The 72089-nt window shown below is 34.2% G+C and overlaps 1 pseudogene; it reads left to right on the forward strand.

The window, feature by feature from the left end:
• Positions 1-6248: 6248 nt before the first annotated feature.
• LOC109450807 (sodium/potassium-transporting ATPase subunit beta-3) lies at positions 6249-38598 on the forward strand (annotated as a pseudogene).
• The last annotated feature ends 33491 nt before the right edge of the window (positions 38599-72089 follow it).

Genomic DNA, 72089 nt, shown 5'->3' on the forward strand with positions numbered 1-72089 from the left:
TCCAGGCCTTTTGGCTAATGAAAAGCATTACAGAAGACACAAGTAATATTAGAGAAGGTAGCATGTGCATAATCAAGGCTTCATCTCTGTCTATTACCTTGCCTCCATCTTTGGGCTATAGTATAGATCATTTGTTGGGGTTAAACAAGAGATGGAAGTGGAGACTCCGTGGAAGTCATGAGTGTGTCAGCAAGGTAACTGCAAGAGAGAAGGAATGTTGGGTAGAGTACCGAAGAGCTGGCCTAATCCCATATAAATTTAAGATGAAAGGGACGTTAGTTTTTCAATTTAGGGCAATGCTATCCAGATGAATTGAAACATCTGGGATGGGAAAGTAGTCCAATGTGTATCTAGGTATGTATTGTTTCTTAGAATCAAAGATATTTCCTATGGTTGGTCTGAAGATAAGTAGATGACCCCCATGTGCCTGAACAGCACAAAGTAGCAGACACAGTCTCCTAGAAATGTGTGGGGATTACTCTCAAAATGATTAATACCAAATTTCTGCACCCTGATACAAAGGTAGCTCAAAATGGAAATTCATAGAATTTGTGGAAAACAAACTTACGTTAATTAAAATTTAAATATATAAAATCCCATTTATTTTTATACCACATAATTATTGAATTATAAATTGTAATACTACTTATCATCCCAGTATGTTAAATCATCTTTGTTTTGTACATGAATTGTGGCTTTGGTCCTGATCTTTCACTTCTTGGCTATAATACAGTAGTTGGGGTCTAAAAAAGGTGCCTTAAATAGCCCTTTTACCCCCACTTTTTTTCAATAATTTAGTTTTGATGGATCATAAGAATAAGAATTTAAAACTTTAAATCCTTCCACATTCTGCCAGTCAATGAATATGTACTACAGTATGCATTAATGCCTAAGTCATTCCTCCACTCTGAACTCAATCCAATTCTATTATTTGATTTCTGAAATGGATTTTGAACATGGGCCTGTTTGACTAATCAGATGATCATTTTCCTATTCTTTCCTATTTAAATGCTGAGTGGCAGAGTTGTATTTGGGAGGGCAATGATTTCATTACACCAACAGAGGGAACTGCCATTCCAGCAAAATAACAAGAGCCAAGTTGGCTAAGGGAAAATGTTTCCTATCACACTGAAGGAGCCACAAGAGACATACTGACAAAATGTCACCTCAAACACAATGACTACAGGATTACAAAAATCTAATTAGCCATTTCATTAACTGAGTCCTGTCTGTGGAGATGGCAGACAATGGGGACTCAGAAGCATCTATTCATTGGAAATGTATGGAACTGTCAAGGGGATTGTTCAATAATTTGTTTCCTGTATTTCTTCAGGTGGTGCAGGTGGGGCTAGGGAGGTTGAGTGACTTACAAAAAGGGTGCATTTCAGCAGATTTTTAAGCACTGAGGGGACTTTCAGGGAGCTAAATCCACTATTATGGACATATTCACAATAATGCTTTAGAATTTTTTTTTCCTCATCCCACACAAGCTAGTCAGATAAATTTATAGACGTGATGTAACAAAATCACCAAAAATATGCTATTTGGCACAATTGCATTTTCATATAGCACTTATACTATCCATAGATTACCCAATTAAATTAAACGCTTTGAGGGCAGGTTCTCCATTTTACTAATTTTTATATCCGTAGGTTTTAGTGTCTGAGACATATTTAAAGTAACAATAAGTTAATGAAACAAATTTTTAAAAGGAACAAACTATTTTAACTTCGAAGTAACCAAACAGAATGAATCCAAGAGAAATGGAAAGAAATTGATGGCACTGTTGCAATTTCTGATTTATTGAAACAAATCACCTGGTCTTAGTAAAATGTTAAATGTTGCCACCAAATTTTGATGAGGATGTTACTGCACATAAAAGAATACCAAAGTAGACGGCAGTCAAGCTTCTGTCAATTGCACCTTTTTTATGTCAGGGCTGGTCAGTGTATCCCCAATGGTTATTGCACATTAGCAAAGCACACTGTATGAACAAGCCAATTACCACTTCTCTGGTGTACTTGGTGGCTGTTGCTTTGTGACTTGGCCTCTCCCACTTCTTAGGTTAGAATTTTATATTAGGTCCATGGTGAGAACTAAAAACTTTATCCCAGCTGCATTCAGGGTGTGGTTTTTAGTGCTTCAGTGGAGGAGATGGTTGTATTGTTCACACAGAGAGAAGCTTAGAGAAAAAAAAAGAAACATCCTTTCTATTAAACACCAATCAAAAAAACAAAAAGCCAATTGTTACGTAAAATGCAACAGGAAGAAAGACAGAACAAAAGGCCAAAATTCCAACCAAACAAGAAACACTTACATCTGTATGAACTATCACTTTCCAGATGAAGAGGCTATAACTCAACCCCATAAATTCAGAACTTGACACTTAAAAAGTTCATCCACAGAAAAATTAAATTCTGCAAGAATAACAGTGGTAATTTAGGACATTTACTTTTTTCTAGGTATATTGAATTTGTTCAAAAACTGATTTTCTACCTAGAGCAGGTACCAGAGTAATAATAATAATAATAATAATAATAATAATAATAATAATTAAAATAAAATAATAATAATTAGTTTAGAATAGAAGACGATGAGATTAATGAAGTAATGTGCTGTATTGGAGAAAACTACATTAAGTAAACTTTGAATAACACAATTTATTGCTTTAAGAGTAAAGAAAATATTTTTAAACGTTTCTTCTTTGGTCTTTATAGATTTTCAAGAGAAACACTATTTTAAAGACTGGATTTGAGTTGGTATCTTTAAAAAGGGATTATCTATTAGCCATTTCATTGACTAGGAATAACAATGACATCCTTCCATTAAGTACAGTTATTTGTGTATTTGAACTGGGGTCTCCTGGATATTTTACTGTCATCAGTGTTGACCAGTAAGAGACAATGAGTTTATAAATGTAAACATTGTATTTCTCTGTGAAAATAGACCTAAGGCAATATTTTCCCTGAATTCCAATTTCTATGTGAGACTAAGATATTTTAAAATTAAATTTTAGTCATATGAACTAAAGTCTATTATTGTTTCCACCAAATAGTAGTCTCTATTTCTTTCTCTTTTTTTAATGCGACTAATAAGATCCTTAAAAATGTTAGACAAATGTTTGAGAGAATTAATAATGAATTTGGAAATAATTAGAATTAAGAATAAAATAATATGCTTTATGCCAAATTATTTATATTGAGAGCTGAGATTCTCTTAACCAAACTCTAATCAGCTAGTTGAAAAATGGGACTTCCTCTTCTAGATTGAATCTGACTGATGCTAACAGCGTACTGTGCATTTATGGCAAGCTACATGTTGACTGACCTCAAGTACAAGTAAGAGAGAATTTTCCTGTCTTATTGCCTTGAGCTGGGACTTTGGTATTTTCCTGCATTTGGCCTCAAACTAAAACATCAGCTCTTACTGGGTCTTGAGGCTGCCTGCTTTCCTATTGGAACTCACACCACCATTGGCTCTCCTGGTTCTCAGGCTTTTAGACTCAGTCTAGAAATACACCATCTGCTTTCCTGGGTGTCCAGCATGCTGACTGTATATCTTGGGACGTCTCAGCCTCCATAATCTCTATAATCCCTTGAGATAATTCATATGTGTGTTCTGTTTCTCTAGGGAATCCTGACTAATACTATGACCACATCAAATTTATTTTAGTCTTCCAATTATGTTCAAAATCTCCAACATACACTGGCTTAGTTATAAAACTCTTATGGTTCCTTATTAAATATATTCTCTCTATATTTATTCTCTATAAAAATGTACATATTCTCTAGATATATGATATGCCTATGTGTATATATGGGCAGATGTTAATGTTTGTAAAGGTGTAAAACAGCCTGGCATGAAGTAGATAGTCAATAAATATATATTTTTGAATATTGTTAAGCAAATCATACACAAACTTTTTTTTCCTGGTACTAAAGTTGTCCTTAATTATGTCTGTTTTATACAAAACAAACAAACAAAAAACAAAAAACAAACAAACAAAAAGAATAAAGAAAGACTATGTGGCTTATTTTGGAAATGATCTCATCCAGTTCCCAGAGAATAGCTAGAAGGGTCCAACTTCATTTTAGAGATAAGGAAAAATGATGCTTAGGTAACTCGCCCAAAGTCACAAGCCTATTGTGGGTAGAGTGGAGAGCAGTATCCAGATGGTCTAAGGTAGCTCCATACTCCCTTTGATTACACTGTACTGCCTCTCAATTTTACAAGTTCAAGCACTCAGAGGGTTTCTGTTTGCTTATTTGTTTTGTTTCTATTTCAGTCACTATCATAGGATTTGGGGCCATGGCAACAGCTGCTACAATCATGCTCCTCGCTTGCCAGTTCTCTAGGATGGCTGGCCATGTAAATGATGGTTGATTATCCTGTTGGCACAATCTTGTGCTTCTAACATCTCTGCCATATGGTTGTGCTTTCCCATTGGAAAATCCAACTAGTTTGTAAACTTTTTTTCCTCAAAAGCAGAGACCATGACTCCTACATCTTTACAAATATATTTTGTGCTGAGTATAGTATTCACAAGAGCAAGAGCTTGATGAACATAATGGGGATTCAGGACCCCCCACCCCCATCCTCCTGTCTAGCTAGTACATTGGCTTCCTCTATTAGCCTGCCATGGCTGCTGTGCCTCAAACTGAGTAGCTTACTACAATGCAAACATATTATCTTACAGTTCTGGAGATCAGAAACCTGAAATGGATCACACTAGGCTGAAACAAAGGGATTAAGAGGGTTGCATTCCTTTCTAGTAGCTCTAGGGGAGAATCGATGTGTATGATTTTGCCTTTCCCAGCTTTTAGAGGCTGCCCAATTCCCTGGCCCTTCTAACGTCAAAGCCAGCAATGGTAGATTGAGTCTTTCTCATATCACATCATTCTGATGCTCTGTACCCATCATCCATGTCCTACTCTCACTCACGCTCTTTTGTCTCTCTAATAAAGGATGCTTATGATTATATCGGGCCTACATGGATAACTCGGATACTCTTTATTTCAAGGTCAGCTTATTAGCAATCTTAATTCCATCTGTAACCTTAATTTACCCTTGTCACGTAACATAACATATTCTTAAATTCTGGGGATTAGTGTGCGCATATCTTTGAGGGTCTATTCTGTCTTCAATAGTTCTTTTTATTATTTAGTGATTATTTCCTTGCATGTTCGTCCCCATTGTCCAATTGTGAACATTTTGAGGATGATGTTCTATCCTACTCATTTTTGTACACATCAATCCTGATATGGTTCCTATAGTATAGAACAGGTTAAACACATATTTGATGAAAAAGTGGAAGCATGGAAAAAATATTCCAGTTAGACATATGTGTCTTACCAAAAAACAGAAATATGTACTCTATGTGTGAACATGCTTTATTCATTCAACAATCATTTTGAATTCTGTACCTAAGAGCTGTTCCAGGAACTTAGAACAGAAGTAACAGAAATCCTTAAATTTAGATTTTAGTGGTTGGTGAAAGTAAAAAATAATTGACAGAATAAATAAAACATTTATGATATATAAGAAAGCGATTGATGCTATTAAACTGGAGAATGGGAAAAATGAACATATATGTCCACACAAAACTTGCACATGAATATCCATAGCATCACAATTCACAATAGCCATTAAAGGAAAATGATCCAAGTGTCCATCAACTGGTGAATGGATAAACAAAATGTAGTATATCCATACAATGGAATAACATTCGGCAATAAAAAGGAAATGATTACTGACACATGCTAAAAGGCAGATGAAACACAAACATGGCATGCTAAGTAAAAGATGCAACACACAAAATAAAATGTGTCTTGTGGTTCCATTTATGTGAAATAGCCAAAAGACAAATCTATACGGACAGAAATAGGCCAGTACCTAAGGCTGGGTTTGGTAATAGAAAATGACTTGTACATAGATGTGAGGTTTCTTTGGGGGGTTATAGACATGTCTTACAATTAGATAGTGATTATGTTTGCATAAATCTGTAATTTGCTAAAACCATTGAATTGTAAACCTAAAGCAGATTAATTGTATGTCTTTTAATTATAGCTCAGTAAAACTGTTAATTAAAAAAATAAAGAAAAAGAAGTGTAGTAAGGTTGGTGATCTGGGGGCTTGGGTGGGTGCAGGTGTAATTTTCATTAAGATGTTCAGGTTGGGCCTCATTAAGAAGGAAATATTTCATCAAAGGCTCTATGGAAGGGATCAAGGTACATATATATATAGGGGATATGGGTGCCCGCCTGAAACAAAAAGCTGTAAACATATCTGAAGGAGGTGGGTATGTGCTGTGTTGCGCAAACATCAAGGAAGCGAGTGTGACTGAAATGATGAGTTCAGAAGGTGAAAATAAGTTAGAGAGGTAAAGGGTGGTACCCAGAATGGGTGACCACTGTAAGGAAATTAACTTTACTTTCAGTAAAATGAGAGAACATGGAAGATTTTGAGCAAAGGAGTGAGATGTTTTCTCTTACTTTTTAAAGTGATCATCATGGCCACTCTATAGATAATTATCGCAGGAGGGCAAAGGTGGGCAAAGGAGAAGCTGGGCAGGGAGGGAGGAGGTTCCTGCAGTAATCCTGTTCAGAGACGCTAAAAGCTGGAACCAGGGAGGTAGGACTGCACGTGGTCAGACGCCATCTGAATTTCTGTTTGTGTGGTTATGTTTGTGTGTGTGTGTATGTGTGTGCGTGCGCATGCACGAGCACTTATTTTAATGTTAAGGAAGAATTTTCTTTAGCTTTATAAAAATAATATATCAAATTATTTTTATCTAAGAAGCTGGATGTGATGTTTCCCAGTCTGCTCCAGACCTTCAGACACCCTAGTTGTTGTCATTGGGCGATTGATTGCCTTACCTTGGGTTGCTCTTGGTTCTGTGAGACAGTCACGGTGCGCACTTATGGAGCCATTGTAGTGATGAAGAAATAAAATAGGTCCAAAAACATAATCTTGTGTCAACCTTGATAAAGTGTAATTTATTTTACCTGGAAGATCAAACAAACAATGAATTAAGTTCTCAGGACTATCAGCAGAAATAAATAAATAAATAGATAAACAAACAAATAAATAAATAAGAAATTTGGGTCTTAAATAGTAAATACCTGAACTCTAGTCTGAGAAATATAAAAATAATATTGGGTTTTTAATCAAAAGGACTGTTCAAATTTATATCTTATAATTATTTTAAATTTAAAAAATGAAATTTATTTCATCAGTTTCTGTGGAGAAAGCCTGGAGAAAGGTTCCTATTTAGGCAAAATTCAAATTGCTTCTTAGACTTTGAAAAATAATGATTTAAAAAAAATATTAAATATACGTATTTTTTTAATAGACAATGTATCCTGGAGAGTGCATTCCTAAATCCATCTGTGCATCCCCGCTGATATCCTGAAGAAAAGAAATATATCTACAGCCTTGTAACGCTGTGTTTGGCTCTAAGAGCCATCGTTACCTAACACAAAAATGGCAGCTTTTGAGATGAATCTGTTTATAATGAATATTAAGTCTATGATAAATGGCAGCATAACAAGGGTTAGGAAATTCCTTCCAATAAGAAAACATATTTTTCCTGATCTCTCTTTCCTCTTATAATATGACTAGACATGCAATATTGACTGTATAACCAACTAAGCTAACAGTATGTTAGAAAATGTGTTAATATACACTTGCAGGGGGTGGCTGATTAGCTCAGTTGGTTAGAGCGTGGTGTTAATAACACCAAGGTTGCTGGTTCGATCCTCCCATGGGCCACTGTGAGCTGTGCCCTCCTAAATATATATATTTATATGTATACACACATTTGCAAACATATTTATAAAGAAAAATCAATTCCATGGTTCTTTCCCAAACTGTGGAGGAACCTTAGTCATGGTAGCAGTAGTTTCAATTCTCTAAGCTTCTACTTCACATTTAGATAAAGTTATGAAAAAGTCTGATGGCAATATTCCCCCAAATAAATCATAAAACAAATCTAATCAGGAACCAAAGCCAGTCTAAAGTCTGATGTCACAAAAATAAATAAATAAATGGATAAATAAATAGACAAATATCCGGAATACCATCATAAAACGCCAATTCACATGGACGCTTAGGCCTGTGCACCCAGAATAAGTTATAAGTTATATAGAGAGTGGCAACAAATGTGCCAATATTTCAGTGTTTTAGCACAATAGAGAAGTTTTTTCACTCACACAGACGAACAATATGGTGTGCCCCTTTTGCTGGATCTCCTGGGCACCTTCTTTTAAGTGATGATTCAGGGACCCTGCATCTTCCTATCTCCTAGCTCTCATGTCCTTGAGTCTTGGAGTCCTCAGCTGAATTGTCCACATTTGGACAGCAGATGGGAAAGAGAGAAAGCATGAAGGATCTCAAGAATTTCTTTTGATGCCTGGTCAGGAAATGAAATACATCACTTCTCTTGCATTCCAATGATTAGGACTCAGTGACTAGGACCCCCATAACTGTAGGGAAGACTGGAAATTTGGTCTAACTCTCTGTTTAGTATCAAGGATTCAGTGAGCTTATCGGAGCCTCTACTCCAGGGTTTAAATCTCTAGGGTAGCAAACAAGATGTGAACGCAGGGATATAGAGGATTTGAATGTTCAGGAAAACTACTGTATTAATAAATCACACCTAAGTGTTGTTAATAGAGAAAAAACACACACAAAAAACAAGCAAACTATATATATATATATATAGTTGACCCTTGAACAATACAGATTTGAACTGTGCAGGTTCACTTATACCTGGATTTTTTTCAATAAATACCTATACTGTTTTCCATTGACTAAGAGGGCTGACTGTATACATTGATCTGTGCCATTTTATATATGGGACTTGAGCATCTTTGGATTTTGGTATCCACAGGGGTTCCTGGAACCAATCCCCCATTCACAACGAGGGACAACTAAGTTTTGGAGGAGTCAAACGTTATACATAGGGGGTGGGGTTGGTTGATGCCTCCTAACCCCCAAGTTGTTTAAGGGTCAACTGTACATATGAAAAATAAATGGAGCAGGAGAGGTAACTAGGTTGTTTATATCAAATTCCTTTCCACCCCATAATTCCTCATCCTTTTGGAATTCTTCTGTTAACTACTAATTCTAACATGTTCTGAAATTACAGCTCTCCCAATTATTTTAAAGAACTATCCCATTAAGGACAATATATTATCATTTAATTTCCTCTTATATCTCTGAGAACGGGATGGAGAACATTCTTTTATCAATAGAAGAGCTGGGACTAAAAATAGAGAAATAATCCCAGAGCTGTACATACACGGTTGATTTTAATAATCTTTATTTAAATTATTTGCCTTTCTGCCTAGCTTCTGGCTTGCTCCATGTATCAAATGCTATCTTCTTACACTAATCTGGAGCATTCACAAGCATATCCAGTTTGCTAAAAGTCCAGACCAAGAGTGAAAATGGAAAAAGAGACAGAGGGTTTACTGTTCCATTTGTTTAAAGATATCTGATATGCTGTTTAATATTTGAATACCTCATCTTCATCATCTCATGGACTTGAGGAACGTTCACTCCCTCCAAGAAATGTCATGGCTACCAGAAATGATGAGAACATATTTCAGTTTCCATAGGATAATGTAAAACTCTACATGTCAACAAAATTACCCACTGATTCACATGCAAATTAACATTTGAGAAACACAGCTTTATAGAATATCTCTCACTTGAAAAATTTACAATATACAGTAGTATTGAAAAAACAACTGAGCATGTGTGTTGCAAAGAAACTTGCTTACCATTACTACTACTACTACTACTACTACTATTATTATTATTATTATTATTATTTTCAAATATATCAATTGGTTTCACTATGATTGCTTCCTTAAAAAAATACCCACCTACACCCCACAGGAGGCTAGTGTTTTGTGAAACTCAGATTGGGAAATAGATTCAATGTACAAAATTGGGAAGAGGTAGAATCAGAAAGTTAAATGTTGGGGTTTAACTGGTGTCTCCTCCATAAATCATTTCTGAGTTAAAAGGTTCATCACTGTCTTCCTGGCTAGGTACCCTGATTCTAACATGAAAAATTTTAGTCATTCATTCAGCAAATCTTCATTGAGGTACTATTTTCAGACAATTAGGTCCAGCCAAAGTAAGAGTAAGCAATAATTTCAGTGGAGGAGGGGGACATGTCAATAAAATATTAAAATAGACTGTGAATATAAAATATTTACAATGGGTAGACACTCTCATTTGGATAGACTGTTAGGGAATTTGCCTTAAAATGGACCCTGGTTTGTAGCAAACTCTATCAAAACATTGTGATTTTAGAATTAGCTATAAAATTATAGTGTTTCCTTAATTTCTTCCACTCAAGATGTAATCAGCATCTCTCTTTTTCCCTCCCCTTTTGACTATAAATTGACTTTCTATCCCTTCCATTTTAAGAAAAAAATGTTCTTAAAAGTATAAAATCACAGAAATGAGGTAAACATGAGATGACAGGTACATTAAAAAGGAAAAAAAAGTGTGTCTCAAACTAAGGGGAAAAAATCAAAATATAATGTGAGAGTCTGATGCCTATACCCTAGACATTTCACAGACATAAAGTATGTATAATTAAAAGAGATATAATCTCAGGTGAAACACTGGGAAATGTGTCATTTGTGTTTTATCATGTTGATTCTGTTCAGGTACACTATGTTTTTAATGAACTGTTGTTATGGACAAGTTAATACTGCTCTTAACATTTAATAAAAATACTTAATTTATTTTAAGTATATTCTTTTATCTTTATTAGACAAGGAAAGTAGGAGGGAAAAGGTCATGGTTTAATTTTCCATCTGCAGAATGTGGTTCCACTAAACATGACTTAATGAGTTAAATAGGTGGAATATATCAAATTGCACCGCCTGCAGAAAAAAGGAAGTGCAATGATGTGAGACACCAAACACAGGCATTGTTCTCTTATGCTAGGGGAACTATGATATTCCTTAATCAACTGTTAAATGACATGCTCTCTCTTTAGATCTCGTGTTATTAATATTTTATGTTTATTCAACTGTAATCAGATACAGTTGAAGCAAAGTAAAATACATTTTTGACAGTGTTGACACATTTATAAAATTGTGTAACAACCACCACACGAGATACAAAACATTTCTTCCACACTAAAAAGATTTATCTGTGAATTTCACACTCAATGCCCATCTCCTCTTCCCAGATCCCACCCTATACAGGTAACCACTAATCTACGTTATGGTCATTATAAATTTGATTTGTATTCTTTGGAGTTCAAATAAGGAAAGCATACAGTTTTTACTACACAGGCTGCCAAAAGAACATGTACACATTTTAAGAAAGGAACAAAAAAAACTATATTAAAATTGTAATACTCAATATATACCGATAACAAAAGATGAATGCAAGTCATGTGTATACATTTTTTTGGCACCACCGGTATTTTGTATCTGGCTTCTTTCACTCATACTGATATTGGGATCCATCCATGTGGTTGCTCAGATCATAGTCCGTTCCTTTTTGGATGACTAGAAAGTTCTTATATGGACATAATTTGTTCAGCCACAATTTGTTCAGCCATTCCCTTGCTGATGGACATAAGGATTATTTCTTGATTTTTGCCTATTATGAATAACGTTTCTATAAACATTTGTTTATAGGTCTTCATGTGGACATACGTTTTCATTTTTCTTAGGTAAGCAGTTAGAATGGAATTGCTGGTAATTACATCACAAATTTTATAAGAAACTGTCAAAATGTTTTAAAAAGTGATTGAATCATTTTCGTTCCCACAAGCAATATGTAAGAGATCCAATTTTACCATATTCTCTCTGTTTTTTCATGTTTTTAATTTTAGCAATTCTAGCGAGTGATTGCTGGTATCACTTTATAGTTTTAATTTGCATTTACTTGGTGGCTAATGATGTTGAACACCTTTTCATGTATTCATTTGCTCATTCTTTGTTGTAGTGTCTGCTCCAATCATTTTACCTATTTTTATCTAGTTGTTTGTTTTCTTATTATTGAGTTGTAAGGATTCATTATACATTCAGGATAACTCTTTTATCAGGTTTATATTTTGCAAAAGTTCCTTTCCCCCATTTTATGGATTAGATTTTCATTTCCTTTTCAGTATTTCACAAAGTGCACAAGTTTTCAACTTGGATCAAATTCAATTTATATTACTTTTCTTTAGGGTTTGGTTTTTCTGTGCTCTAAGTAGATTTGCCAATCAAAGTCACTAAGATTATCTATTCGTTTTTATTCTAGATGTTTTTAGTTTTAACTTTCACGTTTAGATGTATGATTCATTTCAATCAATTGAAATTTATTGGAGCAATTAATTTTTATTTGATATGAAGTGAATAGAACATTGTTCACGCAATGCTGTTTGAAAGATTATTTTTCCCCCATTAAATTATCCTAAAGGATTTGTCAATAATAAACTGGCTATGTATATGTGTGTGTGTGTGTGTGTGTGTGTGTGTGTATACATATGTATATGTATATATATATGTTTTGACTATATATGTATATATATATATTCAATTTATATGTGAGAGATATGTGATTATATATATATATACATATATGTATGTGATTATATATATATATATATATATATATACATACATATATATATATACATAAAATCGCATTAATGTTATTTTTCTGGGTGTTACTCTGTTCTGTTAACGTATATGTCTATCTTCACATCAGTACCACACTATCTTGATTATTCTAACTTATTGGTTAGTCTTGAAATCAAGCGTGTATGTCCTTCAAATTGGATTTTTTTTTTTTTTTAATTATTTTGGTTAGTTTAAGGCTTATGCATTTCCATACGAATTTTAGACTCATCTTCAGCAAATCATCAATTTTAGCAAACATTTGGGAATATGTTGACTTTATAGATCACTTTGGAGAGAATTTACATCTTAAAATATTTTGGTATTGTAATACATAAACTCAGTACATCTCTCCATATATTTAGGCTTTCTATAAGTCTCCAGAAATGATGTGCAGTTTTCAGTGTACAATTTTGAACATATTTTGTTAAACTTAGATGTAAGAATTTTGATGCTGTTACAAATGTTATTTGATATGTCATAAATAGCATTGTTTTTTTACATTTCAACTTCATCATGACAATTGCTACCTTGTATAAATATTTTTTTTCTTTATTATTCACCTTGCATTAAGTATACAGTCTTGTTCTGATGAATTTTTTATAGTTTTCTTCATATTTTCTGCATAAACAATTTTATAATCTATAATTTTAAAAAGTCACATTTTTCCACATTTGAATACACTTTATTTATTTTTGAATTGGCTAGGACCTCCAGTAAAATTTCAAAGAGAAGTAGTTGATAGTGGCATTGAGAGAGTCTATATTTTTTGTCTATTTTTTATATCAATTAATGAAAACCTTTTTTAAATATCAAAAGTTTAGAATGCATTTTTTTCATTTCTCCTTTCAGTTTCATCTTTTGTATTTCATGTATCTTGAAACTCTGTTATTAGACGCATACATATTTAGAATTGCAATGATCCTTGATGAATTGACTAATGTTATGAAATGTCCCTCTTTACCTCTTGTATGTGTTACATGCCTTCAGTTAGCTCCTACCCCTGGCAACTCTATGAATAAGTGATGTCCACAATATCCTGCTCTCAACTGCCCTTTTTAGCTCCTGTAGACTAATGCCTCTGGAAGTCCACAGTATTCTTAGTGCTCTCCTCCAACACTATATTTCAAATCAATCAATTTTTTTCCCATCAGTCTTCTTCACCATCCAACTAGAGCATCCATACATAGTGGTTGGGAATAGGGGGTGTCGATGATTTTAGACTTGGCATCTAATGACACATCTTTGCTCTTAGTGAACTTTATCAGTTGAAATGACCCTTACCTGAAGTCTACTTTGATATTAATATAGACACACTAGTTTTTAATTAGTGTTTGCATGTTATGTGTCTTCCAACTTTTATGCTCTTTGTGTATTTTTTATTTAATGTTTTTTGTAGGTAACATGCTTTGTTACCTTGCTTTGTTATCAATATGCCTTGGCTTAAGTTTACCACTTTAAACTTTACTTGTTTATTTATGTATAATAGATGTCCTGCTTTTATATTTATACCATCTGCTGTACATTTCCCCCCTTCTCTTGCTTTGTTTGTTTGTTTGTTTTAAGTTTTTTTTCTTTTCTGCCATTATTTTATTTTTTCTTACTCCTGGGACTATAATTACATATATTTTAGTCCTATTGATATTGACTTGCAGGTCACTGATACTCAGTTTAATTTTTCACAATCTATATTTCATTTAAAATAACTTCTATTGCAGTGTGTTCAAGGTCACTAATCATTTCTTATGTTGTTTGTAGTCAGTTCTTAATCTCAGTAAATATATTTTTATTATAAATATGCATGGTATTCTTCATCTCCAGATATTGTGATTGAAATTTAAAATATTCCATTTAGTTCCTCATTGTGTTCACATTTTCCTTGAACATTTGGAGTGTGTGTGTGTGTGTGTGTGTGTGTGTGTGTGTGTGTGTTTAACATCCATATTTGCTAATTCCATAATTGCTACAGGAACATTGAGTATTCCTGGACCCATATTAGTTTTGGAATTTCTTCATCTTACAGCACTTCTGTAATTGTTATCCTTGCCATTTTTTTCTTATCTAGCTTGTGTGCTTTCTGACTCGTGTGAATTGATTTTTAATCAAAGACTGCTCTCTGAAATACTCTGCTCATCTTGTTCTCCCTGACCTATCTATGTCTCTTTATTGCAGTGTGACTGCTGATCTCTGCTTGGCTTCCCCCATGCTTTGTTAAAGCTGGAAAATGCTTCCAGGAAGTAAGCTAGAGAAACTGTAGGGATCACCTCATTTATCGATTTACCTTTATGCTTATTTTCCTGTACTGCCAGTTATCCAATATCCAAAAAGAGTTGTTTCTTACATTTTGTCCAATTTTGTATTTGTTAGAGCAGGACAACAGTTACCATTGCATATTATCTTTTATGAATGGAAATGGAAATCTCCCATTTCATTTTAAATGCAAGTAATTGGTAGAATGAAATTAATGTGCACTTACAAATATGTTTTTAATTCATATAGCACATATTAAATCTACTAAAAGCAAGTAATATACAATAATATACTTAAAATATTAAGATGGCATGTGTTGAAGCAAAACACTCTAAATTGTCAAATGTTCCTGCGCAATATCATGAATTATAAGAAATATGTCTGTGGTCATTTAGAGGATCAAAATATATTTCTCGTAAATGTTTGGTCTTTCTCGTAAATGTTTGGTCTTTCTCCACATTCCTGGCTTACACTCCAGAAACCCTTGGAATTTTCCAAGTATTGAGAGTGATAAAGGTATCTTTGTTTATGTGGTGACTGGGAAGTACCTAAGGATGGGGGCTGGTTGCTAGGAGACCCAACCATGTGATTAGCAGGTTGGAACTTTGAGTTCCATCCCCCAGACCTCCCAGGAGGGGTGAGTGGCTGGAGACTGAACCAATCCACAATGGCTAATGATTTAATCAAGCATACCTTTGTATGAAGCCTTCATAAAAATCCAAATAGGCAGGGTGTGGAGAGCTTTCTCGTTGGTGAATACTCAGAGATGGAGGAAGAGTTGTGGGCCTGGAGCAGGTGTGGAAGCTCTGCACTCTTTCCCACACACTTCACTCTCTGCATCTCTTCCATCTTACTATTCCTGAATTATATCCTTTGGCAATAAACCAGTGATGTAGTAAGTAACATGTTTCTCAGAGTTCTGTGAACCGTTCTAGGAAATTTATTCAACCCAAGGAGAGCATGTTAGGACCTCTGATTTATAGCCAGTTGGTCAGAAATAGGGTGACAACCTGGTCTTGTGATGGGCATCCTCAGTTGGAGGAGGTCCTAGGAACCTCCAACCTGTGGCCGGTTAGTCAGAAGCACTGGCAACCTGGGCTTGTGTCTGTTGTCTGAAGTGTGTGTGGAGTACAGGCAATCTTATAGGACTGAACCCCTAACCTGTGGAATCTGATGCTATCTCTGGGTAGATAGTGTCTTTGAGTTGATTTTCCGACATTCTGCTGGTGTTAGTTAGTATTGGGGGGAAACCCTGACCTCACAGTGGAATGAGATACTAAGTGAAGATGATATGGAGTGGACTACGGCTCACTGAAGATGAGTATGTAACTCAAAGAAGAAATAAACTTTTTTTGTTTTAAGCCACTCAGATTTTGTGGCCATTAGTTACTGAAATATAATCTAGCCTATCTTAACTGATACATATGTAAATTTAATCAACATAATAAATTATTTAATTTCAGCTTCATAAATTGTAAAATTTACATATTATCTGTACTATACTACTTAAAGTATTATTGTGATAATTTAGTTCATGTATATATTCAAGAACAATTGCTTTTTATAGACACTGCATAAATATGAGGAGCTCATCCTAAACCATATTTAGTTAAGTTTAGCATTTTAATCTGCGATCTTAACCGTATGAAACTATAAGTTTAATTTTAAAATAAGTTGCAGTTTGATGGATTACAATTGCCACTGAGTATATGCCTTAAATTTTTAAAGCGATCTTTTTTTTCAGAATTCTTCCTCCAAATACCTATCACTGAATGATTAGGTATTCATTGTATACTTTTTTGTCTTATTGGAATTTTCTGTGCCTCTTCAAAAACTGTAAACTCTATTTATAAAATGGTTGTTCTGTTCTTTGATCTTTTATTCTTCAGCTATAGAGATTTGACAATATCATATTGGAAAATAAATTCAGAATTAATTATTCCCTTAAAATATATAACATTTAATTTACTGTAACCCTCCAGCACATTTTGTAACCCATAACAAACTATTTTGTTTCCTTTTTAATAAAATATTTTTTTTTATAAATTTAATCCCAGTCTCCCTTTTGAGAGACAGAATAGTTCTTCTAGGAAAATTTTACATTTCAGTCACATTTTCTAGCTGTAATAAAAAGATTACCTAAATAAATAGAAACCACTGACATGAATATCTGACAACACAGATAAATACAAAGTGTTGGTAAGACATACATTTCTTCGTCCCAGTTTCTTATTTTCATCTCCAGTATCTTTTATAGTAACCTATATGTCAGTTCTTGACTCACTGTTGTCACTTTAAAGAAAGAGAAGAGCTTTTTCATTCTATGTTCAAATGCATTGAAAGTTTATTTAGGCACTCTTTTGTGTTCTTTCTAATCATTTTGTAATAAAAGATCTGTGCTGAGGCTGTACTATGGAGAGAACATAAGAAAAATATTTTTAAAAACTATGTTCTTTTGGTTAATAATATCTTATACAACTTCTTAAATGGACATATTTACTACAAAATATTTTAGAACATACAGTATACCATCAAGCTTTGTGATTTTTTTAATGGGGGGGCCAGTATGTGATATTTTCTGAAATAATTTGACAGTGATATAATTTTATCTATAGAAACCCTACGAGAATGTGACTCCCTTGATCTTCTTTTACAAATGTACTACTAGATCAATAGTATGGGGTTTCTGGACGATAGTACTTTTTACTACTCATCATATAAAGTTCTGTTATGGGAATCTTGGTTCTTCTTGCCCAAACAGTGACAAATCAAAGGTCAACAAGCTGATTAATGTGCAAGCAGGGTTTATTACTGATACATTCTCAGGGAAGAGAAGGGGCCTAGGCAATGTTGGGGAGAGAGGTACACCGTGTTTCCCTGAAATAAGACCTAGCCAGACAATCAGCTCTAATGCATCTTTTGGAGCAAAAATTAATGTAAGACCGGGTCTTATACTATATAAGACCCGGTCTTATATTATAGTAAAATAAGACCAGGTATTATATTAAATTATTATATTATATTATATTATATTATATTATATTATATTATATTATATTATATTATATTATATTATATTATATTATACTCAGTCTTATAGTAAAATAAGACTGGGTCTTATATTAATTTTTGCTCCAAAAGGCGCATTAGAGCTGATTGCCTAGCTCGGTCTTATTTTCTGGGAAACACAGTAGGCTCCTAGTATTAGTGAGAGAGAGACAGAGACAGAGAGAGCGGGGGTGGGGGTGGGGGTGGCCTTGTCCAGAGGACATGCAGTTTGCTGGGTGGGGTGAGGGAGTTACATATTGATTTGGCATGAAAAGGTGATGCATACTCTTCCACAGGACAGTGTGACCTGCTAAGAGCAGTGAAGGTCTTTTTACTGAGATCCTTATCTTGTTCCAGACCACCTCTAGTCATCTGTTGTTGTAAAAACAGATACCTAGCTAGAGGTAGTCAATCAAAGCTATTTATGAGCATTTTCTGTAGGCACTATGGACCCCCTTGCATCTCTCCTCCTGTTCCTACATTTTCTAACTTCTACTTAACAGTTCTTTCTCACCTGAGAGGAATATCCTCTTTAACAGAGATTGCTATCTCAGGAGTGATGTGTGTTTGGAACTGACATTTGAAGAACATGTAATATTTATATAATATTACTTAGCTGAACTCTAATAAACCATTCATAAGCTGTATTCTTGCAGCTTGCCCTGAATTAAACTTATTATTTCATACACACAATGAAAAGGGAATCACCACTTTTACCTTCAAAGAGTATTTACCTGCAATAGTGGTATTTATTTCATTTCACAGGGGAATCATGTTTCCTTAAATCTTGGTTTAAAAACCTGCCATCACACTAAAGTCTATCTTTTCAATGGCCACATGTATTTTTCTTTCCATATGCAAGCCTGGCATCTGGTATTTTCCTTTTATTATTCACATCAGATAAACAAAAATCCCATTGACTTGTAACTTTTGCCTAAAATATCTAGGACTTATCGAGCAATTGAGATAAATGAGTTTCATTCTCTTTCTTCTGAGCTAGGTTGGTGGACATTTATAATATCGTTCTTCCTTTCAGACACAATTCATTGAGGAGGCACACCCAAGTCAGAACAACAACAAAAAGTTTTTCTAAGTCTTTCTTTTATCTTTTCCTTGGTTTATGTAATCATACTGGGTTTGACTTTGGGAATTGAAGGTGTGTGATATAAAATACTTATTTGTTCTCTTTTCTGCTTGACAAAGTCAACATTTAATAGCTTTCTAGAAAGTGAGTGCAATATCAAAGCCCATGTACATTTCCCGAGTCCATTTTTATTCTGATATTGTTAGGCATTTCCTAAATTGCCTTCCGGCAACCACAAATGCCTTTTGAAATTTTCTGTTTGCAGTCACATCACTGTCTTCTCCATCTTTCCCAAAATTTTGTATTTTGTGCTCTTTGTCATGTCAAAAAATGGTAGAAAAGGAAAATTGCTAAACTTCTACAGGAAGTGGAAGTCAACAGTTTGGACCCTATTAGATTGTGTTATTTTAACCTCTTGTCACCAATGCCAACCCCTCTGTACTTTGCATGACATCCTGGAGTGACAGGAATTACATGTATTCTTCTACCAACAACTATAAAACTATCAACAGATATGAGGCAATTGATTTCAGGGATGGGACTATAGTTAACACTGAAATATTATACTTGAGCTAAAGGAAATCCACATGTACACTGAATGTCTACCTGGTTGAACTTTCCAAATATCCACATGAGGAAGTAAAGTCCAAGGAGAATTAGTGTTCTAATTGAACTACAGAGGAACATATTGGAGATGAGGTAGTGTACCAGAGAGGAATGAGCTATGGGGTAACAAATACCAAAGATCTAGGGGGTGGGGGGGTTGGAGGGGTTACCTTCTGGAACTTGTCGAAGAGCGTAGCTGCATGTGAGCATAGCAAGACTTTGCAAGGCCTGTAGAGAGCAGTGTTGTGAAACTAAGAGCTCAAGAGAAAAATGAATGATCACTAAGGCTTGGGAACTTTGGTGATCTACCCTAAAAAGAGTGAAAGACTGTAAAGATTTCACTGTGATCCATGAGTATTCTGACCATTCAGAAATGGCAAAACTTTAAAGATTGTGCCCTAGAGTAAGGACAATATCAGAATAAATTTTGCATAACGCACTGTGAAGATAAGGTTGACAAGATCAAGAAATTTGCCTCTAATAATTTATACCTCTGACAGATCAAAATTCAATACTCCTTAAAGGGAGGTAATGTATTTCAGGCTCCTTCTATCTTGTCTTCCACAATATCCAGTATTTACTAACAACACAAAACAAAAGGAAACATTAGACATGCACTTAAATCAAAGGAAAGGGGAAGTAGTCAATGAAATTGAATGAATGTAAAATGTCACATATGTTGCAATTAGTAAACAAGGATTTAGTCCCTGTTATAAATATGTTCAAGGTCATAAAGCAATAGAATATGATAACTATATAAATTATAAAAATACATGAAATGAAAATTTAGAGAATGGAAAGTATAATAATTAAAATGAAAAGTTAACAAAGTGAGATTAAAATCCAATTGGAAAATAAATAAGAAAAGATCAATGGGAAAAAAGACAAACAAACAGTAAAAAAAAAAAAAAAAATTCAACCTGAGAATCACAGAGAAAAAAGATTGAAAACAATTAAATACAGTGTCAGTAATTTGGGGACATAATAGCCTAACCTAAGTATAATTGGAGGCTGACAAAGGGAGAAAATAGAGAATTGCAAAGGAAAAACAAACAAACACACACACACACACACACACACACACACACACACACACACACATATATATATATAATATCTTAAGCAATTTAAAAACATGTGCACCCTAGTTTTTTGCAAAAATTCATTTTGCAAAAGAAATTATAAATTACAACAACAAAAACAAAGTTAAAAACACCTCATATCCATTTAAGAAAATGGCGAAACGTACTTAAAATTTTAAAAAATCTATATCATGTAATACTTCATTGCAATCAATATAGAAACATGTCCAAAGTATATTGCTGTGTTTAAAAATATAGTCTGGACTCTGGTATCATTTGCAAAATGTAAAAACCTTGGAAGTCATCACTCTGTTCTTATAACAGAAAAAAGTTGGACACACTGAAAACAATATATATATTTTTCTATGGACCCATTAGAAATTTGAGGTTGTGGGGCAAATTATCACCCTGAAATCTAGAGAAACAGATTCATCCAGAAAGATATCACCAAGATCTTACATATCCTAAACTTGTAGGAACACTAACGTCATTTTGTAAAAAATTTTGGAGGCTCAGTATAAATTAACATGAGACTGATAACTTCTGAGGGTTACCATATTAGTGGGGACTCCATGCTTCCAGGAGCTTATTTTCTAGGAGCTCCCCCCCCACACCACCCCCATGTTCTTGCAGTGAAGATCCAGAAATGATCCCTGTATTTGGGTAGGGAGAATTAATAATTCTGAAAAAAGCTATAATCTCCTCCATAGTGATTTCCCTCTAATAGTGGAAACAAGACTATTCTCTCTACACACTTATATTCAACATCATGCTAGAAGTCCCAGCTAATGTTATAAGATTGAAAAAAAACAAACAAATGAAAAATATACATGTTAGGATGGAAGAAATAAAACTATCTTTGCTTATATAGGCATGATTGTCTATGGTAGATTTCAAAATGTTGCAATCATTTTGTAAGACAGTTTGGTAGTTTCCTACAAAGCAACATATAGTCTTACCTTATGATCCAACAATTGTGCTCCTATGTATTACTCAATTTATTTGAAAACTTATGTTTACATAAAAACCAGCACATCAATGTTATATCAGTTTTATTCATAATTGCCAAAAACTGTAAGCAACTCAGATATCATTCAGTAAGTTAATGAATAAATAAGTTGTAGTTCATCTACACAATGGAACATTGTTTAGCACTAAAAAGAAACGTGCCATTAAGCCATGAAAAGACATGAATGAATCTTAAATCTGCTTTGCTAAGTGAAAAAAGCCAGTCTGAAAAGACTATACATTGTGTCATTCCATTATATGACATCCAGAAAAAGCAACAATAAAAACGTTAAGCATATAAATGGTTGCCAGAGGTTTGGGGGTACAGGAGTTTTAATATATAAAGCACAGATAATTTGGTAGGGTAGTGGTGAAAGTATAATATATAATAATTTATGATATATAGATGACAGTGCATATGTTAAGAACTTGCAGCACAAAGAATGAGCATTCAAGTATGCAAATTAAAAAAATGGTTTGGGAATCTGCAGAAATTCAGGATAGAATATTGACTGTGAAAAATAATTTAACTATATTAGAAATATGCAAAACAATCTCACTGAAGGGGGTGGGGGGAAAATTGCTGACTTAAGTAACTTTGGGAATGAGAACAAAGGCAAAAAAAACTGCATATATTCACTGTTCTCTAGTTGATAAAGTTGTTCCCCGTGGTTTACAGGTTATCAAAACTGTCAAGGTCATTAAAAACAAAGTCTGAGAAACTGCCACAGCCAGGAGAAGCTAAAGGAGCCATGACAAGTAAATATGATACAGTTTTCTAGCATCGATTCTAGACTAGAGTGAAGGACATCAGATAAAAACTAAGACCATATCAATATGTAATGCATGGACTTTAGTTAATAGTAGTTCATCATTACTTGCTTAATCTCAAAATGTACCACAGTAATGTAAGTTGTTAACAATGAAAACTGGGTGTGAGTATACAGAAGCCCTCTCTGTATTATCTCTGCAATTTTTATGTAAATCTATAGCTATTCTAGCATATACATTTTGTTAAAAACTGCATTTGGGAAAAATATATAGTATGTTGTGATTTATGAAAAAAGATCATTACAGAAAATCAATCCTTAATTTTTCTATTAAACATAGCTGTATGTGTGCTCATGTGCACATGAATATATGTATGTGTGCCTGTTTAAATGTGGAATAAAATATTATGAAGGGATAGACAAAAACCATATAATATAGTTATTTTTATAGAAAATTTGGAATTGAAGATCTGATTAAAATCCTATTTTAATGCTATCCATAATGTTTCAAAATGGAAAGGAGAATTAGCCCATGGATTACTTAAGCGATTGTTTCTTTGAAAAAATAAAAGTGCAGTGTACTTAGAACTAAAGTATGTGGGCATAAACTTCCATGTCATTCTTAATTAGCTGCACGGTTCCGAACAATTCTCAACCAACTTTTTCCCTCCTGTGAAAAATGTGAACCATAATATTTCCCTTATATCGGAGCGCTTTACCTTGCAACTCTCACCTCCGCCTGACAACTCCCACATACAGATTTCCCTAGATCTCACTGCTTTCTAAAATCACTTTCTGACTGAGTGATGTGTAACAGTACATGTTCAGCATGTTAAAGATCCCTGGGTGGGTGATAGGTGGAGGAGCTGAGGTGAGAGATTAGTTGGAAAGCTTAAAGTTCAACTTTGGATGCCAGATAATGTTTCTTAAAATTGATACTATTGTCTAGTGCATCTTTTCAGTACTTAATGTAATCAGGTCTCACTAAACAGAACAAAACGTGAATGTCAGCAAGTATTGCATCTACAGTTTTTGTGAAGTTACCACTCATTTCCTTTTTAGTTCCCTGAAAATCCTAAAACTGTACCGCTTCCAGTGAGGGGCTACAGAAACCCAATTTCATCTCATAGGGTTCTGAAAAGTGGCTCAAAAGCCCTGAATATTTATGCTCGATTTATTTTTCCACCTAAATCATCAGAGGATTGGAATAGATCACTCTCTAAAACCTAATGTTACACATTTTCTGATTCCCAAAAACCAGAGTGCCAAATCAGGGTGCCAAAAAAAGGTATACACATTTTAAGAAAGGGGAAAAAAAATTAAAATTGTAATAATATATACTAATACCAAAAGATGAATACAAGTGAATACAAGTCATGTTTGACTTCTGCAATTACAAGAGTTGCTCAAAATGGTTACCATCAGCATCCAGATGCTTCTGATGACAGCTAACTACAGCTTGAGCAGCGTTGACCAAAATGTCTACTTGTATATCTTTTTTTTTTTTTTTTTTTTGCACCACCAGTGTATAGTAGATAGTGACTGGAAAAAGGGTTCTTGTATCATTGCAGGAAGGAATTCCAGGATGTACCCAATAAGCAACACAAACAAAGCCAGGAACAGGAACAGGAACAGAGGCAGGAAACAGTACAGTACACTCTCAAGATGGTGTGAGAGTGGGCAGGCCCAGAAGAAGAGAAACTGCCCCAAAGAGCAAAGAGGCTTACGGTTTTATTCGAATGAGGGCGCAAAATGTTCAAGTTTTCGGGGTGGAATCACAGGCATTCCCATGGTGGGTTCCCGCTGTCCCTGCCCACTATTCCTTCCAGTGGGGAAGTGGGATTCCCTTGTTTTTATTTGGCCCTTGTCAGTCTGTCTTGGCAACACAGCGGGTGGAGATTCTTTCCTGCCGGCAATGCTAATTGTCCATTACACTTAGCTGTATGCACCTTTTCTTAAGCATGATCTCATTTCCTCTCTTCCCTTTGGTTTCCCTCACATCTTCCTTCCTTTCCTGCCCACTCACTCCCCACACCCTGTTCTTTCCACTTACAATACCAATACCACAAGAAAAGCAATTTCCTAAATCAACAAAACTCTCATTCTTCAAATCACGTAATTCATTAGTTTCAAAAGGATGCTGAAAAAATCCCCAATTTCTTACTCCAAGTTCAGGGTTTTACCAGGTATGTTGCAGTTTGGACTAATGATGAGTTGACTCAGAAATTCCAGAGTAACCTGGGAAGCAAAGTCCTGTTCACAGTTATAGAGGCCCCAGGGCAGTGCCTTTTCTCCAGGCAAGAAGAAGCAGAACCATTCACTGTCCATGTTTTACTGCCAGGTGAAGTTCTCTGTGACATGCTGAGCAAGCAGAACTTGAGGTTCTGATTCTCAAGCTTTCTGAAGCTCAAAGTCACAACTTTATTTTGAAAGTTCCAAGTTGTTTAGTGTTATAATATTAGAAGGAAATGTAGAGCAGTATTAATTTCATACTAGACCAAGCATGAGAGATATGAGTGATAAGTGCAAACTAAAACAATCAATTAATCTAATCAGGAGGAAACATGGAAATTCTATAGGCAGATAGATGTAGAGAGACAAAAAGATACTCCTTAATTAATTCTTATATTGTTAGTAGTAAATGTGTTAGCATATTCTAAAGTGTTTGTACTTATTTTAATATTTGAGCCTCTATATTCAGTGTTTATCAATTTTCCTGACTCCCTTGGAATTACATAGAGTCATAAAATACACATCATTTTAGGATAGAGAATGCACAACCCTTGCTGAAAATGCTGTTCAAGCTATACGAATGAAACCAACATGACCGTATTTACATTCCAAGCCAGCAATCAAAACCTTTATTTATCCCTTTATGGTATCTCTGGACATCCTCCCTTTCCCCCAACATTTCTCAAGATGTGGATGTTCCTTAAAACACTTTAAATTATTAGAGTCTTTTCTCTTGAATTCTCTTAAAGCAGAGGGAAAACAGGATTGAATTTATAACGCTGACGACCGGGACCCGATTTATAATTCTGAAGTACACTGGAGATTTTAAGATACAGCAGTCTCAGCTCACTGGCTGCTGAATGAAAGCTCCTGTTTTATTTTTTAGAAACAAACATTATATTACAGTCATGTTTAGCCCAGCTGGGGAAGCCTAATGTAGCTTGAAATAAGTTTTGTTATGAAGTAGTGATTCTGAGTTGGAATGCCTCGTCTTGCTGTCCAGGGGTGGTTGCAGAGCCTAGCACCATCTTGGGAGAGGAAATTTGAAATAAAGGCACGCCTCGTAAGGGATTATAAGTACGCTTCAGCTGCAATCACTGGGTTTGGTTTAATTTGTGGATGTTTCCGTGCAGTACTTTCCCTTCCTTCCCGTATTGCCAACTGGAGCTTCTTTGGTTTCCATAGAGATACCCCTCAGGGAATTTCTCTTCTACTTGGCGTTTGGTTTAAGATTGTTGATTTCTAGTCATACTCTGAATCACAAACCCATTTTATGCTGAATAGCATTGAAAGGTATTAGGGGATCTATTTGAAGAATCCATGTGTCAGTCTTCTCTATTTCCCAAACCAGATAAAACTTGAGCTTCTAAAATGTTGCAATTCGTCTAAAAGAATCAGAATAAATCCTAAAGATCAGGCAGTCCCAAACACTTTTCAAATAAAAGCTAATAAAATGAAAAAAAGAAAGAAAAAAGAAAAGGAAAAAAGATATTTAACTGGATATTTTTAAATCACCTCAAAGCAATAAAAAAAAAAATCTATCTATAATGATTAGCTAAACTTTTTGATTAGTGATTACGGATGAACTCATTATATAATTTAAAATACTAGTTTTCTTTCTTTTAAAAAGCAGAGTTAATAAATTTTAAAGACAAAAAAGTTACCATAAAGACCATTGTGTCTGGCGCTATCGAAAAAACATGGAAAGGAAGGGGATGGAATTGAACAGTCTGGGTTCTAGTCCTGACATTTAATCAGAAGCTACATGGCCTGGGCAAATCACTTCACCTTTCTGGTATATCCTTCTCATTGTCCTTTTAAAGAGTGCTCTAAGCACATTACATGCATTAAATAAGTACTATTATTTTGTCTATTTTTAAATGGGCACACTGAGGCACAGAGAGTCTAAATAACATAACCACAATCTCACAATTAATAGAAGGCTTAATCCTGTTAATCAGTTTTCAGTCAAGTCCAAAACTAGGGCCCCCTCTCTTAACCAAGACAGAATATGTCTTTGAACTGAATAGCCTATGTGTATAGAAAAGGAGACTGAGGTTAAGTACCTCATTAGGGACACTTAGGTAGTTGGTGGCATCTTTTAGACCTGTATCTCATTTTCTTTTCCCCAAAACACAACAATGTTACAAGACTGTCTATATTTTTAATACTTAGCTATGCTCTGTTTTTTAAGACAATCTAGTAGAAGCAAAACTGTAAATTCTTACAAAGAAAAATAAGTGCAAAATTGTAAATGTACTCTTAAGATTTCCTTAAAAAAATTAGAAAATATTAAAGGGGCAATTTAATTTTAATCTTATTCTCAGTGTTTATTTTCCATAGGAAATGACCATTCATTTAGAATAAGGAATGTGTTAGATATCAACCCTTTTCTTGTAAGACTTAGTGTGAATTACTAAATGGTGATTTACGTACTTACAAATGCATCACACACACCTTGCGTCCCCCTCCACCCTGAGATTCCACAGCACTTGTCGTTTACTCTGGCCATTTTTGTTGTAACCAACTTCATTCAACTGTGACCCCATATTGCTTCTGCTGAACCTCCGTTTTTTGCCTCATCCTGTTCCTGAGGCTTCAGTCTGGGACAGGAGTCTTTTGGAAAATGCTGACATTCATACATCTATAACATGGAAAGGCAATACTTGGTGAGTGGGGGAACAATATTAATCTGTGCTGGGATCACTTCACCTAATAAGGAACATGCATGTGTTTCCTTGACTTGGCTTTTCCATTCTGCAGAAACCCAAGCAAAGACAAGAGATTAGAAGGTTCAGATGCTGTATGTTTGTGCATTCATCCTTATTTCTACCTGTACCAGGAGCGTAAATATTATATTTTCAAAATCTGTCCAGACACTCTTATCCTTGAATGAGTTTAAATTGAAGTTATTTTCAAATATCAACTAAAAGGTACTATTTAAAAAAAAAAAAAACACACGCAAAACTGTAATTGATGCTGTACTTTGGACTAAATATATATTATACTACACACACACACACACACACACACGCATTCTGTCACGAGCAGGACCTACCAATCAAAGTAGCAGTCTCAAGCACGTTTGTGTCTTTCCATAATGTAAGACTTTATTCGAATAAAGCCGGGGATCTAGTCCTACTGACGTGGTTTAACATGGGCATTAACCAAGGTTCAGGTCAGAGGATAGCCTCCAATAATTGAGGTTAGAGCAGTTTCACACAAGAGGGTCACACTGGTGTGCAAGCAATAGGGTTAGGCAAGGTAAACAGAGTCTTACACATGAAGGAGAAGAGAGATTCCAGTGTCAGCAAGAGTCCCTGTGGTGCTGGGGTGTGTAGGCCAGGCTGAGCTGGTGAAACAGTCAGGAGGCAAGGCTGCCAGCGGTCTGTCTGGGAGGAGTGCAGGTGTGGCCATCAGCTCGTCAGTTGTGGTCTGAGTGATGAGCCATCAGAGAGCTCTGATTTTATACTTGAGACTGGGTACAGCTCACCCATCTGCAGTCCGATAAAGCTCATCTACAGTCTGATAAAGCCATCCAGATGGTCACACTCCACCCTGTGTCTGGGATTACCTGGTTATGGCCTTCACTGGGTACTCGTTTACTCTGGCATGACTGTCCCTTTGTGACTGACATAGCTATTAAAATTATTAGAGTCCATTTTGTATTCATAATTAATGCCCTATACACATTCTTCAAAATATAGTTAATCAATTTTAAAATGTGTATATCTGCGTACATATTATGTATGCATATAGTATATGATAAAACATATAGATGGAAATTCATGTTTTAGGGTCTCTTAAACCTGTAGTTTTGGACTGTATTAAATCAGACTTAAAGGATCTCATGAGATACAAACATGTGCATAGGTTTCATAAACAGTTTCTTCCTCTTTCATTGCAGGTTTGAGCAATATCTAGAAATCATGGCCTTGCTTTCAGACGTTTGTGGGCTTTTTAATCTGCTGAATGGTTGTAAGCCTCAGACAGGGCATTTCTCACTTGGTGTCTAAGGGCAGATGACAAAGGCTTCATGCTTCTTGCCCAAAGCTAAGTTGTTAATGTTCAGAGTGAGAGGTAGTGGGCAAAAGTACTCAGTGATCCGTTCCCTTTTATTGCTTTTCTCAAAGGAAAAAGTAAGGGTCCACAGAACCTCCAAAATCAATTTTATTTTTCCTGACTTTGGACATTGTAAGGCTGTTTCCTCCCTGCTATGTATTTATGAAGGAGAATACGAACAATTTCTAAAGAAATGTGCTTAAAGCACAAACCATTTAGGTATTTCACGTTCACTGTTTTTGAAGATAAGCAGCCTCTTCTGGTAGGTATGTAACGATTATTGTACAACTTGAATAATAATAATAATGTAAGAAAACAGTATAAACTTATTAAACATTATGGAACATAGCACTATAAACTAGACAATCACATAAACTCTTAACATCTAGCATCTAATTAATTCTTATATATCTGTGGGTTAGATATATTATTATCCTTGTTTTAAACATTATAGTATGTTTTTGGTGTTCTGACAAAATCCTACTTTTGAACTTCTAGTGGTTGCTCCCACACTATGAATGAGGTATATTATTACCACTCTTTTTCCTATGAGAAAAGCAAATCACAGAATGATTACGGTATATGCCGGGTCATATAGCAAGTAAGTGATGGGACCATGCTGGAAGCTGAACAGTCTGACCACAGCACTTACAGTAATATGTATTGAACTTTAGGACACAAGACTGGCAATGGACTAGAGTTCCTAGACTATTTGCATCATGTCATACAAAGTGTATGGTCTTAAATTGTGGGTTATGGAATGTTGAGCTTTAGGTAGAATTATTTTCTAAAGCATCTTTCATAAAAAATGTGCAGATAGTTACAGAAAGTGATTTTTTTCATTTTGTATTTTCTTTGCTTTTTTTCATTTCCAAATTCTATACAATGAACATGGTTAACTTTGTAATAAAACTACCATTAAAATGCATTTACGTGTCATAAAGCTATGGCAAAAATATAAATGAATAAAACAAAACTGTTAAGTATACCAGAGTTAAATTTTTCTAATTATAATAGTATTTCAATAATTTAAAAATTCCATAATATATAAGTCGCTATGTAATACTTAGCGTATATATGTATATATATATGTGTGTGTGTGTGTATATCTATATCTATATATATATATCCAACCATATGTATCTCAATGAAATACTAAAATACTGAACTTACAAATTTAATATTTGTTATTTAATTTTATTATAATTCTTTGACATGCAATGTTTTGCTGTATGTTTCTGTCATAATTGACCTCATGTTGTCAAAAGTTATTAGCAAAGTGATATATCTAAATTTCATACCACAACCATATATGCAAGAGTTAAACACTTGTAAAACAAAATCTCTAACTGTACTGATAATTTCCATATATTTATAATTAATCTCTTTTGACAAAGTTATACTTCATGTAAATGAATGCTGTGTATTTATATCTTAACATATTTTGATCAGTACATTTCTTCCATCATCAAATCTTAAAGGTGTCTGTCCCCTTTTAAGTAATGAAGCATGTATTAACTATTCCATTCCCCCACCAATTATTTAATTGCATATAGGAAACACATCTCAAGGTACAACTTCATTCAGTTTAGTTAATATAAATGTTAATTTTTAGCTAACTGAAGTTAATTTCTATATAGAGTCCCCATGTCAATATGTGCCAAGATTTACATGTCAATTCAATCCGCATGCTCTCCACCATCCCTGACGTCTATCTATATTGCATTATGCACAGCTGTGACAGGGATCTGACTTCGATTGTCCACATCTGTCCTTGCTGGTTTTTAGTCTTTATTCCCATCAATTCTCTGACCTTTGTCAAAATGTTATCTCTTCATGATGGTCTGCCTGACTTCTATGTTTCTCCAGAGACTCATTCATTTCTCTTTGGCTACTGGGAGCTCAATGAGGCTATTTGTGGAACTTCACACCTGTTCTAACTTTGGGCACATTATAAATTACTCCACTACAATCAATCATCACTTAAAGTTTTTGATAGCTTTTGGAAACTGCGAATTTAAGCAAAACAACGATAGCAAAACCAATTTTAAAACAGGCTAATTGACATAAACAATACTTAAGTTCCTATGACACATTCTGATCACAAAAACATCAGCAAACTTCTTAATAAAGACTCCAAACAATGCTAATATTAAACATTGAAATAAATGTCAGCTCTACATACATTTAAGAAAGACTAATAAAAACAAATGAGATAATTCTTTTCTAAGCTGCTTATTCTGTTTCAGGGTTACAGGTGTCCAGAACCTTTCCTGGGCAGCTCAGGTCACGAGGTGGGAACCCACCCTGGACAGGACACCCTTCGATCACAGTATACACACATGCACACCCACATTTACTCAGACTGGGACAAGTTAGTCATGCCAGTTCACTTAATGTACACATCTCTGGGATGCGGGTGGAAACCAGAGTACCTGGAAAAACCCCCACACAGACCTGGGGAAAATATGCAAACTCCACACAGACAGTGGTCCTGGCAGGAATCCACTGTATTTCCCTCATCAATGTTATAACGGAATGACATGGAACAAAATGACATTATTCAAAGACCTGCTGTACTTTTGGATCATTATTGAGACAGGTAGGACTTCCATGAGCTCCGTTTTCAAGATCATCTGCCTGAACGTACCGCTTAGCCATTTTTAATTGGCCCTATGATATACGGCACTAAGGAAATACAGGACTTTTTATGATCTTGGCTACACACAGGCAAGGATTTCTAATCTTCTCTGCTTTTGGTTCCCTGAATCCAATATAAAGTTTGTGTTCCTGTCTTGCTAATGTCAGAGAAGTAGAAATAATAATTTGTCACCATGAGTTGCTGCTGGAGTAGAGCAACATATGCATGAAATGAGTAGATTATTTAATTAACATATGAACATAATTATTTTTAATATTATTTCTCATTTAATAAAATCTAGTAGTCTTCCATTTTTAAATGCTAGGTAATATAACATCACTAAAAGCACAGTGAGGATAAGACTGAGTTTCTTTGAGATAACATAGATAAGGTGAAATCACATGAAAATGTGTTTCCTTGGTTGATAATCCATACATTTATAATTTCTTTAAAATGAATGTATTAATTAACATGATGTATCGACCTTAAAATTTCAGTGATTTAACATATATATCATTTTGTTATATCACAGTTTAGTGACTATGTTCCCAACAGCTACTTGGGTCACCCAGTATGAGAGAGTGAAATTCCAAGGTGTTTGAGGTTAAAAGTTCAGAATAGTTTGCTATCTCATAAAGTGGACAGAAGAATGGCAGTTAAAACCCAATCTATGAAATGGAAAGCATTGTATTTATTGAGGAGTTTAAATCATATTTATAAAATAATAGCCTGAGCTTAGTTATAAACCATGAAAGGAACTGAAGGTCGTATGTGCCATTGTAAATCAAAAGGATCATCAGATGCTGGATAATATGTGACCTTTATCCACAATCATGGTATAGGTGCGCCTAAACTTCTATTAATATATTATATTTTATTTGTAAGTTACAAGACTGTATTTCTTTGCCTAAGTAGGAGACAAAATGCAGAGAACAGCTAAAAATATAATCCAAAGTCCTTTTACAAGATTAAACTGAAAAAGGGAATTCATTATTTATAAGTCTTTACAGATCAAAGCTAAAAGGGAATATGATCACCAAAGGAATGGCGTGGATGAATAGCAAATGCTCACCAATCCCGAACCATTAATATGTGAGAGAATTTTTTCAGGTGGCATAAAAATGAAGACAGATAAAAATGAAATAAAATTACTGTTCTAAATCACAAAAGATAAAGTGAGGGTGAAAAAAAATGAATTCAATTAAATTTAAGCTGTATTTGAAGTGGATGTTCTAGAAGTGAGCTGTTTTATGATGTTATGAGAAGATAGAGTTATTTGAAGTTATACTTATCTATCTAACTGAAGTGTATATCTATATATACACACAAATCCATTTACATATTTACATGTAATTTAGTTACTGCAATTACCAATAAGGTTCGGTTAATATACACTAACTTATTATTTGTTTTGTATAGGGTTTATCTCTTTTCTGTTCATTTGATTTTGTTTTCTTGCCATCTTTTAAGTTAGTCAAACATTTCTATGTTTCCTTTAGTTCCTTTTATTAGTTATATATTTTTTAACTATCGCTTAATGGTTACCCTACTGATCATCATATGTATTCTTGATTTATTTTTGTGTGATACAAATAATTATGTTTATCATTTCTAGTCTGCTCAAATATTAGAATCTAAATTTCATCCACTGTCAATTTTTGCATCATTTTGTTATGCATTTTAATTTTATATACATAATTTTAATTTCACAAGACATATAATTGTGTTGTACAGACAATATTTTATATTTATACATAGATTTCCTTTTTATATTGTTCTTTATTACCTTCTGCATGCTGATATTACTATTTGAGATAATTTCCCATTTTTTTACCGCAGAGCTTCTGGGAGCACACTCCCTCAGATTTGTGTTGTCTTAAAACATCTTTATTTCATTTTTCTTTTTTGAGGCTATATTCTGTAGGTATACAATTGTACATTGGCACTTATATTCTTTCAGCATTTAAAAATGTTATTACATTTCCTTCTGTCACTACTCATTTCTGTTGAAGTGTCTGCTGCCAATCTTATTTTTGCTTCATTAAAAGCAGTGTGCCTTCTTTTCTCTAGTAGCTTTTAGATTTTTTTATCTTTGTTTTTGGTTTTTAATATTTACACTGTAATGTGCTTGCAAGGTTATCTTTGGATTTATTGTGCTTTGATATGTTCATTGGATCTGTGGATTGATATTTTCTTTTTTCTTCTACTGCTTCTTAAACTCTGATCAATTTTCTTTTCATTACATTTGGATTCCCCTCTCTCTAGATTTCCATGTTTCATTTTGTTTATTTTTTATTAACTTGTGTTCTTCTTGGTACAATGAGGTGTTAAACACATATTATATAACATTAATTTAAGATATTTCACTTTATTCAATTCTAAAAAGTTCATTTCATTATTTTTAAAAGTTTAAACTCTCTAGTGAAATTCTGCATCTTTTCATTGAATTTCTTCTCTGTTCTTACATTGTATTTAACATGTTCTTCAAGTTAAAATATTTTTTCAGCATATGAATCATATATTGTTTGCTTTTTCTATTGATTGAAAATCATGTACCTCTACCTCTTCACACAACTACTGTTTTTTATGGTATATTGGACATGTGTACAAAAAAAAACCTATACAGCCATTAACTGATGTTATCTTCAATTTTTGGCAATTCAGGAAATATTAACAACCCCAATCTGATCAGAAACAGCAGTAAAACAACTTCTAATTGCAAGTTTTGTATAACTCAGTCTTTGTATACGTATTTCCTGCTCTGAGGCAATACACCTTCCAGGATTTTGGTTGTGATATTGTTAGGTTGTAGACTTCACTTCACTGAAAAGCTTTGAGAAACCCAGTCCAGATGTTTCAGCCATGACTTTATTACAACCCACTTAATGATCTGGAAAAATATTTCAGTGGTTATCTATGGTGTGCCTTATGTGGATCCACTTTCAGCAATACCTTGTTTACTGTGTATTGGGAAACTATGGGATATTTAACTCTGCTTCCAACTTTTTACTCCAGTCCCAAATGTTTGCTGATTTTTTTTCCTCCGCTATAATAGGCTTACTACCTGAGAAGACCTGATCCTTAGCCCATGGTAATTTGAAAAATATCCTCAGGAAAAATAAAAACCTACAGATTATTAGCCAAACTTGAAATGATCTCCTTATTCTGAATTTTATTTCATCTAATCCTGATTGATGCCTCAACTTTTGATATCTTTAAAAATAAATTTTTGTAATTTGTCTTATTCTTCCTGTTAGTTGCTACAGAATTCTTGACTTGTTAAAATTACTACTGAGACCATGTACTATTTTTAATTGGAAAAATACTGTCTGTGCTGTTGGTGTGGTACCTTGTAACACAGATCAGATTTCATTGACTGAAGGATAGTTTTGATTTTACTTTCTTTTACATTTACCTGTATACATATTTTATCTCAATTATTTTCATTAACACTGACTTTTGCCTTCATTTATAATTTATATTTTACATATGTTTTATAAGATAAAATTCATCAAATAAGTAATCACTATTTGTAAGTACATACTTTGGATAATCTACCAAAAATTATTTCAAAATTGGTTTTCCCAATTCTACAATTCTGAGAAAAAAAGACAAATTAAATTCTAGTTATAAATAGGAATTACACTAAAATATTTTTATATGTGATGGTTAATTTTATGTGTCAAATTGACTAGACTAAGGAATACACAAATAGTTGGTAAACATTATTTCTGGCTATGTCTGGGAGAGTGTTTCTGGAAGAGATTAGCATTTGGTACAGTAGATTGAGGAGAGCTCTACCCTCACCAATGTGGGTGGAACTAAAGCAATTTGTTGAGAGAGCATATAGGACAAAAAGGTGAAAGAAAGGTGAATTCTTTCTCTTTCTGAGCTGGGATATCCATTTTCTCCTGCCTTTGGAGGTTGGAGCTCCTGGATCTTAGGCTTTCACATTCCAGGGCATACACCAGCAGCTCCCAATTTCTTAGACTATCAGCCTTGGACTGGAAGTTAACCATCAACTTCCCTGTTTCTCAGGCCTTTAGTCTCAGACTAAATTATACCACTGGCTTTCCTGGTTCTCTAGCTTGCAAACAGTGAATTGTGGGACTTTCAGCCTCCATAATCCTATGAGCCAATTCCTATAATAAATCTCTTATCCTTATATATCTATATCTCATATATCCTCTATAATCTGTTGATCAATAGAGATAGATGTACCATATTTGTTTTGTTTCTCTGGAAAACGTTGCCTAATATATCCTACAAGCAGATATATTTAAATTTTTCAGAATAAAAAGTATAATCATTTGAATTTTCTATAATTTTATTTTTTCACCTCCTACATTAACTTTGCAAGTATACATTTTAATGATGGAGTTTGAATTTTTTTAAAAAATTACATCTTCAAAGCTAAAGTTTCTTATACTCTTTTTCTTGACTACTAAAGCTTAAGAGCTCAAAAGGATTTTGAATTAGAATTAAACAGAAATTTAGAGAATTCTTGACAAGACTTCTCTCAAAATAATCGCAGTAGGGGAGAGAGGTCAACATTGAGCTTGAATTCACCTCCATTGAAACAAAGTGGAGAGTTTTTAAGAGGTAGGATGGGGATTGGGAGGGTAATCAAAAGCCATCTGTGTTTGCTAGTTGACCTTACCCAAAAGAAAAATAAACTTTCTCACTGTTATATCTTCATGAAAGGAAGTAGTCATACAACGTGGAGCAAGGCACCTATTGAAATCAGGTTCTTGCCCTCCCACAGAAACTGGGAAATGAGGGTGCTATCTGTTTGATAACGACATTTCAAAGTACTGCTCTTAGTCCCTTGAGAAAGACGGTGCTTTGAAACTGGTAAAGGCTATATATATATATATATATATATATATATATATATATATATATATATAATATAATATATATGTATATGTATATATGTATATATACATATATATGTGTGTGTATAGATATAGATATAGATATAGATATAGATATAGATATAGATATGTATACATATATATAGTACAACTCAAAGTGGCCAAGAACAAATTTGCAATTACAAGTTTCCTAAAGTAAACGCTCGGAGGAAATGGAGATCAGGGGTCTAAAGGCAGGAGGAAGTTGTTTAAAACTTGTTCAAACTGAAGGAAAACTTGAAGGTCATCTTAGTCTCTATCTTAGTGAAACTGAGATATTAGATTATCCTAGACACAGATATTTAATATGTTCCTTCATAGAATGTATAATCTTTATTGGTACTAAATATATTTTTTGTGTATTGGTAGCATCATTTGTTTAACAATTCCTTGCTGCTGGGCCATTCTTTTGTTTCCTATCCTTTAAAAAAAAAAAAAAAATATATATATATATATATATATATATATATATATATATATACACATTTTAATTTCTCACAGTCCTAGGTATGCATTGAACCTCCTCCCTATGTTACCCACATACACTTTTTTTAGAGAACCCACCTCTATAAATAGTCTTGCTTAACGTATATCCCAATATATTGATTCTGTCCAAAATGATCCCACATCTAAGTTTATGAGTGATTGGATAGAGTGGAATCTGAACAGAATTTCATCCCAAAGCTCTAAGAAAATTATGATTTCTTAATCTACAATAAATGATGAATTATTCCAAATGGATTCCTCTCACGAATTAGAAATGGGAAAATGAAAGAGTGCTGACACATAATTGTGGGGAACTATCCTGTACTCAAAAGTTAAGATATTTTGCGGTGGGAAGTTTAGTTTTGCTCCCCTATAATAATATTCTGCCCTCTGTAAGCCTAAGAATCATAAATGGAACCTCAGATTTAAACAGCTGTTTCCCCCATATTTTGCATTATTTAAACATGAAACAAACTCTTGAAAGAGTGTTTCAAGCAAAAGTAGGTATTTTTCCACAAAATAAAATATTTCCTGTTTTTTGTTGTTGTTGTTTGTTTGTTTGTTTGTTTTTTGACCCAAGAAATAACATTGAAAGTAAGAGATGAACTATGTGTCTGACCAAAATTAATGCGTAGTTTACATTTATTATTTTAATAATAAATAAATACATAAATTTCCCAGTGCCTACAATTTATGATTAGTGAGAGACTTGCTTAAAATCAAAAGAACTTTCCAAATTTATTGTTTGAAAAAATAATGAGGTCGGCTTGAGTGCGCACAGCAATGCAGAGGGCTCCTCTGCGGTCCCACCTTCAGCCGCGTTCTCTGGGCTGCACCACTTGAGCCGAACGCCCCTCTGCACTCCTCACAGCCTCCACCCCCGCGGCTGCTGCTCTCCTCACTGTTGGTGCACACACCGTGACAAAGAAAGACAAGAAGTCCTTCAACCGGAGCCTGGCCGAGTGGAAACTCTCATCTACAACCCGACCACTGGAGAGTTCCTGGGGTGCACCGCCAAGAGGTGGGGTTTGATCTTGCTCTTCTACCTAGTCTTTTATGGGTTCCTGGCTGCACTCTTCACATTCACACTATGGGCTATGCTTCAGACTCTGAACGATGAGTTTCCAAAATATCGTGACCAGATTTCTAGTCCAGGACTTATGTTTTTTCCAAAACCAGTGACTGCATTGGAATATTCATTCAGTATGTCTGATCCAGAGTCCTATAAAGGGTACTCTGAAGACCTTAAAGACTTTCTAAAGCTATGTGGTTTAGAACAGAAAGATCTCACAGTCTGTCCCAATGGAACACTTTTTGAACAGAAGGGTCCGGTCTATGTTGCGTGTCAGTTTCCCATTGCCTTACTGGAAGAATGCAGTGGTGTGAAGGATCCTGACTTTGGCTTCTCTGGAGGACACCCTTGTGTTCTGGTGAAAATGAACAGAATAATTGGATTAAACACTCAAGGAAAACCAAGGATAGACCGGTCTAGTCAAAAGAGTGTTGAAAACATTAACTCTATCAGTTTATCCTCCTGGTGGAGTTACCGACTTAAAATATTTCCCATATTATGGGGGGAAAAAAAAAAACTGCATGCGAGGTAACTGCAGCCATTAGTTGCTCTCCAGCTCGGCTTTGATCCTAGTAGTACCTCAAGAGAAGTAACAGTTGAGTGCAAGATTGATGGGTCACCCAACCTTAAAAACCATGATGATCGTGACAAGTTTTTAGGAGGAGTTGTGTTCAAACTCGCAATGCATGCACAGTAGGAGTTAGGAGTAAATGTCTCCACAGAGTAAATGTTGTATTGTCTGTCTTCATTTTCTAACAGCTGAACCTAACATTCTAGAATTTTGAGCCTGCCTTAGAGAAAGGTGGGGCGGTACATGACACTGGGGTAACATCATAAAGTGCTTCCAGAGCATAGTGTTCAATGTCTTCTGAAGTAACTGCCTGTTGCCTCTGTCGCCTTTTGGAATCATTGTACAGTCACTAGATAGGGACTGTGAACCCCAGATTCTGAACATGTAGAATGGGGATCTTGTCCTGTTTTCATGTGGTTTAATTGCCAAGTGTCTAAAGCTTAATGTGCTGTGCTATGTAAATATTTTATAGATTTAACACTGGTTAACTGTCATATTTTAAAGCCAGCAATGTTTTAGGGATAAAATGGTACCTGACCAACAAAATGACTTTATAACTGCAAATAATGTGTTGTGTGGAAGTTCTGTATGTGAGGAAGAAAAAAACAATAAATGTGGATTTGAAAAAAAAAAAAATATATATCTTTTCATAGCAAGTTCTTATAGATGCATATATTATTAATGATTATAATTTTCATCTGGAGCAGAAAAGTATATTCAATTTAACACATATTTAGAGTGCATCAAATGATGTTGAATATCTCAAGTATATCTAATTCTATTTACCTTATGCAAATTTTATTTACAGAAGAGGTTGGAAACAAATTTTAAACTCATTGGAGAAATAGAAACAATACATTTCCAGGCGATCAGCAGGAACATATTGTAAAATATAGGCTCCCAGTTATATATTGTCATATGTAGGTCTCAAATTTTTGATTGCGGTTAAAAATAAAACTTACTCATAAAGTGAAATGGTCCTCTACCACTCTTATCCTTGAAAATGAAGTTTCTCACAGTTTTTATTTTGGGAATGAGAAGAGTACCTTAAAAGTACATTGTCAAATTCATAGTGATGGACTCTGGCAGCCCATCATGATTAGTTGTGCCTCACTACTCTACTTCCACTAATTTAATGGTGTGTTTGAAGTGAAGTGCACTTTCAAAATTGGTGAATGTCAGGCAGGTTCGAAAATAACTCTCATTAGCACAGACAGCCTAAGATGGTCAGCAGGTGTTGTTATCAGTGTCCCATGATTTTCCCATGTTTATTGAATTATTATTGTGCGATGGGGCTACACAAAACTTAACATTGCAAATTTCAGCATCTCGTTTGAAAACACTTAATTGAAAAGTGTCTGAAGGTTCATAGAAAAAGACAGGCTCTTGCTAATCATCTCCTCACAATATACTCATTAGTGTTTCAGGAATATATATTTTATCTGATACATGTTTGTTGCCCCACTGATTTGTCAACATGACAGACAGTCAATAGTTGATTAGAAAATTACATTTGGGTTACAAAAAGTAAACTGCCTGAAATCTACACAGTTTCACAGTCTTTATATTGGGAAATATATTCCACAGTCAAGGTCAGAACTGAAGTGAAATACATAAGGTACTAGTTACTGATTCTAAAGAGGTTTCTGGCTTTCCTACTGACTTTATGTATGACTTGACAACTCATACAAACACACTGAATGAATCAATTTGGCCTTTTCCCAAATACCTCCATTTATTGCTCTGCATAACAACCCTTCCTTATTGAACAACCTCTAGAGTATTGAGTTGTTAGCAATAGGAGCAGGGACTTTTCTTTTTTCTTTTTTCCATACTAGAAGTCATAGCCTCAAATGAAAAGGGCTGATTTTCTAAATCATTTATTTTATTCTTCTTGTACGTATTTAATAACATGAAGACATTATTCCTGTGTTTGTTCCAAAGAAGCTGAAATATTGGTAATAAAGAATTTAATCCTGTTTGAAGTACATTATACAGTGAGAAAAACTATCATTTAGAAAAGTTAAAGTCTGTAGGGCTAGGGAAATTATAATTACTAGGTAATGTGATTCCAGATATTGTACAACATTGAGAATTCTGAAAGCAAGTGTGGAGATACTCCTCTGAATACTATGGACATTCAGTAGGGACCGAGGACTATAATACTTTTGCACTGGGACTACCATGACATAAAATAAGAAGTACCCAGAACATACTTTATAATGCTTACAGACCAAGTATTGAAAGGATCAAGACAATCCAAAAATAAATTATTTAAGAAAATAAAACGTAACATTTCTCAAAGAAAGGTAATAAAACCCAGACACTCAACAATACAGCACCTGCACTGTCAAAAATATAATTAAAATTATGGGACATGTGTATAACAAGGAAATTATGACTCATAACCAGGAGAAAATTTAATCATAAGAAACACACATAGGTAATACAGAGATGATAAAATTATCATAAAAGTACTTTACAATTGTGGATAATGAATTTTAAAAAAAAATAATGAGGGAGAACATGGTGAATCGAAATACAAGACATAATTTAAATAAAGAAAAATAAAAAGAACAAGAAAAACAAATAATAAAGGATAATTGAAAAGTTCCAGAATAAATATATAAAACATAACTCTATAAATTACTGGATGCTTTTAATAGCATATTAGCTATAATAAAATCCATGAACTTGAAGACTGAGCTATAGAAATTACCCAGACGGTTTAACTTTCCTCTGTACTAGCAATGGACAAGTGGAATTTGAAATTGAAAACATGCACCACTTACATTACCCCATGCTCCCCAAAATGAAATATTTAAGTTTAAATCTAACAAAACATTTATAAGATCTATATGAGGAAAAAAAATCTACTGAATTAAATCCAAAAGAACTGAATATTGATCCCATGATTTAAATTCCAGTCCAAGGGCAGGGGAAGACTAGATGAAATCTACCAGCACAGCTTTGCCCAATCTTGAAAGCAACCAAGTTGTCCTTCAGTAGATGAATGGACAAATGAACTGTGGTACAATTTGGACAATACTACATTACTCAGCATTGAAAACAAATGAGCTATCAAGCTAGGAAAAGAAATGGAGGAAACATAAGTGCAAATGCATGTTACCAAGTGAAAGAAGCCAATCTTAAAGGCAGCATACTCTACACTTTGATTCCAACTATATGCCCTTCTGGAAAAAATAAAACTATGGAGGCAATGAAAAGATCCGTGGTTACCAGGGAGTAGGGTACAGGGAGGGATGAATTGGTGGGGCACAGAGGATTTTTAGGGCAACAAAAGGACTGTATGTGTGTTACTATAATGGTAGATACATTTATCCAAACACATAGAATGTACAAAAGCAAGACTGAACCCTAAATCAAATTATGGACTTTGGGTGATTATGAGTCCGTATAGGTTCATCAATTGGAACAAATGCACCACTCTGACTGGGGATGTTGATAATGCATGTGTGGGGGCAATGGGTATGTGAAAAAATCTCTGTACTTTACCCTCAATTTTTCTGTGAACCTAACACTGCTCTAAAATGTAAGGTTAGATAGCTAGCTAGCTAGCTAGCTAAATAGACAGGCAGGCAGGCAGGCAGGCAGGCAGGCAGGCAGACAGACAGACAGACAGACAGACAGATAGATGATATTTAAATATGTGTCTGAATTCCCAATTCTCTGTGGGCACCTTAGGGTCAGGAGATGTATTGCTCTCATATCTGAAACTCTGTTGTTGCCTGGCATAGTGTTGGGCACACAGCTAACTAACAACTAGAAATTGTGGATGAACTGATTCAATCATATATTCTGTGGTCTTAAGAATACAGGATAGAAGATGAATTAAAAACAACAGTGTGGAATGGATTTCAGGGAAAGCTGCATACAGGGAATATGTCTTCAGCTAGGCCATGAGTGTAATTAGGTCAATATATTCCTGGACCTCATTTTACCTCAAAAGAGTTTCACAATATAAACATATTCTCTTCTATTTGATTCATTGGAAACCACACTCCCGTGCTTTTTCTACTATAATTATGACCACATCTTCTTAGTCCTTTCAACTTTCTCATACTTCTCTCTTTAGCCTTTAAATATATAGGTTTTCAATACTCATTCCTAGGCTCTCTCCTCTCATTTTCTTCACTAAGTTCTTTCAGCCACGGCCAAGGTTTCCTTCTTAACTAGTCCCCTTGCCTCCTCTCCAGCTACTAAACTATTCTTTGCGCTTCAGTTAGAGCAATTTTCTAAAATTTCAATCATTAGAATGACTATGTGACATTCTTACCCCCACTTAAAAATATTTAATACCTTCCATTTGCTTTTTGGGCCAAAATAAAGGTAGTGACAATTGTCAGAATAGTCTATTTATCTCTTAAACTTCATTTAATTTCACTCCATACCCCACCACTCGGTCAACGTTTCCTATTCTCTTGCTGTAGCCTCTCCTTTAATCATGTAAATCCCTATAAATTTCCTATGTAGAATGCATCACAGATAGATTTTTTTTTTAAAGGTTTGGGAATTTGGTTTAAAAAAGCAAATAAACTTTCTTTGACTAGGACTTTACAATTATAAATATCATAATATTCATGTAATTTGGTTCTTCAAAAAGAATAAAATACAGTGTTTTTGAGGAAAACATTTTGAGATATTATAAAATGAACTAAAATATCTCAAAAACATTTTGAGATATTATAAAATGAACTAACTCTAGGGTAGAGCACCTGTTATTGACACTTTTAGTTTGTAGCTTTATAAAAACTAGTGGTTTTTATTTTCTTCCCAATCTGCTCCACACCATTCCATGACATGAAACAAATATTAAATACAGGAGATTAAATGGGTTTTCTTCTTTTCTTTCTTCCTTCAATAACCCTTCCTCTCTACCTTTCCCTGAGCAGTGCATATGAAACCCACTGCTTTTTCTCATTAAATTATTCCTCAACCAGGAACTTTTTTGAGGTACATATGAGCTCTCTATGCGAACCAACAGGAGAGCTTTGCATTGACTTTCAAAAATTACAATAAACAGCCTTTAAGATATTGTAACTACTAAGGGAAAAAACTTTGAATTTAGTTAGAGTCAGACCCGAATTTTCTTAGATAGATGAAATCATTGGTGTGTGTTGTGGTTCAAAGAAAGTACACACAGAATCTATTAATAAGGAGGGATTTCTTTTATTTTTTTTGGCTAGATAATTAGGCAATTTTCAAGTAACACTATGTAATCAAAACCTAGCATAGAGTTAAGTGCTCAATTTATGTGTAAGTACAGCATGGATATTCTTATTTCCATTTCTATTACATTCCCCATTCATAGATAACCTTGGTGATTTACTTGATTTCAACATATCAGACACATTATTATTGTTTTCCTCGTAGGACAAGTGGCTTTAGGTGTGGTGCTGCTGCCATTCTCAACAGACTAGACAGAAACACTCTTGATTAACATAGGTTTATAATAAGTCTGGAAATTGGTAGTGAATCCTTCAATACTCATCTTCTTCACTATTTTGTTGGCTATTTAGGTTCTTTGCCTTTCCATATAAAATTTGGAATCAACTCATCAAAAACAACAAAATAGCATGCTAGTGTTTTGATTTGGATTGTATTGACTCTACAGATTAAGTTGGGAGACACTAGAGTTTTAAAATATTGAGTCTTTTAATCTGTGAACACAGAATATCTCTTCATTTATTTAGATCTTTGATAACTTACATCCATGTTTTATAGTTTTCTGCATACAGATCTTATACATATTTACTTAGATTTATAGCCAAGAACTTCATTTTTTTGTTGCTATTGTAAACTGTATTTCTGGACAATTGAATGGCTCTTTACACAGATAATCATGTGAAGAAAGACATTTATTATTTGTTATTTCATATTCCCAGTCTGCATACATTTTCTTTTTGAGTTTTCTGCATTAATTGATGTGATCACATGATTTTGCTGTTTATCCTGTTGATATGTTGGATTGTGGTAATTGATTTTCAAATATTGAACCGGCCTTGCATACTTGGAAAAATAATTTATTTTTAAGAGTTTAAAACTAGTTGTACATTCTTACATTTATACTTATTAAAATTAACCTGTTGGAAGTCTAAATCCCTGAAATGTCTTGGTTCTTAAAATGTTTTTTACTATCAAATGCATATCATGTCTCATACAGCTTCATGTGTATGTCCTCTGTATTGTGTTAAAGTGTCTTGAGTAGGAGAGAGGCTAGGGAAATCTTGGGTCCAATGTCCAGAATTTCTTCTTTAAGATGATGTCAATTAGCAGGATTCATTTTTTCTTCTTTTCTTTGTATATTTTTTGTCACTTTTTAGATATGTGAATTTAAACAATAATTTTATCCCCTCTGAACTCCAATACATGTAAAAATATATGTGGTACATATTAAGGGTTGTATTAATAATAACTACTAATACTAATATTAATAAATCAGACTTTAATGTTCTGATAGCTCTTGAGCATAGCCCTCCCACACACACACACACACACACACACACACACACACACACACATTGTTTGCTTTATTCACAATGATACCTGAAGAGACTTTTATAATCTTTATGGTTCCTTATGAACTTTTCACATCTTGTTTCCTATTTAATGTTTTCCAAACTATCTCGTTGGTAACCTGTACCTAAGATTTAAGTTAAGCATACTAGTCTAATGAGGTCAACATATCCCTTTATGGAAGGAAATTTTCTATGTCCATATCTTTTGAGCTTTTGAATATTGGTTGCTTATATATTGTATCTTGCTGAATCTGCTATGATGAATCAAGGAGAGAACTCTGTAAAGAGATTTTTGTTATTAGTGCTATATGTAGTATGTGAGAGGGGCCATCTCAGATGCCAGGGCAAGAAATTAGCAGAACATTTCTCTGTTTTAAATGTTTCTATTATTCTTGCAGAAGGATCATTGTTATTATCACTGATAAAATCTTTATTAACCTTTCTTCTTCTCTGTCCCTTGAGAAATCATATTGTGTGGTTTAACGAGTGCTGTTTTACTATTGACTATTATCGCTGTAATAAAATTGATTTTGTTTCAGATTCATGCAGAAAAAAATTAACCAAATTTTTATTTTCTTACTCTGCATTTTCAAGTCTCACCTGAGATGCTTTGTCTTTTTCCCTCTCACTCTGCTAACAGTCAGTGGCCCAGGCCAGACCTTAAGCACTAGCTTCTATGTCAGATTAAGGACAATACAAAATATTTTGATTTTTTAATCCAAAATGGTAATCAGTAATATGGCACTGCTTTGCTAACTAATAAACTATTCTACATCTCAAACTATGTGGCCTGGAAGACAAAAAATGTCCAAGAGCAATGAGTAGAAAGGGGTGTACACTCACAGCAGCAAGATTTGTAAGGCATTCTGGTTGTATGAATACCAAGGTGTAGTATTTTGTATTTGACTATGTATTTAAAAAAAAAATAAACAAAATTGAGAAATTTGTAAAAATTATATATATATAATTTTATAAAATTATATATATATATATATATATATATATATATATATATATATATAATTGCATGCAATTGTTTACATTAAGAAAATTATTAAGGTAAGGTAACTATGGAATAGATTATGCAGATGTCCCTATATGTTACTACTTAAATTAAGGTATTTTGAATTAAAAAAATGCACACCATATACTTTATGCATGGTAAAAAAAGAGAGAAAGATACTACCTTCTTATCCATTCCATACTGAAATAATATCTCTATTCTTTTACATTTTGGGGGGAAGCACTCTAAGAATGGGGGAAATAAAAAAAAAAAAAAAAAGGTTGTGAGCTTTCCTCCCCTCAATGGGAACTCCTTATAACTAGGTTTTTCCAGGGATATAAAGTGTGAAATATTTAAGATTTGAAGCGTAGAATTTTATTTTTTTGGTTTGTTTGTTTAACCTGCTACTGTTTTAAGCATGGGCAAAGGATTTAAACCATTTTAATGAAATTGTCTGTATCTAATACACCACACCTTCACTCTAAAGTTCCCATTTTTGTTCACATAATATGGCCAGCCTGTCACAAAGCCACACTTGGTATCTGTGAAATACCATTTCTCGTCAATTTTGGCTTCTTTGCTAGCAGAGAAATTATTATTTTCTTATCCTAGGGCTAGATGCCATTTTGACATATTTTTAATGTAAATGCCATTTATCTACTCCTATATATTTGAAAATAAGAAATTACAGAAGAAAGCCTTTCCAAACATTCCACTTCATCACACTCCTATAAACTAACCTTGTACTCTCTACTCCATCAAAATTATCCTTTAAAACCGAATTTTATTTTCTACCAATTCATGCATACAGCATTCTCTCCTTGTATGTTTGGTTTGTTTATTTTTAGAAAAAAAATGTGCCATAATTACTCTACATTTCTTCAGTTAACACCTTTTTTTTTTTCCTTCTTTTTTTCTTTCTTTGCTTATCCTATTTGTCCTCCTGGCTATAAACCTGAACCTTGAGCACTGTTAGGATTTCCTCGGTCACTTGTCTTTATTATTATTTATTTATTTATTTTTGAAGGACGACTATAACAACATGGATTGCAAAATGGATTTTCTACAACCTTTAGATTCCACCAATAGCTATGGATGCATATGCTTAAAGTCTCACGTCCAGAATTTTAATCATCTCTCTTTTTAGTTTGTAGGGAAGGATGTTAGGGGATTTGGGATACTTGAGCATACCTATATCCATTTTCATCATCTGAGAAGAAGGAAAAACTGCTAATATGATCATCTGTCTAGATTCATTATGAGGATTAGAAACTTTCATATGCCCTATATGACATTTCCTGGTATGTCATTATTCAACATTTTAATTTCCTTTAGGTGCAAATAATTGGACTAATTGTAATTGATTTGTGACACAGTCCCTTCATTCTAATATACCTTTGAAATGTTTTATTGTTGATTTTTTTCTTTTATTATTTCCTTAGCATTGTGATGGAGGTCCCCAAGACTGCCTTGTGTTTGGTGGTTCACTAGGATAACTTGTGGGACTTAGAGTTTGGGGTTCTCTTCACTGTGACTTATACCAGCAAAAGATGCAAAACAAAATCAGCACTGTGAAAACACACATGGAACGAACTCCATAAGAAACCAAGTACAAAATTCCAAGGGTCTTTTCCTGTAGAGTCCCACTAGATGTGCTTAATTCTTCCAACATCAGATAGTGACAATATGTATGAAATATTGTCTAACAGAGAAGCTCATTAGAGACTAGGTTCCAGGGTTTTTACTGGGGGCTTGTTATATAGACACACTCAGCCTAACATGTATCAAAATACAGATTCCCAGAAGAAAAGCAGGTGTTCAGCATAAAACACATGGTTTGTGTAGGCACAGTGACCCACTCTTATCATTTAGGGAACAGTGAAGGGAACTTTTTACCATTCATGTTCCCAGTTCCTAGCCAAGAGCCAATCTTGTGAGGAGGCCTTTTTAAGGATAGCAATTTCAGACCTACTATGTTAACTTTTTTCTGCACTTATATGTAGACAATTGTACTAAATTATTTAAAAGCTATTCTATAATTTTTGTTCTAGATGCTAGTAGTTATCTAATCTATTTATAGTGACAAGTACTTGCGATTTATGATACCTATTTTACAATAGTCATCTGAAAGTCAATCTCATTGAAAACATGAATAGTGGTAAATCGCATATTTTTTCCAGGCAGTGATATAGGGACTTAAGTTAAGAAACATTTGCCTGACTTGGACTCTTTTCCTCTCCTACTGATTTCTCCTTGGCCATCAATGTTTCTCAAAATCTTCCCTAAAAACACTATCCCTCACTGATTGTTCTCTCTTCTGATTGCTTTTTCATTGTTGAATGTAAAAAAGATTGCCATCTTACTAGGAGGGCATCAGCTCTGTGATTGTACCTTCAGTTTAAAATCTACTATGTGTTTCTTAGGCATGCACTATGACTTAATTATCCTAACAAATCTGTAAAGATTTGATTCAGTCATTTTCTATAATTCTGTCATCCCATTACTATGCTTAGATACTTAAGGAAACTTCAATGATTCCCTTGAATAGTGTGCCATAGACAAATAAAACCCAACAGCTTAGCTATTACAAATATCACCAGAAATTTTCTAAACCAGCTTCTAACAGTGCTTACTTCTGTTACCTAACCATCTCCTTCAACTTTTCTTGATCTTTATCCCTCATACTTCCAGCATTCAAGAAACTAAATATGGACATCCATTTCCCTTCCATTTTTAACTTCAAAGGTAGAAGATCACATGGTTCAATTCCCTTTAATACCCATAAATCCTAAAATAAATAAACTTCTTGTCAAATAGAATAGACCACATTCACTGTAGCTCTAATTTTCATATGGTTTTTGATACTTGAACTAGAGAAAGCGAAAACATGCAAAGTCACCTATGCCAAAAGGCAGTCCTTTGAGAGTTCCATTAAGTTATTCAGTCTTGCTTAGTTGGCTCCAATCTGATGAATTCACAGCCTGAAATATTTGGTTAGAGTCTGTTTTAGATGATATTTTGGAATTCTTCCACCTAATTTCTTTCTTTAACCTATTTGGAAGCATGGAATCCAAAATTGTCTGCTGGGAAATAATTACAAATTTTGAACTCTGCCAGAGCTTTCTATTTTTATTTTTCTTCTAATTGTGGATATGCTATTTATATGTTTTCATAACTTATGAAGATCATCCAACTCCATCATCAAGGTCATCCACATGTTAACAAATCGTCAATTATTTATGTAAGCATAAACCCAAAGCAGTGTTACAGAGGTCTAGGAATCATTTTTAATCATTTTACATAATTATATTAAATACAATGAAACTTTTAAAGTGTTGATATCAATAAATACTGTTACATAAATTAAGAAAAAGTTGAAATGTTAGTTTTATGAATATGGAACAATGAGTTGATCTTATTGATGATAAGTATAAGAGGGCTATCTAAGGAAATGAGAGACTGATTTTCTTAGGACTGCGTCTTTCCTTCTTAGAAGTACCCAGACTTCATTATAGCATAAGGGAAGTATTACCGGACTCAAAAATAGCAATTTGGGTTTTATAGGGCTTTTAGAATTCTAATACCACAATTACAATAAATGAATAGAGAAAGCTGTACAAAGTACTTCAATCACTATCAAATAGCTGGCAAATTTTATTACAGATGCCTTGAGGGAAATAGACAGGAATTAAAGAACTGATTGTAGAAAACACAAAATCAAACAGCTCTTGAATAATTTGCTTGTGGCTCAAGAAAGACAATGGGGTTTAATCAATCATGCTTGTTCTGTCTTCATAGTTCAAGAGAACTACATTAAAACTAAATGAGCACAGACTAGACTACAGTAAAATCCTTGAGGGTTATCCCAGCCGTATACACAGAGGTGACAAACCAACATAGACCTAACAAAGACCACCAGAATTTTAAAAGACTAGTAAGTTATAACCTGTTAGTTTTATGGCAGATTTTCTCTTTCTGTCTATAAAATTCTGATATAAATGGTATTAGAGTGAGGATTTCTCCTCACAACCAGGGCCAGGGAATTACAGAATTTTCAAAGATACTACTCAGACTAATTATTCTTTAAATTAAAGTGACACTGACCTATACCATAAAAATATAGTTTCTTACACTTGATTTTATGTAACTCTTTTGCTGAAGCCATATGGAAAAATACAGATATAAAATACAACTCTATTTATTTTCACATAGAACATGTATATGAAGAAACAACTGTAATTTGAAATGGAAAGCAAAACTCTGTGTGTGTGTGTGTGTGTGTGTGTGAATGCTTGTGTACAAAATCAAACATCAATAGATACCTTGAGTCACATCTTATTTACTGAATAAGCCCTACAGATTCAAAATCATAGAAGAAACTTGTTAATCTAAAACCAAAGTTTATTTAATAATAAATAGGTTTTGTATTTGCTATAGTAGAAACTTTGATGTAAACGAAGAATTTTTCTCCCAACTTGTAATTTTCTGCTCTAGTGCCCAGGCCAGATATGAGTGTGAGTGTATAAATGGAAGAAAAATATCCATGCTGTAATAAATAATATTAATAAAATATGACTAACAATTTTGATCATTGGTATAATGATGATGATAAAATGATCATTTAAATTTATAGTGCAATTTATAATCAGGAACTTTGTCAAGTGCTTTACATGAGTTATTTAATTTCATGATGTTAAAATAGGAATAATGATAACACTATAGTCATAGAGTTGTTGGGACATTCATGCCTGTAAAACACCTATAGGGGGCCTGGAATATATTATTATGTAACTATTTGTGTTGTTGTTGTTTTTATTGTAGTTATGTGCCATATCACAAGAAATAGAAATTGATATTTTAATTCCATCGATGAGACTCAGAGGTCTTCAGTATTTTACCCAATGTCCCATAGTGAATAAATTGGAGAAATGTGACATAAATCTCTGATCCCAAAGTTCATGTTCCTTTATTGTGAAAACTATATTCTTTGATATTAGGAAAGAGGTAGAAATATGCTATTGCATATCTACAACACTCTTATACTTATTATTCTGTATATGTTGGACTATTTATAGATCAATGTTGTTCTCTATAAAATGATGAGTTGGACAAATAAGTGATTTTTTTCTCCTTATGGCTCAGAGTATACTTTTCATTCAACCAAATCACTCTAATTAGTCTGTCAAAGTTCATTCCATATGTATACTTTTAAACAGCTTAAAACTACTTTCTATAAACAGGCGCTTTCATCAAAGATCTTGATCCATTTCATTTGATCCATCTATCCTGCTTTGAAATATCCTGCAGCAGTGTAGCAAAAGAGGAACATAGTTTACTTCTCTGGGAATCACTAAAGCAACTTGTAATAGATGAACAAATTGGGTAATTTTCACTTCTTCAATGTAAAGAAAGGAAAAAATTAAGGAGAATTGTTTCTACTTGGCGTTTCTTTCTTTCTTGAGCTGAGAGCAATGAGAAAAGAGTCTCACTCAATTCTTTTATATAGAAACCAAATTAGACTTAAAAAGAAAGTGCTTCTTTTCTCTGTGGGAAGCTCCTTGATTTTGTTAAGTTGGCACTTGTTCTCCTTTTTTTTCTATTAAATCACTCATCAGTTGGCAAACTGGGGCTTATTACATATATTTCAAGTCAGAACAGAAACTCAAAGCCATTAACTATGAACATTCCAATGTATCGAGTGACTTTGCTGAACCGTTTTCCCATGAGTCCCATGAGAAGATGGCTAAAGAACACGCAGATGGCATTATAGTTCTGAATGCATTTCTTTTGTCTTTGCCTATTCTGAATAATCTTAAGGTACCCCAAAACATCCTGGGTGTGAGCGCGTAATTATTATTGCATTTCCGATTAGAGAAAAAGAGAAAGGTAAGTGGTGAAACTCTCAGGATCTCCAACAAAAAGCCATGGTCGGGTACCAACCTATGATAGAGGTAAAGATGTTTGTTATTAAATGGAAACTGGATGACACTCCTGACTTTCTGTAAAGTAAATTTCTACTAACATAGTCAATTTCCAAGCTGTTAAGAAGTCAAAGATATGGTTTTGATAAGTCATGACAAGGCAATGGCTGCCACACAGAAAGCTTGAGTAGGAATGAATGCAAAAAAGAACCTAGCTTGCTAAAGGGAGAAATGCTTTTCATGGAAGTGGTAAATGCCAGCGTAAACTAGTATGAAAGTCATGCCATCCTTTTTATCACTATCTCTCAGTACCTACCCTTCCTTCTTTTTCCAGATACAAACACAAACAAATAAAAATATGTGGAATATAAACAGATGCCTTTTGACATTTAGGAAAAGAAAATATCAAAATGCCATCTGCATTATGTTTCTGGCTCCTAACTCATAGGACATTATACACTACATTAATTTATGCAACAAATATTTTTGAACATCTCTATGCTAGGCCATGTTCTAGGGCCACCATATATTACCAAACAAAACAAGCAAAAATAACTGTCATACTAGAACTTACAAAACAGAGACTGATAATACATAATAAGCACAATAAATAAGTGATATAGTATATTGGCAGGGGAAACATCCACATTGAAAAATACTGCAGGAAAAATAGAATTAAGATATGAGTGTTTGTATTGGTTGGGGTGGAGGTGCGAGTGAGAGGGTGGAAAGTCAGAAATTCCTCATTAATAAGGTAGTATTCGGATATAGACTTGAAATATGTGGGAAAGTTAGCTACCTGGGTCTATCTGGGAAATGTAAATTGTTGAAGACAAAAGGAAAACCAACACAAAATACCCCAAATAGGACATACCATGTTCGTGGAGCATCAATATTGGTAGGAAGGAGAAAAACAATACAATTTAGATGATATGGGGTTGTGTGGCCATTATGATCATTTTAACATCGAAAAGGAAGCTGTTGTAATATTTTGAGGAGTGGAATGACAATGCTTGACCTACATTTTTTAAAGGTCATTCTGAATGCTGTCTGTGTGAGGGTGAGTGGAAATGATGGAAGCTGGGAAACTAGCTAAGATATGAGTGATAAAAGGTCAAAATCAAAATTTATTTTGCAGGAAGAGCCAACAGTAGTGTCTCATACAATAGATGTGGATGTAAGAGTAAGATAATTCTAAGGTTTTTGATGGAAACAAATATAAGGTTGGGGTGCCATTGGTTGAACTGATGAGATAGAAGTTTTGAAGGGGTAAAATGAGAGTTAAAATTTAAACGAGTTAAGTTTTACATGCCTGTTTGATATCTTAGTAGAAAAATCAAGCAGGCAGCTTGATATGTGGCTTTGAAGTTTAGGAGGGAGATGAGATACATACTGAGGGAGATTTTAGCACCCCGATGGTACTTTAACATGCGATAATGAATTATGTCAACAGGAGAGTAAAGATGGACAAACTATGAAACACTAAGCTCTGGGGGGACCAGCAAATGATACTGTGAAAAGCAGTCAGTCATGTAAGTCAGAGGAAAGCCAAAAGAGAATGCTGACCGGTATGCCAAGGAAACAAAGAATATCAAGGGAGAGGTAGTGATCAATTATATCAAATAATGCTATTGTCCACCAATATAAGAATGATGAACTGACTAAACATCTAGGGAGATCTGCTCCTAGATGTTTGTTTTGTTTTGTTTATTTGTTGGAATTTGCAGCTACTCCTTTCATTCAGTCTCAATATAACAACAGGGTATATTTTCTTGTTCATCTCTACGTCATGAGAGATGAGCACCCTGCCTTGAACAGAAAATGAGCTCAATAGATATCTGTTGAATGGGTGACTGAATGTATAAGTATTGCATCTAGAGTGCTGTTAAGCCCATTCATTTCAGAGAAGTTTATAGACAGAGCCAATTTCACATTCAGATCTTATAATTCACATTGTGAATCACCTCTAGGCCAGAGAAGAGCACTGCTGTCCATGATGGTGGAGTTCTGACATCAGATATATTCTGGTGTGCCACTCCGGACTGTCCTTAAGTGAATGGAACATTACAAGGAGGTGGGTTTGAAGTACCCTGGCAGGGCTTCACAGGGAAACATTACACAACCCACTACTGACCAATTTCACATGCTCGCTGAAGTTTTCTTCTCTTCCTTCCCTTGGCATCAGCACACAATGAAACTAGCATTACCCCTAGTTAAGAATCTCAGGGATTCAGGTGTACAATTATGTAATACATCATCTATATATCACATTGTGTGTTCACCACCCAGAGTTTACTAACAATTGTCACCCCAACAAACTTTAATTAAAAAAAAAAAAAATCAGGATCATACTAAACATGTTATAATCTAATCTGTTTTTTTTATTTTTTATATGATGAACATTTTCCCTTAGTATTAAATATTATTTATATTATCAATGATTCCTATAATTTGGTTATTTAGGTTGTTTTTCAAAAAAATGTTAAAAATAAATGTATAATTAAATTTGAAATTTAAAGAAAACAAAGATCTCAGGGATCAAGTGTATATATATTAACTTGTCTCTCAAGTACCTTTGGGGAAATCAGCAGTATTTTTTTCTTATCTATGTATAGGTATAATATAATTTAGAGTATATATGCAAATTGTCTTAGAGTCTAGACTTTGAGAATCAGCACTCGATTGTAAGTAATTTTTTTTTCAGTGATGCAGATGTACTGATTTCAATATTACATTGAAATCTGAATATAAAGCCATGCTATATAAGAATATGGAAAATGTAAACACATTCAAATTTAATGTATTTTCAATTTGTGATTTATGTAAAACATAGAACTAGGATAAATACTATATGTTGAGCTATTATCATTTTTATTTTTACAGAAAAATACCTTACCTACCTTAAAAAAGGGCCAACAGTAAATACAATAAAATATCTACTACCTTGGATAATAGTTGTAGTACTATATTTATTTTTATAGTTGTAAAAGTATAGTTATTTTACCCATTTTTAATTCATTTATTTTATAATAATTCTATAATGAAAATACATGACTTTCAAAGTTACTGCCAAATTGTCCTGAAGTTGACATTGGAAGAATTTTCACTTTGAATTGTTTAAAATGTTGCAAAGGTTGTTAGTGATTTTACATGAATATCTCCTCTTTCTTCCTTCTAACAGTAAGTTTCACAAAAAGTAGCTAGACAGAAATAAAGTAATTATATGGATAAAAAAACAAGACATCTTGCTTTCACTTTTTCTATTTTGGTAGAATAGTTAAGACTGAATACCAAAATTGCTACAAACTTCAGAAATGCCTTTTCTCATTAGGTTCCTGAGACATCTGTCAACATTTATCAGTTAGTAGACTAAGCAATCAACCTCAGCAAATAAAATATCAGATCCAAATACATATACCTGTTAAGCAATTAAAGAGGAACTTAGGGATAGGACGTTAACTTAAAAAAATCTGTCAGATATCCTTCTTCTACTGATTTTTCCTTCACAAAAATTAATCGGTGGTGAAACTGACAGAACAATAATAGCATTTCTTAAGTATTCCCCTCCCATCGTCCAGCCACTGTATTGTTGATATCTGTGAGATGCTTTGGAAGCAAGTGCCAGAATAAACAGGGCTCCAGTTTATAAAAGTAAGACGTAAGTCAAGGTCAATGGCTGGTAATCAACTAGAAAAGCTGTTACTCACATGGTAGCATCACCCTTTCTGTGACCTTGGTAAAATTGACTCTCTGCTCTGTTGCTAGTTACTAAGTGGATTACAATGCCTAATAACCTTTGACTTATTAGTTGTATATACTTGAGGAGGTTACTTAAACACTTTGAAGCACATAAAAAGCATCTACAGAGTGGTATTATAAAATATACTTTATATAAATTGTATAAATGTGAAAGTCACTTGGCATAATATCTAACACCAAGTATATTTTCAATGCATTTTGGTTAGAACAGTTATGATTAGTTAGAGAAACTTAAACAAATGGAAGGCACTCAGTAAACAGCCAATTCCTTAAAAGTAATAGTCCTTTGTCCATTCTATGAGACAATGATGATTTTAGTCATTCCAAAATGACCTCCGCATTTTGGACAAACCTGTAGGTACATGCAGTTGTGAATTTGTTCATGTTCCTGGCTATACTTCTGGAAGATGTGAAGTTTCTGAAATATTTTTACTTCTCTAGGAATGAAAATGCTTTTTTTTTTTTACCTATCACATGGAAAAACCAGTGGTGGTAATAGTGGTGGTGGGAATACAAAACGTGGTAACGAATTCTGTCCCTTCCATTGACTATGTTCGATTTCTTTGTGTTTTCTCAAATGTAAGTTGAAGTTCTTGCCCACATTTTTTTTATCCTGAATCCTATACCACATAAAAAGCAGGGAGTAGCAATTATGTAAAACCAAGTATTAGATAGTTACTCGGACCACAACACAGTGTTGAGTTACAGATTCCTCATGGACATGTCATCAATTTTTGATAAAATTCTAAAATTTAGCTTTGTTACATGTACAGTTATCATTATGTATGTTCCTTCACGCTCCCTCTCTAGCAACCTCCTAGCAACCACAGACTTTATTCTATCACCAGAGTTTAGTTTGGCATGTTCTAGAATATGTATAAATGGAATCATATATATTCATTCATGCCTCTTTGAATCCAAAGAATATGTGCAAAGTTCACCATTGCTGACTCGTACTCTCATTGTATGACTACACAACAGTCTGTTTGTCCATTTCTTTGTTGATGTACAATTGAGTTGTATGATTAATAATGAATAACGCTGCTATAACCATTTTGATACAAGCCTTTGGTAGACACATGTTTTCATTTCCTTTGACTACGTCATAGTGTAGCTGGCTTATAGGATGGGTATTATTTAACATTTTAAGATAAGACAGTTTAACTTAGGTGTTGGCTGACAGTTCCCCACAAGCCACTTATATATTGTCATGTTTTGTGATCGGAAGTACTGGAAGTATCACCTTTGTCTTGGGCTACCTTGTTAATGTTGCATATGCAAAAGCCTTGGACAATGAAATAGTTTCCAGCTCTGGAGCAAAGGGCAGGTTTGCTTACTGTCCAGTATAATAAAGAAAATGCCTCCCTCCAGGACAAGTATTTTAATGCCCATTATTTAATATTCAGGTGCCTCTACTCAGGGTTCCTTCCCTCTAACATACCCCAGTGTATGTGCAGGTGTCACCTGACTCTCTTTTTATCAACTTGAGAATTGGGGCTCAGGGAAGGGGATGCAAATGCTAATATTCTGGCTCCTGCCATCACTATAAATAATTAACTAGGAATCATGTGATTTCTTCTGGCATCTGTGAAGCTGCAGCAAACTTAGAAATAGGGTAAAATCTCAAAGTCTTCATAGTTTGAGGTAGTTTGGTAACAAGGATTCAATGTTGAAAAGACATGGATTAGTGGAAAAGGCAAGATGAAGACTGTTTTATGAGATCTGAGGGAAGTACACTGGAGTTGGCAGCAAACATGTTGATCAAATTGTTAACAGGTGTGTTTATAAGAAGACATCGGTGAGATGTTTGCAGGCTGAGTACCAGAGAATAGGTTAAAAACAACAGCCCCAATAGTGCCCCAATAGTGCTAACTCTCTTCTAGGTAGAGTGATTTTCTCAATAATCTGGCAAACCTTCTCGAGTTTATACATTATGACAATAAGTACAAAGATTAGATGGCAGAAGCCCTCTGCTCCCACTCCCACTTCAGACCATACTTACAAAGACACGCACCTACACTGACAGTGAAAATGAAAAGAGGGCTATTCACAACTGCTGTGGTCATAAACCAGGCCATTTCTCAAATCTTTGACTGGTTCATTGGAACATGAGAGGCTGCAGGTGTGTGCTGCTTGTTAAGGAAGAACAGAGATAGTGGGGCACCTTCTGCAGTCTGCCATGACACCACAGATATACTCACACATGAAACAGAAAGGTCTCATGGGTTTTGTTTGTTTCTGCCGTGCCTTCTGGACACTATAATGAAGCTATGGCCTTCTCAGGGAGATTTCCCTAAGATACAAACAAACAAACAAAACTTTGGAAACCATTGACTAATATGCAGATTTATGCTGTCCTACGTTTGGTTTGAAGGGCTCATAAAATGCCCCATTGACAGATAGGTCTATTTAGTGTTATTTATGCTTCCACTGCTCACATGCTATTTATATTGATGTTTTATATGCATATACTATGAACGCTTATAAAGTCAAGGGAGGATTTGTTCATAGACTGTAACATATAGGGTACGGCTAGTGAGAGATATAGCTCCTTGCTCATTCTGTCTCCTTGTCCTCTTGCAGCTGGTGCAATCACAACAATATAGTATCTGAGGAAGACAAAAGGAAATCACAACCTTGATAAAGGACAATGGATCACAGATAGTAAGAGATGTAATGTCTCAATGAAACAGTCCAGTATGATCAGTTGTAAAGATAACAAGAGCTGGAGTCTTGGGAAAGTTAACAAATTGAGTTCTTTTCTTGCTCCCATAGTCAAAGTTTTTGCAGATTTTGTGACTGTAAAGATATTGTTGTGACTGTTACTAAATCCGATGCACAAACTAATGGCGCTGATCGATACATTGTCCTAGTAACAACACCTTTTTCCTATTGCAAAAGCAACCAAGAACCAAGACTGATTTGCATCCATGGCAAGGCCTCTACTATACACTTGCAACACTCCCCCAGGCATATGGAAGCTCCTACCCTTTGTGGCCTGTGGCTGGGTCAGGGTTTAGTGTGACTGTCTCTCTGCATTCTGTGGTACAGTTTTCAGTATGTAGACGATGACCTATTAGTTGGCACGTCGGAAGCCTCACGTCTCAAAATCCTGTCTGCAGGGTTATCAGGCCTCCATCAGCAGGGCACACACAATTCAGGAGCACACTTATCAAGTAAAATTGCTTGGGACCATGTGGGTAGATTCACACCTCTCAGTTTCTCTGGCATTCAGGGAAAATTGCTTTCTCTTCATCCAACAACATTACTAAAAAGGGGACCCAGAACTTTGTTCAGAGACAGTCTGTACCACTTGGACATTTTCCTCGGTCCCTTATATTGGCTAATTGCAAATCAGCATTCTTTGACTGAAGACCAAACCGAAGGCTTCATTGGAAACTGTTCAACAAACTGTGGCATGCTGTTTATATTTGGAACCCCACCACCCTAATGATCACTTTGAGCAACATGTTTCTTTGATTCAGGTGAGTGGAGCCTCTAGGAAAGGGTGTCAGCCTCCACCCAGAGGCCTCCTTTGGGCTTTGGACTTCACCTATCTGAGCTCGCTATGAGGTACGATTCTTCTAGAAAATAGCTATTAGATGGCCACTGTCCTCATGTTGAAATGGACGGTTGACACAAGAGGCCTCCTCACTCTTTAGCCTGGTAGTCCCATTTTGGAGTGGCTTAACTCAGTCTTAATTACTATCAAGATGGGACAGGTCCACCAAAACTTGCTTGTAAAGTGGAAATGGCATATTCATAAGCTTGGCTGGTCTGGCCCCTCCAGCTTCTTGGCTTTACATGAAAAAGTCACAGCTACTCCTTTTGGGGAAATGTAGTCCTTTAATCTACTGCCTTGAACAAATCTGCTGTTTCCATGGGGTCCTGAATTTAGAGAGGTTCTCCTAAATACCTGACCTGTTTCACAGATGGTTTATCTAAACTGAAACACGGTGGCATCTGCCCGGGTGCTCCACTTGTTTAAACTCAGCACCAGCTATGCAGAACTAAGATGGATGCAGTTGCTCTGCTTATTGGGCAAACTTCAAGGTCATAGCTCTGGCCCTGTTATATTTTTACTGAATCTTGGGCTATTGCCAATTGCTTACTGTTTGGTTTGCCACTTGGAAAACTACAGACTGGCAAATTAGAAACACTATCCTTTATATGTCTTTATTTAAACGATTTCTTATCATTATTATTATTCAGTCATAATTTTAACATTGTTTACCTTCTATGGTTAGTGCTTTCTGCATTCTCTCTAAGAAATTCTTGCTTACCCCCACATTGTGGAGGTATTATCCTGTTTTCTTCCGGAAGTCATATAGCTTTAGCTTTTATGTTTAGGTCTATGACACATCTCAAAATAATTATGTCAAAATAATAACATAAGATAAATAAAATAATAATATAAGAGTCGAAGTTGTTTTTATTATATATGACATTGTCTCAACCCTATTGGATGAAAAGGCTTCCTTTTCCTGTTGAATTGCTTTAATGACCTTAATGAAAACTAAGTAGTAGCTGTTTTTTTTAAAGAATATATTATATTGTTGTAAATAGGATTTCTTAAGACACAAAAAGAGCTAACCAAAAAAAAAGAAAATTTTCATATATTTAAGAAATAAACTTAAAACTTCTATTATTCAAAAGTGCATTAAAATATACAGAGATGAACCATTAATTGGAAAAGATAGGGGCGATACATATAACTGATATAGATATAGACATAAATATAGATTTACATTTCCACAAATAAGAATCATATAAACAAGTCGATATAAAATGCTTACAGGTATTAGCAAGACATTCACACAAGAGAAAATATTAATGGCCAATGAGCCTATGAAGTAGTGTTTAGCTTTACTAATAATAATCTTATATGCATTCAGTTGGAAAACAAGTGAGATGATGCAAAATATTGGATTTGTTAATATTAATCATAAGGACTTCTTAAAAATTGATGGTTAATACAAGCAATTTCAAAAACAATTTGGCATTATCTTTTTTACATTTGAATATTCAAATATCCTTTGACTTTGTTATTCTGCCTCCAGGTATACATCCAAAATAACTCTGGCATTTGTGTACTATGAGATGTATATAAAAATATCCATAGCATTATTATTCATAATAGAAATAAATATGGAAATGACACAAATGTCTATTGACAGTAGAAATAATAAATTGTGATATGTTTTCAATAGAATATTACACAGAAATTAATATTATTGAATTAATGCTCCATGCAAAATATGAATGAATTTTACTGTCATAATGTTATATAAAAAAGCAAGTCACATTAGACTATACCCATTCAAGAAAAAACAAAACCAAGAAATACGTGTGTGATAAAAATACATTATAAAGAAAGTAAATGTTAAACAAATTAAGGACACGTGTTACCACTTGGTGGCAGCAAGTAGGTAAGAAATGGGAGACATTCAGATCTAGAAGCAAGTTACTGGCAATGTTTTAACTTGAGGCATAATAATTTTACTAATATTCAACATATTTAAAATATCTTTCTAAATAAAAATATGTAAGTATATGAATATAAATAAATATTTGTTTAAATATACACATAAATTAAAAGTTAAAAAGGTGCATGTGATTTAATTATGATAGTGTAGTATGATCCAAGGGTAACAATTGAATTCTGTGTACATGCTGCCTCTGTGAAAACATAAAAAAGCAAAAACCAAAGCAAGCATGTGGCAAATACAAAGGATGGAGATACTGTGAATGCAAGAGTCAAAAGCTAATCCTTGTACTTTATTCCCTGACCTTCATTATTGGAACATTTAAACTGAACTATAAATGACCTGCATGTTGAACATCAGTAGGAATATGGTTCCTAAGTTTCTGCAACTAATCTTTAAAGCAGCATGGATGCTGCAAGACTGAGTTTGCACTTCCATGTAAGTCATCTCTTTTCTGAAGCATTCCACCACAGCATGGCCGATACTTCCTTTGAGAGTAAAGAATATTTTTATTTTATCAGTCAGAGTATGCTCTTAATACTAGCTATTTGAATGCCATGAATCTCCATATACTTTGCACAAGCAATTTTAGGCACTGGTACACTATAATTATACTCACAGATCCCAAACTTGTCAATGGTGCTATTGCTTTTGACATGAGAAAGAAGCAATGGTACCAGAAAAGATGATAGAAACATGAAGGTAGATGCCTTGCATGACTTCTATGTGTGACACATCCTGGTTGGTAAATAACAGGGAAATGGATGACTATTCAAATCGATAGTGACAACTTGTTCAAAGGAAGAAACAAAAAAGAGTGAGTCATGTACAGCAGGCTTAATCAGGTTAATTAGAATCTGTGTTGCATCTTGGACCTGGGAATACTTATCAACAGGCTGTCATCTGAAGAAGGATTATCTTCACTTAGTCTAAGGAGCATGGCAGGTGTGTCACATGTGGATAGATTGTCTTGCACTAGCTGTCTAGGAAGAAACTGTCTCACAAAGTTGTAATTTAGCAGTCTGCCACAAGACAAGCTGAAAAATGTCTGATGACCCTGTTATCCCAATGTCCAGAAACATCATTGTACGGAGTGTGGGTGGAGGTGCAAAGGAAAGACGAAATGAGAATTGAACAAGGAGAAAATGAAAAAAATAATGTGAAGTAGAGAAAGGAAATGAGAAGAGAAATGAGGGGATGCTAGAAGAAGAATGAGAGAAAAAATAAGAAAGATAGCAAAGAGAAACAGGAGATATTGTGCAAGGAGTTTAAATATCCAAAGTCAAAATAAATATATAAATAAGCTAATGACTTTCAAATACAACACTAACCTCATTTCTGGGAATACAGTCTAGTAAGGCACTTTTTAATCTTGATATAATTTGTATCCAAAATCTTGCCTTAGTTTCTTTTATTTTTTATTATTCCCCAGCAATCTTCTCCTTTCCCTTAACCCATTTCCCTTCAAATCTCCTCCTCCTCCTTCTACTAAATATGCACACTGTTTATAAGAAATGCCTTTGCACCAAAAACACTTCCTTAAGCAGCAAAAACTACACATTTCAACTCGCCATAGACAAATGCCAGAAAAAAATGGATGGCATAAAATATATTAATTTCTTTGCAAATATCATGTATTCCTCTGGAGGACAGAAGTTAGTTCAATTCCTGTGTGTGCCTCACCTGAAGAGACATAATGAGTGCAGGGATAAAATAAAGTTTTGAAGGGAGATATGAAACTTGTTAAAAAGAAAGAAAGAAAAAAGAAAAGGTAACAGAAAAATAATGTTTCAATTGTATTGTGCACAAGAGGAAAAATGAGAAAAATATTCTTGCTTTGGCAGGCATAGAGGGTATTTTCTTATTGCTGTGGATTTATGACATTGTCCTTCTCTGAATTATTTCTTTCTTTCTACTTTTAATTTGATTAGATGTTTACATGCATATTCTGTTCCACTAACACAAAATACACTCAACACATGCACGAGAGCAAGCCTGCACTCTTAATAGATTAGAAGGTCCACGGAGGAAAGTTTTATTTCTTATTTATCTTCTAGTTTCCTGTTTACACGGAATATAATAGATAAATATACATACTATACTTCAGAAATTGGATTTATAAGTCTAATGTATGTCCTGAATAACTTGGCTTATTCTTACAGCATAAAACTAATGATTTGAACTAAAATTTAAAGTCTTTTGAGACATAAACAATAGATGTCTATTTTTAATTAAACCTCAGTTTTTATAAAAATAATACAAATTAATCAATTTAATATTCATTTATTTTACAAGACTTCTGACAAATCTATTGTCCCTTCTAATCCTATCCTTGTGCCCTGCTTCTCACCCTCTACATACCTTCTCTGAATGCTCTAATTTTTTTTAAGTATTTTATGTATTTTTTTCTAATACCAATTTCATTGCTGAATGTTTCTTATGTATGTATTTACCGATTAAAACAAAAATTTTAGACATTTCTAAATATCTTTCTTCATTAGCTTTTAAAAATTTAACCATTTTGTTTCTACTCCCATGTTCATATCTCTTCTCTCAGTCCTTTCCCTACAGTAATGTTACATATTCTGGTAAACTCAGTATTCAGTATTTTTATTAAATTTAATAAATTATAAAATTTATTAAGCATTTACTCGATTTATTAAATGAACCATTTACAAGTAAGTTGAATAATATATTATGATTATGTCATTTCCTTCCTAAGTCTCCACATAATTTAGTATTTGTCTTTTGTTATTCATATACTTATATTTTTTAGATCTCATCAGCAATTTATCCCTAAAATCTGCAATATATCTGAAAAAAATCTCAATATAGCTGATCATGCAATTGAATAGCTCCCTATTTCTTTAATTGATACAGTTCTTTTAAGAATTCACAATTCTTCAGTTCCGATCTCTCAAAGATATAACAAAAGGTATCACACATTCAAAATGAGAGCATAGTGTTATAACAGAAGGAATAATCAGGAAATATGAATGAGCTTGTGCAAAACAGATATGAAGCATTTGATAGAAAAGTTGGAATACATACTAGGTAAATTATCCCAAAAGATGAAGGAAACCACTAAATGAAAAATAGTAAGTAGTCAATGACCATCTTCCTCAGACCATGTATTTAAACAACTTGCTGATTTGCCACTGCACACAGACACCCCCCAGAGACCAACAGAGTGGATGTGAAGACGTCTTCATTCTATTCAAATATAGCTTGAGCTATTGCAAACTCAATGGGAAACTTCAGTTCTATATATAAATAGGTAAATTGTCCTTTAGACCACAGACATTTTTCTTTTTTACATATGAACTAAAGCTTCTCATTGAGTTTGCAATTTAGTTTGGGAACTAGACAAGTCATCCAACTGCATGAGGGCTATGTGTATACACAGAGTGATTTAGGGGCAGAATTGAGAAACATTCAGTTATCAACAGTGGGAGAGTGTGGGTGGATGTGGATAGACAGACAGGGAAGCTTCCTTCAGTCCCTATGTTAAAATCTAAAGAATGAACAGCATTTATTTTAATGGAACTAAGTGGGAGAAAGATTTTATAGGCATCAATGTTTCCATCAGAACTCCTGCATCTCTCACTGAGTTTCAGTGGTGGATTGTGAGCATGGGATGTATCTGTGAAAAGATGCCGAAAAACCAGTGGGGCTCATGACAAGTTTGGACACTATAAACTGTCATATAATTGATAAAAATTGTTTATTTGATGAATCTGACCAGGCCAAGCAATGTGTGACTAATGTGAGGCCTGGAGATTGGCAGGAAAATAAGACATCCACCATGGGAAAGGGGTGGAAAATGACTTTCCATCATTTTCAGAAACATGACATGCCTTCTCACGTCGCTGAATTCTCATTATCCACCTGACAGTCTTCCAGCACTAATGTACCTGATGGAAGAATGTGGATGAGGGCTTGTTCTAAGGACAAAGGAGACTGTCACTTATCAAACAGAAACTAAACAAATGGTCTGAAGCCATTAGAGAAGGTCGTGCATCTCTGTTATAAATACGTTCTGGAGATAGTGTGCTTTCACAAAATGTCTATTCAGCAGAGGGCCTTAGATGTTTTATTTTATGATAGTATAAGGTAAATAATTTATCGTTTCAGAAAGCTTCATGGAGGCAACATTTTAATTCATTGCCTACATGCTTAGTTGGGACTTTGTAATGTTGCAAATAATGGCACAGAGGCCTGAATTGTAAATGGGAAAATCTAGATTCTTTTGTACATTCCCCACATATTGGCACCAAAGCTTTGAGTTAGGCAGGATCTTGGAAATAGCATTTCACAACTGATTCAAAACCTGGGGCCAAGAAGTGGAAATGTTATTATTAACTAGCATTCTTGGTTAAGAGTGTTCTTTTTAATTAAAGTTTATTGTGGTGACAATTGTTAGTAAAGTTACATAGATTTCAGGTGTACGATTCTGTAATACATCATGTATAAATCACATTGTGTGTTCACCATCCAGTCAGTTCTCCTTCCATCACCATATATTTGGGTTAAGAGTGATTTTGAGGAGAGACATCGACTTGACAGGATGAAAGGTGAATGTTCTGAGCTACGGAGACATTAGAGAGGTGGTCAAGGATGAACAAAAGGCATTTCAATGTCAAACAAATTCATATTCAATACAAAGTGGGCACATAGGAAATCATCGCAAGGAGGAACAAAAGACACACCTATTAATGTAACAGGGTGCAAATAAATACAAGATAAGCACCTAAACCTGTCATCATCAGGAACAATATAAGCTGTCTGATAGCTAGAGGCAGAAAAGTAAAATAATTACATATCTTCATAAAATGAGATTTCAAGTGCATTTGGAATTCACAACGGAGTATCCTCGATCAATAACAATATCAAAATTGAAGAAAGATGCAAAAGTGGCAATTTTATAATTACAGTATAAATGATAATAACTATTTCAACATTTCAATAGTCTTTGCCAAATGAGAACAGGAAAGATAACATGTCCTTAGAGTAGAAACTAGGCTGTATGAAAAACGTTTCCAAGTGTGTAATTTGCCATAAGATACAGATGGTATGGACAGTTCAAATAATATTGCATTACATTTTGAAGGCAACATTTTCTTTAAGAATAGTCTCAGGGTTTGAATGCTAATTTTACATCAATTTACAATATTGGAAACTTATAAATGCTAAGCTAGCATAATCTTCTTCCCAAACAAGGAACATCTATTAAAGGTATTCAAGGGTACCTTAGAATAGCTGATTACTTAATGAATTTTGCATCTATGTCTAGAGATTTTATCATTGGCAGAAGGACTGGGGGAAGGATTTAATATTTTGAGTGTCTTTTTTATGCCAGTAGTTTTTATACACATTATCTTATATAATCCATATAACATTTTGATGAGGTTATCACCATTGCCTTCATCCTATGTGTTAGATTTTGAGACACAAATTATACTTAAGGCCAAAAATAGTATGTAGACTGATGACAATGGTTGCTCTAGATATTGGAGATCTGGGTTTCATCACGCCTCTGTCACATTCTAGCTCGGGAACTGTGTGCAAGTTACTTAATGTTTCTTATGACCAAGTTTTCTCAGGGATGATAGCACTTACCTTTTAATGTTGTTGAAGTTAATTAAGTTTGTATAAACTAATTTAGTTTGTATAAACCTGAGACAGGGCATTAATTTCCAATCAACAATGACTGTTTTTAAAACTTCCCTTAGGGTCTCACAGCTAGTAGGTATCAGGTCTGAAAATCAAAGCCAAAATTTGTGTAACACTGAAGTCTATTTGCTTTCCATGTTTACACACTACCACCCTCCCCAGTGGAAGCAAATCAGACAAGAAATTAGGAGGTCTTTAGAAGAGAGAGAGCACAGAGAAAATGGTAAACAATATTGCATATTCTTTGCATGTACTTGTGAGCCCAGGAAAGAAATTAAAAAAAAAAAAAAAGAATATGGAGTTACATTTAAAATTGGTGGGAATCTCCGCACAACTCTACAACCCTCTTGTGAATTGATATGTTATAAAAACCTGAACTTCAGCCTTGTTTCCCTGTTTTATTCCATTGTCCACTCTGAGGTGGAAATTCTTCCCCAAGCCCATTATTGATTGATTGACTGATTGATTGGTTGCTTGGGACCCTCATGTCTTGCTTATCCTTCTCCTGTAATGTTGCTTGAAGTTTCACCCAAACAGTTCACTTCTGAGAGTCTACAATGAATAGGCAGATTTAACCTAATGCTTCTAACTGGCTCATTTTCTTTCCTTCTTTCCTTCCTTCCTCCCTCCCTCCCTCCCTTCCTTCTTTTCTTTCTTTTTGCTTTTACTGTTTTGTTTTTTTTAAAATGGAAGTTTATTGGGGTGACAATGGTTAGTAAAGTTACATAGGTTTCAGGTGTACAATTCTGTAATACATCATCTATATATCACATTGTGTGTTCACCACCCAGAGTCAGTTCTCCTTCTGGCACCATATATTTAATCCCATTTACCCTCTTCTATCACCCCCGCCCCTCCTATCCTCTGGTAACTACTGTCTGTGTCTATCAGTTTGTGTTTCTTCATTTGTTTGTCATGTTCCTTTGTTGTTTTCAGTTGTATATCCCACATGTCAGTGAAATCATATGGCCTTATTTTCAGTATTCCTTCGCAATACAGATTTTCACTGTTCTGTCTATAACATGGACTCCATTCCTTATGCTCATTTGCTCACTGAGCAATGGAATGTGCATGTACCAACTGAGAGCCAGTTGATATACTGTCACCCATTAGCATTCATTGTAAATTGTAATTATCATAAACATATATAAAAGACATATCTATAAATATATAATATAGAGAGATATAAAATGGAGATAGAAAATGTCATTTCATATTATACCAGTTATGTTTAGACATGTATGTGTGTGTGTGTGTGTGTGTGTGTGTGTGTATCCTTAATTATCAGCATCTTTTTCCATTTTATCACTAGAATTAAAAGCTCAATAAAAGAAACATGGAATTGCAATGTGAACAGAAAAATTAATGTTACATGTAAGGTGTTATCTTGCAATCCATCCTATTAGCTTACTGTTTTCCTGTCTCTTCCACTTCCTTCCACAACAAAATATTCCTGGTATCTCTACAGGCTTAAAATTTCAGGAACAAATTGAGCAGAAGGCTCGCTTGCCTCTCCTGCCACTTAAATTGTAAGCTAAATTCCAATCTTTTCTATTTTTTGATGAGTAGCAAGAGGTAAAAATCTCAGTTCATTCTTTATTGTGTTCCCAGATTCCAAAACGAGGTTTTTTGTTGTTGTTTTTTTTAGCATCTACAAAGTTGGCAAACAGCCTGTGCATTTGTAATCTATAAAAATTGAACATAGGAATCAATAAGATAAAATTAATTTGAGATCTGAGATACCTATTTATCATATCACATTTTCTGACTTTAATAAAGCCAGTGACATTTTGAGGAAATTCCTTGGAAATGAATTTGAAAAAGATAGGAATATTACTAAATATTGTCATTAAAACAGATTAGTTTTAAATATTAGACTATTTTTCCTCAGAGTGCCATGTGAAGAATAATAAAAATTCCTATGTCCAGTTCAATTATTGATGTGGTCACCATAAAACCGACATTTCACCCAGCAGTTCTTCCTTGTGAAGATAAAGGGTCAGATTGGTTTAAGTAACTTTTAGAGACACACTTAGTATTCTTCAGAAATACTTTGTGCTGAATGGGTGCATTATATATATATTATAAATTGGAAGCAAGAAAATGCGAATGACATGTTTTCAAAATGGTGCCTTTACCACGGCGTTCAAGACCTCCTAAAGCCATATCTTCTAGCCTACCTGACCATCTTTATCTCCCTGCCATCCCTAAAATTCTTTGTTCCTCTAAAACGTTCTGTTTATTCTGTTCCTCTTGCTCTTCTGCCTGTATTTATTCTCCTTTGCAGGGATGGCCTGCTCCTTCCTCCTTTCCTACCCTGATGCCCAAATTCCAATTTGATGCTACTAGTTCCTAATCAATTGAGCCTAATTCCTTTACTCTGGTCCATAGACTGTCTTTGGAAATGTTAACTCTCTCTTTTCCCTGGAGATCTGATCATCTATCTCTTTAATGTCCAACAGAGTCCTGTGCTGAATTTTTTTTAGCACACATTCAATACTTCTGCTTTTCCTAGCTTATCATTGAATGTACGTTATTCACTCACATGTCTGGAGATAGTAGCCTCTTATTCAATCGCATTAAAACAACAGAGGAAAATGAGGTTTGAAGAGGTCAATTTACCTGTTTAATTTCACACAGCTAATTTGTGGGAAACCTGGAACAGGAAGTTTCTTTGAGATTAATAGTCCATTTCTATTACCAAAGATGATGGTGTCGTGACAGATAATTGGTAATGTATCACTTCTTTTTCTTTGGATTTTCAACTGAGGCTTACTTATTTATCACATTTATGTCAATTAGTGATTGAGTGAACTGTGCACATAAAATTTATGAAGTATCTATAATATCCACGTGCATCCTGATTTTGAATAATATATTGGTTTGGTATACTTACTGGAAACACTGAGGTGACATTTTCTAGGCCTAAAAGGGACAAAGAAATGGGATTGCTTCCGGATTCTATTTATATCTTGATCACATGTTTTCCCAAGACAAGTGGGAGCTATAAAATAAATTGGACAAGGATAGACGTAAAACCTTAAGTGAGTTCCTGGTTTCCTAAAACCTAAGGGATACTGTAGCACAAAATTGTTCTGTTTTCTAACGAAAAACACACACAAAAGTCTGAAGGGGAATGTGTGGGGCTTCTCATCTCTCTCTTTGCTCAAGCCTAATCACATTACGAAATGAGCATCTGGCTATTGAAATTGGAGTGTGCGTACATAGAGCCAGGCTTTTTTTCCGCTCAAGCTTTTTTCATAACCACTTGATATTACATTATCCTTTTTGCATGAAATCTGTTAGGTAGGTAGAATGAATCAAATAATAAAAACTCAATATAAGATCTCTGTATATTTTATGTTTTCAAAAATGATATTCCTTCACAACCTCAGGAGAGAGGTATTATTTATAGATATCAATGGTTTTTATGTACTGGAAGCCTCTCTGAGTGGAGTACTGTGTGTGTGTGTGTTTGTGTGTGTGTGTGTGTGTGTGTGTGTGTGTATGTGTATACAGTATAATACTAAAAGTTATCAACCTCAGATCAAGTCCTTTTATCACAAGATACCTGCACATAATTTGAATATATCAGCTAATACTACTCAATGAATCAATGTAAAATTCAAGTAAAACTAAAATTTGAGTGGGATAAACAGAAAAATTTGGCTTAAAATTTTTATTTCTTTTCTTCTTATAAACTTCTATAAACCAGCCAGTATCAGAATTCAAAAATCTAAATTTTCACAAAAGAAAAATAATTATCAAGGGTTTTATTTTATTTTATTTTTTTAGAATAACACAGTAAAATGGGGTGGGGAGTGAGGGAACTTAATGAAAAGTTCCCCTGCAAGTTTCACAGATTGAAGGACTTTAGATAACTTAGGTAAATTGAGATGAACGTGCACTTGACTGATATCTTTAGTCAATACATTAGAACTTTCTACAATTTCCACTATTATCAACTATGTAACTGTTCATGTTTTAATATGAGGTAAATGTGAAATGCTCCCTTTCCATTTGTTATAGTTTTTCAAATTGTGTTTCTCTGGAATTTTTGAAGTATTTAAAGCAGTTGCTAAATATGACAATCTGCTACTGCTTGAAAGTTTCTTATTTGAAGAGATTTTAATTTAGGATGATGTTAATGCATTGCCTGTTTTTACAGAGGCTTAGCTTATAGGAAATAACATCTTAACTCAAATGCCATCTCTTTGGGATATAGATGATATAGATAGATATAGATATAGGTGTAGATGTAGATGTAGGTGTAGATATAGGTGTGGGTGTAGGTGTAGATATAGATATAGATGATATAGAGTGATTTCCTAATTTTCTGGGAATTCCAAATGTAATGTCTGTTCCTAAAGACATTGAAGTATAATTATATTGTTCATTAAAAGCAAAAATGGCAGGTGGACATCCAACATTGGCTTAATCCTTTGTAGACTAAGAATGATTTAGCTATCATTAACAGAATATCCAAAGAACAAAGGTTTATCAATTTAGGCGATTCATTATTCAGTCTAATTATACGATTCATTATCTAATCTAACAAGAAGTCTGAAATATCAGAACACTCGGTAAATCTCTATGAACATTTCAGTCTTTATGTAATATTTGATCTAGAGACACTAGATGAGTAGAAATCAGACATACTTACATAACTGTATGCAAAGGCTGGGAGCAGTGAGAACTCAGGGAGGGGACAGGGAGAGAGAAGTGAAAGGGGTGGGGTGGGTATGATTGCTACATATATGTTTTCTCTTTTACTAGAGAGAGATGAATATTTTCACAGGTTTTCCCTTACATCTATTTACCCATATGTTTGCAATGGACATTCTAAGCCTAGTAAGAAGCAAAGGACAACGAGTTTTGTTTTTGTCTTTTATGTTGTGAGGGGGACAAGAGAGAGAGATTTTTGGCAGTGATATTGGATACAAACAAAGTGGTTTCTGCCAAAAACATTTTCAGTGGGAAATATTTCAAAAGTGTGCGCCAATCTTCTGAAAGCTCTGTTAGAATGTTCTTTCTTATCATTGTTTATGAATTTGGATAATATCCACTAAAGTCCTGTTCAGATTTTTTTAAACATGCAATAATATTTTAGAGGTCTTTGTATATATTCATCATTAAGCTAAATATTTTCACCTAAGTGCAAATTTAGGTGGTCTGAAACTTTTATTTTATTTTATCTTATTTTAAATTGAGGTATCATTGATCTATAACATTATAT

This window comes from Rhinolophus sinicus, linkage group LG06 (genome assembly GCF_036562045.2).
Source record: "Rhinolophus sinicus isolate RSC01 linkage group LG06, ASM3656204v1, whole genome shotgun sequence".
In the NCBI taxonomy this organism is placed as follows: Eukaryota; Metazoa; Chordata; class Mammalia; order Chiroptera; family Rhinolophidae; genus Rhinolophus; species Rhinolophus sinicus.